At 35.1% G+C, this 71,858-nt stretch overlaps 7 protein-coding genes, 1 long non-coding RNA gene and 2 pseudogenes across 8 annotated transcripts; 6 read left to right on the forward strand and 4 right to left on the reverse strand.

The window, feature by feature from the left end:
* Positions 1 to 2,248: 2,248 nt before the first annotated feature.
* LOC110730577 (transcription factor bHLH30-like) lies at positions 2,249 to 6,262 on the reverse strand. The gene is made up of 2 exons (XM_021910401.1): positions 4,481 to 6,262; positions 2,249 to 2,967 (listed from the first exon to the last, which is right to left on the reverse strand). Exons 1-2 carry the CDS (start codon positions 4,769 to 4,771, stop codon positions 2,485 to 2,487), a joined length of 774 nt encoding a protein of 257 aa, XP_021766093.1. The 5' UTR covers positions 4,772 to 6,262; the 3' UTR covers positions 2,249 to 2,484.
* Positions 6,263 to 11,917: 5,655 nt separating this feature from the next.
* Positions 11,918 to 31,944, reverse strand: LOC110730578. The gene is made up of 3 exons (XR_002513093.1): positions 31,671 to 31,944; positions 30,527 to 30,649; positions 11,918 to 12,233 (listed from the first exon to the last, which is right to left on the reverse strand). It is a non-coding gene; the product is annotated as an uncharacterized LOC110730578 (long non-coding RNA).
* On the forward strand, positions 12,330 to 14,783 carry LOC110730575 (cytochrome P450 CYP82D47-like). Its single transcript, XM_021910400.1, has 2 exons — positions 12,330 to 13,473; positions 14,010 to 14,783. The coding sequence occupies exons 1-2, from the start codon at positions 12,541 to 12,543 to the stop codon at positions 14,652 to 14,654; spliced, it is 1,578 nt and encodes a 525-aa protein (XP_021766092.1). The 5' UTR covers positions 12,330 to 12,540; the 3' UTR covers positions 14,655 to 14,783.
* Positions 27,781 to 30,293, forward strand: LOC110730576 (annotated as a pseudogene).
* Positions 31,945 to 34,960: 3,016 nt separating the features above from the next.
* Positions 34,961 to 37,405, forward strand: LOC110730579 (cytochrome P450 CYP82D47-like). Its single transcript, XM_021910402.1, has 2 exons — positions 34,961 to 36,134; positions 36,633 to 37,405. The coding sequence occupies exons 1-2, from the start codon at positions 35,196 to 35,198 to the stop codon at positions 37,254 to 37,256; spliced, it is 1,563 nt and encodes a 520-aa protein (XP_021766094.1). The 5' UTR covers positions 34,961 to 35,195; the 3' UTR covers positions 37,257 to 37,405.
* Positions 37,406 to 40,541: 3,136 nt separating this feature from the next.
* On the forward strand, positions 40,542 to 42,925 carry LOC110730580 (cytochrome P450 CYP82D47-like). The gene is made up of 2 exons (XM_021910403.1): positions 40,542 to 41,711; positions 42,039 to 42,925. Exons 1-2 carry the CDS (start codon positions 40,740 to 40,742, stop codon positions 42,663 to 42,665), a joined length of 1,599 nt encoding a protein of 532 aa, XP_021766095.1. The 5' UTR covers positions 40,542 to 40,739; the 3' UTR covers positions 42,666 to 42,925.
* A 408-nt stretch (positions 42,926 to 43,333) lies between these two features.
* Positions 43,334 to 45,550, forward strand: LOC110730471 (annotated as a pseudogene).
* A 5,604-nt stretch (positions 45,551 to 51,154) lies between these two features.
* LOC110730581 (cytochrome P450 CYP82D47-like) lies at positions 51,155 to 53,685 on the forward strand. The gene is made up of 2 exons (XM_021910404.1): positions 51,155 to 52,652; positions 52,884 to 53,685. The coding sequence occupies exons 1-2, from the start codon at positions 51,681 to 51,683 to the stop codon at positions 53,505 to 53,507; spliced, it is 1,596 nt and encodes a 531-aa protein (XP_021766096.1). The 5' UTR covers positions 51,155 to 51,680; the 3' UTR covers positions 53,508 to 53,685.
* Positions 53,686 to 54,740: 1,055 nt separating this feature from the next.
* On the reverse strand, positions 54,741 to 56,891 carry LOC110730638 (ervatamin-C-like). The gene is made up of 3 exons (XM_021910457.1): positions 56,867 to 56,891; positions 56,106 to 56,396; positions 54,741 to 55,515 (listed from the first exon to the last, which is right to left on the reverse strand). Exons 1-3 carry the CDS (start codon positions 56,889 to 56,891, stop codon positions 54,956 to 54,958), a joined length of 876 nt encoding a protein of 291 aa, XP_021766149.1. The 3' UTR covers positions 54,741 to 54,955.
* LOC110730582 (zingipain-2-like) lies at positions 56,685 to 58,105 on the reverse strand. Its single transcript, XM_021910405.1, has 2 exons — positions 57,594 to 58,105; positions 56,685 to 57,491 (listed from the first exon to the last, which is right to left on the reverse strand). The coding sequence occupies exons 1-2, from the start codon at positions 58,063 to 58,065 to the stop codon at positions 56,920 to 56,922; spliced, it is 1,044 nt and encodes a 347-aa protein (XP_021766097.1). The 5' UTR covers positions 58,066 to 58,105; the 3' UTR covers positions 56,685 to 56,919.
* Positions 58,106 to 71,858: the final 13,753 nt, after the last annotated feature.

Genomic DNA, 71,858 nt, shown 5'->3' on the forward strand with positions numbered 1-71,858 from the left:
TTTTATTTGAACTGTATATATCTCAAAAAAGAAAAAAAAAAATAAATAAAAAAAAATAAATAAATAAAATTAGTTTTAATTTGAATATCAATGACCCTTATCCGAACTTTGTTTTCATAAACTTATAAGGCCTTAAATAATTGAAGATAAGGTGAACAAAACAGATTCTTAATGTACATATGTTATGTCAATTGAATTTAATTATGGTGATAAGTTTGTGCCAATAATTGCAATTGAACCATAGTTTTTATTTTATTTTTATTTTTTTATTTTTTTTATTTTTTTTTATGCACATACTCCCTTTGTTTATAAATAACTAGATGGAAGCACGTGCGATGCACGGTTTTTTCATCTAAGATTTTTAATTATTTGATTTATTGTTTAATAATTTCGGACAAAATTACAAAAGTTTAATATTTTTTTTTACTATAATTTATAATGAATTTATTAAATATAAATAAATTGTAAATATGATATTTTTTTTCCGTTATTTAAAATCAATAATGTGATAAATTTTTAATAATTTAAATCCTAAATTATTATTCATTGTTTTACCATAACTTTTATTTCGATAGAATCACCAACCTCGTCCATAACAAACCTACTACATCAATGGATAAAGTATTGAACCGTGAAATGTTAGCTAAATTGAAATTGATATAAATTAAATCTTTACATTTATATAAAATAAATCAATATATTTACCAATAAATGAAAAATTGTTGCGATATAAAATCAAATCTATGCATTGGAATTTTTTCATCATCTCCAAAAATAACCAAAAGCCATCCATATATTAAGAATACAACATCTAATCGTATGCCATTACATAAACAAATAATCGTTAAGTATTTTAAATAAATACAATGTAACTAATAATTACAAATATAAATTTAAACATAAGATTTTAAAAATTACCCGGACATTGATGACCTAAAACTAACACAAAATTACTAACACAAAATTTGCTTGATGGGGTTTTGTATTGATACGAAATTTTATTTGTGTCATATGATGTGTTAGATCTGCATGTAAAAAAACATTTAGTAAATAAAACATAAACATATAATCGTCGAGTATCTCAAATTAATACAATGTAAGTAATAATTAGAAATACTGATTTAAACATAAGATTTTAAAAATTAAGCTAAAAATTACCCGGCTATTGATGACCAAAAATTAACACAAAATTACTAACACAAAATTCGCTTGATGAGATTTTTTATTGATACAAAATTTTGTATGTGTCGTATGATGTGTCAATTTATAATAGTAGGTATCATAAATTTTAATTTAATTATAATTAACGAACAATTTGTATTTTTTATCATAAATACTATCAAAATTTATCTTATAATGATATGTATCAAACTTTAATATAAGCGTTTATCATTTAAATATTTCTTAGTATATTTTTTTATGGATTTCTTATACTCGTAGTATTGAATTAATAAATTTATCTTTTCCTATATTTTTACTTTATTATTTTCATTAAAATAATTTAATTCGTGGATTATAATCTACGTGGCATTAAAATTTTAGATATATCAAATCTAATTCGTTACTATTATCTAGGTGGCGGCGGCATAATTTTTTAATTCAAAAATAAAATACAAATCTTTTTTCTTATTGGTCGAAATAAGTATATTTCTTACGTGGCGCTCCGAATGCTCTCCAAAAATGCCTACTTTATTTATAATTTTAATAATAATAATAATAATAATAATAATAATAATATATTAGATTAGATTTTGAGGAATATTATACTTTAATACATATTATCAAACAATATTGGTAATTTAAATATTAAAGGTAAAAATTAAGATAAGATAATATCCCCTAAAGGTTGATGTTGGATTATTTTTAAAGAAACAAGCAAAGGTTAGATTATTTTAGACGTTTTTTTTTTAAAAAAAAAAGGATTATTCTGGACCATTTTTCCAAAATAGGATGAAAAAGTAATAAACTTAGAAAATGTGCCTCCCGCATAGCCTTTTCTTTTTTATAGTCTTGCTATGTTGATTTGCTATGGTGATTTGAATTACAACGATATACCAATGTTTGGTATGTTCAACCACAATAGTTTTATTTACAGCATCCTTGTATATAAAGATTTTACCAACAATTTTTCCCTTTAAGAAGATTGCCATTTATATTAAGTGAACTAGCAATGAACTACTTCGTATTATATACAATTTACAAAGGAAAACATTTATTATTTGCTAGTACTTACGATACAGAACCATAATTGCCTAGACATCTTTGATCATTAGAAGAATCAATGTCCAAGTATATGTTCTTGTTACAGAATCAAACTGCCAAGTACATATGTAATTTGTTTTTCTTACATGGCACGGGATCAAAGCGTCGATGCTCTACATCAGAAACTTTTCAAAAATCCTACTTCTTTTCTCAAATCAAATTATACGATGGTATTAGGCCTAGGAGACTTGGAAGTACATCTCAATTCTCAAGGGTGTTAACTCACAAAGATGGGCTCGATATTGAGGATTCAAAGCAGGAGACTTTTCGTCTCTTGTTTGGTAATGTTGAAGTTGGCGAGTACTCTTCTGACGCAGAAAGCTTCTGGAGAACAGAACACAGGGCTTCGTGTATACACTTAGCGAATTTGTCTGTTTTGTCATCACCAGTGTCCTCTTTGTATCCAGTGACAATAAGAACATTCTTTACCCTGCCCTCTAAGGTAGAAATCTCTGCCTTGGCTATAGTGAGTTCAAGGTCATTGATGGCTTGCCTCATATCTGGGATGAGTTCTGGCTTGTAACAGCAGCATACTGAAACCTTGAAAGCAAAAGATCCATGAGCTATGTCTTCATCATTGTATGGCTCAACTACAACTTCATCAGCATCTGTTGGTACGAGCAGCCCCTTGGAAGCCTCGTATGCTTGCTTCTTTAGCATTCTGACTTGGGCAATTACTTCAGCTAGCAGTGTTGCTTTGTCAATCTGAAGGGTCATATGTTTATGCAAAATTAATAGGCATTTCAAAATCACAGAACATTGTAATGTACATACTTAAAGGCAAGATAGTCTCCAAGAAGACGTTCAATAAGTCTTGTATGCAATGAGTAAACAGTTATACAACAGGCGCAGTCATCCTACATTAATGCCAGTATGCTACAGGTCGGTCCAGTATCTCTTGTCTGAGCCATACAATGTTCTCAAAGCAGTAAAAAACTAAAATTTTGCAAAACATCGTAGCATGAGAATACAATGCGAACAAGGCAGCAAATAGATGTATTTAAAATTTTCACCCAGGGGTTAACAATCTTAACTTGTTGATCTAATCTAATCAAATCAGCCAAATTGAATCTCAATCCATCTATGCGAACTTGAAACAAAGCCTGTCACAACCTGTTCAACAACTCCCTATTCTAAGAGATGGAAGTGAAAGCCATCCAAATCTAGCGGCTTCAAGTTTTCACCTATACATCGTCACCAAATATCATATTCCCAACATAATGATGAAGATTCCTCGATGGAAAAAGTCCAAATGAATAGTACTAGCATATTGATGCACTGAAAAGCACATATTTGATTAAACAAACAGGATGACACATACAGTTCTGTTTCAGTTGCCAAGTCTCTTTAATCTAGATACTTACATCAGGAAAAAAACAATTTAAACATTAGAAAATATGATTTAATAGTCGGCAGGCGAATATTTTAATCCCCAAAAGGTTCAATAAGCTAAAGAATTCTCAGAATATTCATTAGTCCATAGTTAAACCTTGAGACGGGACCACAAAAATGTCTAGACACGAAGCAGCCCATTAACGACGTCGATTACAGGTACAGCACAGCCACTGTTTTGCTTTTTTAAATTCAATGGTTTACATCATTAATTATTGTAAAAGCAACTTCATGTCTATGGAAGGAATAGTCAAGCATCTCCAAAAATAACATAATATAATCTTTGCAGAAAATGGAGGCAGGTTTTTTCAGAAGGAATCAGAAGCTAATTGGCGATTATCAATTGATAGTCACCAAACTAGAATAAGGTAAAGAAGTAAGCTAAACACAGAGACGAATCAATGGAGAACATTGACCTTAGAGATCTTGATGGTAAAGAAGTGAATTGATCAAAGAGCTAGACTTCCTTAGCAAAAAACTATGATCTGAATGTAAATTCAGAGAATGGGAAATAGATTGAAAGTAAATTCGACTGGCAGATAATTCATAACAGAACAGATGAAACAGTTGAGAAGCTTAAAATGCAAAGTTCTTGCATAATGACTAAATGGGAAATATAGATATGATAAAAACAGTGCCAAGAAAATAGCTTTAAGCTGAAGGGTGTTATAGAAAATATGATCAAGAAAAAATGGATTTATTGGCAGGAAACAGACTAACAAATAAGTTTATATATATACCCATTTTCATTATTTCAACTATCTATTACCCGGTTAACAAAGCCTTCCGATTTTACAAGTAGGGGGAAGGAGAGATCATCTCATACCTTAACAGCTGAAGGAAGGAAATTCCGGAGGGTAGCAAAATGACCATTGATTCTCTCTCTTCTTCGCCTCTCAGCCTCACAATGGTTCCTCAGAGCAATTGAATTCTTCCTCTCTGAGATAACTTTTTTGCCAAAGCTATCTGGTTTCTTTACAACCTCATCCATTTTACTGTCAGAAAGTGGTGACTCTCCTACCCATCCTAATGATTTACAATGTAGCTCCAGATTCTTGGTTATAAACAAGCCAAAATCAGGAAGCTCTTGACTTTGGACTAGAAAACTCGATTCCATTACACCAAAAAAAAAAAAAATCAAAGAGATCGTAAAGAATTAAGAAACAGAATATACAACTAAATTATTTACGAAAGAATTAAGGATCGAAGATCTTTCTAAGACACAGATTTCTGAGGCTTAATGTTTTGGCAGTTGGGATGATCAGAGACAGATCAACAACAGAACAATGATTATTTCTCCTTGGTGGTGTTATTTTCTTGTACTTGAAGCCGTTGTATACGACTAAGCTCAGAATTCAAGGAATATTCAATTAGCTAGAGATTCTGAATAGCAATGTTTTGAATGAAGAGACAACCGATTCTAGAACTTGCAGAAATCCTGAATACCAGTATTATTGTATATTGTATATAACTTAATTATATGGTTAAACTTTCAAAGAAAAGTTTATTATAACCCTTAATCAAACTATATAATACTTAGAATAGGGCCAAGTTGAACAATATAATAAACCTATTTACTCATCAGTCAAGAATAAGACAGATTAGTGAGGTTGAGTAACAGGATTATAGAAACAAACAACACATCAACTCTAAATATCAGAAGTTATTTTAATCATGGTGATACCATACATAACCCATCACTCTATCTTCTATATATGAACTAGAAATAAGTATATAAAACAAAGGAAAATGACAAAGAAAAGGTTGCTCTTTTAGACAATTAAAAATCCCAGGTCAGCTAATTAGTGTCAATAAAGTGAAGTGTTGATCAATGCCACAATAGTGACTAGTTAGTATCTAGGGACTAAGAGTGGTCACCAACAAAGCCGATTTTGAATAAATCAAAATTAGATTGGCTAAAATTTCTGCTCGACTTAGTTCATTTTATGAACAAGCCAGGTTGAAATTCAATTGTAGTTCAAGTACTCAATAAGCCGAGCCCAAAAACAATTATATTTTATAAATAATTCACCTTTTAAAATGTAATGAGATTCTCAGCACAGCTTGCCTGCTTGTCTGAGTTGAACAGCACCAGAGCAGCAGCACTTATAAACTTAAGATATGTTCATTGTTTTGAACATTGATTTTGAGAGGAGTTCAAGCTCATGAGCCAAGGCTAAGCTAATACACCTATGTAGCTTAAGATGAGAAGTTAAGTTAAATTAAGCCGAGTCATGTTGAAATATGGCTCTGCTAGGCTCGTGGTTTTGTGGCTAGCCTAAAATGGGCAAATTGTCAAACTTTTATTTGGCAAGAAATAGATGTTAACACAATTCATTGAAGTTATTGGACACTATACATCTAATCAAAAGGAAATAACTTCTCATAGCATAGTTTTAATTAACAAAAACAAACTTTATGATGAGGACATAGCTATTAGCTAACAGTATATGCACTCCTAGTATTCCCTCTATTTTCTTTAATTTACTCATTCACTTTGCACTATTCACATACTCTATTTTGACACATATTAGTGATTTACACATAATAAAAACAGAGTCAAGATCAATCTTGATACAATCGTCTCAATGTTTAATCTCTATAAAATTAAACTGTGTTGTGCGACAGCGGAAGCAAAGGTCGAAAACAAACAAGAAAACAATAAAGAAATTCAATGCAAACAATAAGAACAACACCAAGAATTTACGTGGTTCACTATCGATGTGATAGCTACGTCCACGGGCACCGAGATCGAATGATTTCACTATAAACTGCAAAGATTACAAAGATGATTCTTGTATTTCTCAAGAACGGCTCTCACTCTCCCTCTCTTCCCCCTAATACTGATATTAGGGAGGTTTTATATTAATCCCTAATTAAAAGATACTTGGGCAAAAAGATAATAAAATAAGATAACCTAAAACCGCAAAATCCGCGTTCCGTATTTTTCCTTCTCCGCCCGGTCAGACCGGGCAAGGTCTGCCCGATCGGGCGCGAGAAGAAAACTCCATACGAATGCTTCAACGTATCCAACCCCCACCGCCCGGTCAGACCGGGCAAGGTCTGCCCGATCGGGCGAAGGCTCGCCCGGTCGGGCGAAGGCTCGCCCGGTCGGGCGCGAGAGCAGCTTCTTCAACGAATTTGCCAGGCACCTCTTCTTCTTCCGCCCGGTCAGACCGGGCAATGTCCGCCCGATCGGGCGGACAAAGCTACGAAGTACGAGTCACCTAATATACTTATCAACAATCTCCACCTTGACGAGAACTCGTAGTCAGCAAACGACCCCATCAAGACATAGTGAAAAAACATCTCAAGCCAAACCCGATGCAGGACTCATGCATAAGCCATACATCCCGATAAGTCTTCAACCAAGACCCATCACATACTCGTCTCCAAGTATAACAACTCATAATGCTCCACCTGCATCACAAGCCCCGGGCAAGCTCCACCTTAAGGCCAACACACCTACACCAGGAGCTCCCCAACTTCGCCCCTCAGGGCCTACTACATCACGTAGTAATCAATATTTAGCAAGTCTAAGCAATGTTTAAACTTGCTAAACGGAACAGGCTTAGTGAAGAAATCAGCCGGGTTGTCAGCAGTCCCAATCTTCTTCACCTTAATCCTCTTGTCAGTACGTAAGAAATGATACCTGACATCAATGTGCTTCGTCCGATCATGGTGTACTTGATCTTTAGCTAAGCAAATCGCACTTAGACTATCACAATACACTGTAGCAAAATCCTGTGCAATACCCAGTTCACCTACTAGGCCTTTGAGCCAAATAGACTCCTTAGCTGCAGAAGTTAGAGCCATATACTCAGCTTCAGTAGTTGACAACGTAACTGATGACTGCAATGTAGACTTCCAACTAACCACAGAACCACCCAAAGTGAACACATAACCAGTCACAGACCTCCTGGTATCCACATCAGCTGCATAATCAGAATCACTGTACCCAGTGACCAAGCATTCCTTACCATTCCCGTACACAAGACCAATATCAGCTGTCCCTCTCAGGTAGCGAAAAATCCTTTTCACCCCTTGCCAGTGTTCCCTCCCAGGTCGAGCCATAAACCTGCTTACAACACTAACAGCATGCGCAATATCCGGCCTAGTACAGACCATAGCATACATCAAACAACCAACCGCATTTGCATATGGAACTCTAGACATATAAGACAACTCCTCCTCTGATTGAGGTGACATAGACAAAGACAACTTACAACTAACAGTAGTTGGCGTACTTATAGGCTTCGATTTTTCCATCCCAAAACGAGACAGAATCTTTTCAATGTAGCTTTTCTGAGTCAAGAAAAGCTTACCTCTAGCCCGATCCCTGTAGATCTCCATACCCAAAATCTTCCTAGCTGCACCCAAGTCTTTCATGTCAAACTCCGAGTTAAGCATCTCCTTTAATCTAGCAATATCAGATTTATTCTTTGTGGCAACCAACATGTCATCAACATATAACAAAAGATAAATCATGGAACCATTATCCAGCTTACTATGATACACACAGCAATCATATGAATTCCTGTCAAAACCTTGTGAAACCATAAAAGAATCAAACCTTTTGTACCACTGTCGGGGGGATTGCTTAAGTCCATACAATGACTTTAGCAATCTGCAGGCATAGTGTTCCTTTCCAGGAACTTCGAATCCTTCGGGCTGCTTCATCAGAATCTCCTCCTCCAAATCGCCATGAAGGAAAGCCGTTTTAACATCCAACTGCTCCAGCTCAAGATCAAAATGTGCTACAATTGACAATAACACACGGATAGAAGTATGTCGAACCACAGGTGAGAATATCTCAACAAAATCAACCCCTTCTACCTGACTGAACCCCTTAGCAACTAGCCTAGCCTTAAAACGTATTTGCTCAGTTTCCGACAACCCTTCTTTCTTCTTGTAAATCCATTTACAACCCACAAGCTTCCTCCCTTCCGGTACCTTTACCAGTTCCCACACTCTGTTCTTGTAAAGGGACTGCATCTCTTCACCCATTGCGGCAAGCCATTGCGCAGACTCACTACAACTAATTGCTTGTTTATATGTGGCAGGTTCAAATGACTCTACATCATCAGCTACACTCAATGCATAACCTGTCATCGCATCAACACAGCAATTTCTTCCCTCCATCTCTTCAATCAATCTAACAGGCTTCTTGATAACTCGTTTAGGCATCTCAAGAATGGTGTCAGGTTGACTAGATGACCCCTGATTAGATTGCTCCACCTCATCCCCAGAGTTAGAATGAGTAGGAGTAATCTCAGGTTCAGGAGTACCCGGCACTGGAACATCAGCATCATCATCAATATATTGTACCCGAGGTAAATCAGCAATGGTAGACTGATGTACCTCAAGTACCCCATCTGTCTGTAATAAATTGTCTCCTTCCCTTCTCAAATCTGAAATCTCTGCATTTTTAATTGAATACATGGTGTTTTCATCGAAAGTAACATCCCTACTAAGAATGACCCGACCCTCCGAAGGTGAAAAAATTCTAAACCCCTTCACACCATCCCCGTACCCAACAAAACACCCCTTCTTGGCTCGTGGATCCAGCTTACCCTCAATAACATGATAATAAGCAACACAACCAAAAATCTTCAAATTCGAAAAATTAGGCAACTTACCACTCCAGATCTCAAACGGAATTTTGGAATCAATTCCAGAATGAGGACCCCTATTAATGACATAACAAGCTGTTAACACAGCTTCACTCCAGTACCTCCTCCCAAGCCCTGCATTAGAGAGCATGCATCGGACTCTCTCTAGCAGTGTCTGATTAACCCGTTCTGCTACACCGTTCTGCTGTGGTGTCTTCCTGACAGTATGATGCCGACCTATACCCTCATCTGCACAGAACTGATTAAACTCGTCTTTGCAAAACTCTAGCCCATTGTCCGTTCGTAGCTTCTTGATCTTCCTTCCTTGTCGATTTTCCACCAAAGCTTTCCATTGCTTGAAAACTTTGAAGGCCTCATCCTTTGACTTAAGCAACCTAAGCCATGTGTATCGGGACTTGTCATCAACAAATGACACAAAATAGTGGTAACCTCCCATACCTTCAACTCTAGATGGACCCCAGCAATCTGAATGGATGTAATCGAGCACTGCATCAGTAATGTGAGCACCCTTGCTGAACTTTGACCTGTGTTTCTTACCAAACACACAATGCTCACAAAATTCAAGGTTGGCAACCTTGACCCCGGATAGAAGACCCCTCTTGGACAATAGCTGCATCCCCTTCTCCCCCATATGACCAAGCCTCATGTGCCAAATCTTAGTCATCTCCTGGTGAGATACAGATGCGCAAACCGCAGAACTAGGCAGTGTAACACCCTCAAAAACATAGAGGGTGTTCCTTTTGATACCCTTAAGTACCAACTCAGAACCTCTGAAAATACACAACTCCCCATCTGAAAACACACCATTGTACCCCAATTCATCCAGGGTACCCAATGAAATCAGATTCTTTCCTAAAGCAGGAACATGCCGTACATTAGTCAAAGTTAACCTCCGCCCATCAACAGTCCTCAACCTCATGGAACCAATACCTGTGACCTTACATGGAGCATTGTTACCGACTATAACCATACCCCCATTGCGAGGTTCATATGTATCAAACCAATCTCGACGTGGACACATATGGAACGAACACCCCGAATCTAGAACCCAGTTATCAGATAAATCATCAGACCTAGCAGAACTGACTAATGCTAAATCTTCCTCTGAATTATAGCTCTCATTCGGTTTCTCTTCAACTACAGCAGCCTGGGACTTGTTTTTCCTCACCGGACAATTATTCCTAAAGTGACCCGGTTCTTTACAGTAATAACATGTTTTAGTAGTAGTTTTACTAGATCCATCCTTGCCGTTTCCAGCACCCGACCCAGCATTGTTCCCCTTGTTAAACCCCTTATTCTTTTTAGACTTTCCGGACTTAACAAACAACCCACTACCATTATCCCCATTATCACTCGTAGCTTTCATTCTGAGTTCCCTAGTATGAAGTGCTGCCTTCACTTCTTCTAAGGTTATAGAATCCTTACCAACAACAAAAGACTCTACAAAATTCTCAAAGCTAGACGGTAGAGATACAAGTAAAATCAACGCAGCATCCTCATCATCAATTTTAACATCTAAATTACGTAAATCAAGCAAAATAGAGTTAAGTTTTTCTAGATGTTCCCGTAAGGAAGTACCTGACTGCATCCGGAGGCTAAACAACCGCTGTTTCAGTAATAATTTGTTGGTCAACGACTTAGTCATATACAATGACTCCAGCTTCAGCCACAATCCAGCCGCCGTTTCCTGATCAGCCACCTCCGTGATGATTTGATCATCAAGACTAAGTAATATGGTAGAGTGTGCCTTCTCTTCCATAACTTCTAACTGCGAGTCAGTCGGTCCGTCTCCTGACTCCGAAGTAGTACTCTTTGGAGCCAACGGACGCCATATCTGCTGTTGTTTTAACAGAGCCTTCATCTTAATTTGCCATAGCCCGAAACTATTTTTCCCGGTAAACTTCTCAATTCTTATTGTTGAATCTCCTGCCATTGTTATCTTCAAGAAACTCTCCAAGGATTGAACCTGAGCTCTTGATACCAATTGTTGTGCGACAGCGGAAGCAAAGGTCGAAAACAAACAAGAAAACAATAAAGAAATTCAATGCAAACAATAAGAACAACACCAAGAATTTACGTGGTTCACTATCGATGTGATAGCTACGTCCACGGGCACCGAGATCGAATGATTTCACTATAAACTGCAAAGATTACAAAGATGATTCTTGTATTTCTCAAGAACGGCTCTCACTCTCCCTCTCTTCCCCCTAATACTGATATTAGGGAGGTTTTATATTAATCCCTAATTAAAAGATACTTGGGCAAAAAGATAATAAAATAAGATAACCTAAAACCGCAAAATCCGCGTTCCGTATTTTTCCTTCTCCGCCCGGTCAGACCGGGCAAGGTCTGCCCGATCGGGCGCGAGAAGAAAACTCCATACGAATGCTTCAACGTATCCAACCCCCACCGCCCGGTCAGACCGGGCAAGGTCTGCCCGATCGGGCGAAGGCTCGCCCGGTCGGGCGAAGGCTCGCCCGGTCGGGCGCGAGAGCAGCTTCTTCAACGAATTTGCCAGGCACCTCTTCTTCTTCCGCCCGGTCAGACCGGGCAATGTCCGCCCGATCGGGCGGACAAAGCTACGAAGTACGAGTCACCTAATATACTTATCAACAAACTGTTATAATTTTTTACTTAGTGATAATTAAAATATATTTGTGTTCAAAATTTTGCATTAGCAAGAGATGGATGTAATGAAATAATACCTTTGTTAACACAATTCATTAAAGTCAAGTGTGAAAAGCCGGAAGAAAGAAAAAGAATGGAGGATGCACAAGATATATAATCTCATGGGTTAATTTCACAAGCCTAATAGATAAATTCAATGCATGTTCACCTCTGCAAAGCACCAAGCCGCAAGGTCAGACGATTTCTGAGGCTTTTCCTGGCTTATTCACATAGCATTTTGCTCAAAATTGTCATCCCATACGTCATATTCCTACAAAACTAAGGCTGAGATTCAGAAAGAGGCAAATACATTACAGTTTAGGATACTTTTTTAGTCAAAAAAAAAACAAAAAACAAGTGGAAACAAAAGTCCAGCAACAATAATTTAGTTTTCTAAAGAAAACAAACTTAATAGAGTTAGCACTCACATGTTTAAATATCTTCAGTATCTAAACATAGACTATTCTAGTAATTTTAATCATATCATACGAGTAATGCCATCGCAGAAAAATCTTGCTGAAGTCTGTAAGAAAAACTTCAAAAACACAAGTCTCAGTTCACCACCACAAAAAAGCTGTAAAACAAAATGGAATTTAAATTTCAACTACCATTTCAGCTGTCTGCTGAAGCTACAAGCTTTCTTGCCTTATTTCTATTTCTCTACTGCCTCTACTGTCTGTTTCAACAAAAAAAGAGAACTGATACCAAGGCGAAACCTCCCCAGCCTTCTGGTTCTTGGCCTGTTATTGGCCATCTACATCTTCTAGGAGAGCTTCCTCACATAACCTTGGGAAAATTAGCAGATAAATATGGTCAAATCTTTATGATCAAGCTTGGTATCCACCAAGCTTTGGTGGTGAGTACAGCAGAGATGGCGAAAGAGTGCTTAGGCGGCACCAATGACAAAGTATTCTTAAATCGTCCTCAAAAAATCTTTATAGAACATATGGCTTACAATGGTGCCATGTTGGGCTTCAGCCAATATGGCCAATACTGGCGTGAGATGCGTAAGATTACCACTATCGAGCTACTGTCTGCCCATCGGGTAGAGATCCTTAAACATGTCAGGATATCTGAGGTAAGATCGGCGATGAAGAGTATAACAGTTGCTAGGTCTGAATCAACTGACATGAAACAATGGTTTACTGATATAAGCATGAACACTATTGTAAAATTAATTTCAGGCAAGTCATTGAAGAAATTCTACCAAGGGGAGGAATATAATAGGTGTGTAAAGGCATTCAGGGATTTCTTTGAATTGGCAGGTGTATTCGTCCCTGCTGATGCACTGCCCTTCCTGAGGTGGTTTGATATCGGAGGGTACGAGAAAAAAATGAAGAAAGCAGCAAAAGAGATTGATCATATAGCTCAAAGGTGGTTAGATGAACATAAAAACAGAAGCTCTAATGAGGCACAGAGAAAGCTGGACTTCATGGATGTGATGCTTGGTATTTTCGAGTCTGGACAGGAAAAGCCTTCCAAATACGAAACAGATGCAATTATCAAAGCCACTTGCACAGTAAGAACTTTTACGCACGCACTATCAGTGTTTGATTAATTCTTGAACAATCTAATCTTATGACAAGAACAAAAAAATTATTATACTGCAACCATGTTTACATGATAGCTTTGTTCGAATCTGATCTCATTTTAGTTATGAACTAAGCTTGGATAGCCCTTAATCTGAACTTATTTTGAAATTTTTACAATGGGGAAAAGAACAAGTCTTATACAGTTGTTAGAGGTGGTTACAGGTCAGTGAGTTCTGCTGAGTGATAAAAATGAACTAATATGCAGACCTAAGTTTTACCATTATCTTACTCCACTCTCAAAACAAAGTGAAATTAGAGCTAATCCATACATTAATAACCAAGAAAGGACATAATATTGCTTATTGTCAAGCATAATAATTTCTAGTGAGATATTTATGGCTCAATCCGAACCCTCTTTTATATCACTGGCTAGCCCTCTCTAATTAATTCCATCAAATTTTATAGTTGTTCAATTCTTAGATGAGATATTTTCAAACATTAATTATTTTCTTGTACTTGGAAGGCAATGATTTTAGCAGCAGCAGATACCACAGCAGTAACCTTAACATGGGCACTGTCATTGCTACTCAACAATAAAGAAGTTCTGAAGAAGAGTCAAGCTGAACTCGACATCGTGGTGGGCAAAGAAAGGCAGGTGGAAGAATCAGACCTCAAGAATTTAGTCTACTTGCAAGCAGTTCTCAAGGAGACTATGAGACTATACCCTGCTGCACCCCTTTCAGTCCCTCGAGAAGCTATTTCAGATTGTATTGTGAGTGGTTACAATATTCCAGCTGGGACACAACTCTTTGTCAATCTTTACAAGATACACAGAGATCCACTAGTTTGGGAAAACCCTTTAGATTTTCACCCTGAAAGGTTTCTCACAACTAATAAAGACTATGATGTGCGAGGCCAGAGTTTTGAGTTTATGCCTTTTGGAAGTGGAAGGAGGATATGTCCTGGTATATCTTTTGCCCTTTCGGTCATGCAGTTTACACTAGCTAATTTACTCCATGGATTTGACATCTCAATTCCATTGGATGAAACTGTTGACATGACTGAGGGTTTCGGAATAACCAACCTCAAAACTACACCACTTGAGGTCATCCTCACCCATCGCCTTCCTTCCAACCTTTATAATGACTTTACAATGGTTGTTGATTGATTATCATCTGTGTACCACCTTTTCTTTTCTGCACTAATATGTTGTGCAGCAATCAGTAATAATCACTACAATTTTATAATTTACATTAAGCTACATATTTTGGTCATTCGAAGATGGCCTCCCTTCTTATAAATCTGTTTTCAACCCTTAGCAAATCATCCAACATCAGTGAATGAAGGACATGATGAACTTGATCCATTACTGACATTCTTGAGTACTTATATACCATATCACCATATGGTTTTTGTCTGCGAAAAAATATTTCTATAGCGGAAAGAAATCTACAATACAATAATAAAGTATCAACAGATAGCATCCAAATGATAAATTAATAAAAATATAGTCTACTTACAATATTCACTTTGAGTCCAGATTTTTCCCAAGATTGCTCAGGAGGTAGCATTCTACATTTAGCCAGTTTGTTAAAAGCAAGAAGCTTCTCATGGAGAGTCATTCACAACTGTGGATTGTAACAAATTTAGTTAAATGCTTACACGTGTAACTCACATATTAAGAAAGGAGGACTAACTAGTATAGAGTTATAGATTTGGAAGGTGCTTGGTATAAACATTAGAAACGAAATGGAAAGAAAACAAATAAGAGCAGGGTAATGATTATTGATACCAAAGGTTATAGAGCAGTCTCAATTAGGTAGAAAGCATTACCCCCAAGTAAGGTAATTGTTACCTAGACCCTTTAACGGAACACTTAAAGACGGTAAGTCGGTAATGGTTTATTAAATCCATTTTTAGAGCAAAAAGGTACCCTTACCAAACATGTTCTTATAACATCATTAAACATTTTCAGTTGCCTCATGAAACCAAATTATAAATTTCTAACGACTTGTAAGAATGGTGGCAATGGGAATTAATTTGTACTTCGAATTCGGATATAGATTTGTAAAACAATTCAATGACCATTCCCATAATAATGCTAATTCACCGGAATTATTATATTTTATAAATTTCCATTACAATTCATTACCATTTGGGGTGATACAACCATAAGACTGTAAGATGTTGGGTGATAATAAACGAAGAAAACACCAAATTGGGGATGAGATTGCACTCATTGCAGTATACTATACATTAGTATGTTACTTTAGTTGTCAAATTAAAGTAAGGCAGTGTTTGGGAATCAATATTTCATTTCAAATTTTTTCATTTCAATCTGGGAATTGAAATACTAGTATTCAATTCCAAATATACTGTTTGGAACACCATAGAATTTTAAATTCATGAATTTTTTTTTCTATGTTGTTCGGTAAAATTATGGAAGTTTTATTCTACAACTTGAATCATTTAACAAAATTTCTTAAAAAAGAGTAAAAATAGAACACACGAGTGCGTGAGTTGGGAGGGCATTGTTCACATATAAAGGAGTTGGGATAAAGAACGATCAAGTACATCTTTTACTCGCCACATAAATGAGAGTTGAGTGTGTCAGCACTAGTCTTGAATTCGATATGCTCTTGTGGTTTGCTCTAATTGACAATTGTTAGGGAGGATTAGTAATTGGATGGATTTGAGTGATTGATTATGATGCATGTTTGTTGGATTTGCCTCGAGTTGTATCGTGGTTTTGAAATGGATTTGGGGTGAAGTTTTGATTTGTTTGATTCATTGCTTTGCTTAGGGACAAACAAAGATTTGGCTTGGGGGAGTTTGATATATATGGTTTTATATACTTTTTATCCCCCGTCCCACGGTCATTTTTATGCATATTTGAGCTCTTCGAGGCTATTTTTAGTACTAATGTGTGGTTTCGAGTGTTTTGTAGAGTTGGCATTTGTTTTGTAGGAATTCCCCCGATTTGTTGGTGTTTAATGGATTTCTGGCCACTACGGGATATCGAAGCTATGATCACATTCATGACCGTCGTTTGTAGCCCAATACCGATTATCTCGGTGACTAAAGGCTTGGTTTGTGGAATTGGTACAAGTACAAGACCAAGGAAGAAGTAAATTTGGGCCACAAGTGTTTGGAGCCCAAAGGAAAAGAAGAAAGAAGACTCGGCATTGAAATCAAAGCACAAAAATAGCGAAGCAATTAAAATCAAAGCGATAAAAGAGACGAGAAATAATACCAAATGAAGGAAATTTGAAATTGCACTAAAAGGGGAAAACTTGAGTTCAACAATAATCTCTCACTAAAATCTCTCTAAAAGCTTAAGAATGAAGATTGTAATCTAAAAACTTAGCTAATAAAGCTTACAAAAGAGTTTAAATACTAAACCCAAAATTAACTCAAAACACGATTCCTAAACGCCTCTAGAAAAACACGCGCCCGATCGGGTGAAAGGCCGCCCGACTGGGCCCGCCTTTTTCTTCACACCGCCTTTCTGGGCAACCGCCCGATCGGCCCTGATCTTTTTTTACCTTTAATATATGCCTTGATTAGTCTAGATTTAATTATGTGCGAGTAGTTAATTTCTAGGGTTCTAAGGGGATCCATAATTAATATGAAGGGATAAATTGTTTTGGTTAATTATTGATGTTGCATAATACTTTCTTATTGAATTGTTTTAATTCTTTACAATTAGATTATGAATCGAGCAGATGTGATTTGATTGTAAAAGTATAGTAATATTGAATTGATGAATATAGCAGATGTTAATTTGATATTAAAGGCTATTTTCAATAGGAACTTAGGTCTAGTAAATTGAGAGAGCCTATTAGATCTATGTTGTTTAATAAATTGCGAGAGCCTGTTAATCATGTTATGTTTACAATATTAATTGTTGATTGTTATGTTTTATCACAGAATATTAATTATTTATTGGTGAACCTGTGACCCTAAGCCTTTTATTATTGATTTCTCCCTTAGTTTAATTCATTCAACCCTATTTGTCTCTTGATAATTTAGATTATTTTAATTGATTAGGAATAGAAAAACGTTGTTTCCCTGTGGATTCGACCCTACTTCCCTTTCTATTAGTTAGTGGTCTTAGGAATTACTTTTGATTTTCAAGAAGACCATTTTTCCTAGATTTGGTGTCCCACGAGCTATCATTAGTGATGGTGGTTCTCACTTCCATGAAGGACAGTTGGACAACCTTCTAAAGAAGTATGGAGTCTACCACAGGACCGGGCTTAGTTACCATCCTCAAACAAGTGGTCAAGTTGAGATCTCTAATCGAGAAATCAAGTTGATTTTAGAAAAAGTGGTAGCTAAGTCAAGAAAGGATTGGAGTATGAAGCTTGATGACACACTTTGGGCGTACAGGACCGCATTCAAAACACCAATTGACACCTCTCCTTATAGACTAGTACGGTAAAGCAAGTCATATTCCCGTGGAATTGGAGTACAAAGCTTTTTGGGCAATCAAGGAGCTTAATATGGATTCTAAGGTTGCGGGTGAGAAAAGACTTCTCCAACTCAATGAGTTGGATGAGTTTAGATTGTCCGCTTATGACAGTGCGCAAATATACAAGGAGAAGACCAAGAAGTGGCACGACAAGAAGATCCTACTAAGAGATTCGCACCGGGAGACAAGGTTCTACTCTTTAACTCTAGAACTTAGCTTCCCTTAAGCTCTTCCTAGGGAAGCTAAAGTCTAGGTGGTCGGGTCCCTTTACTATCACTAAGGTGAATAAATTTGGTTCGGTTGAGCAATTAAATGACAAACGTGAAGAATTCAAGGTCAATGGTCAACGATTAAAGGTGTATCATGAAGGAGCTACCGTTAGAGTGATGGATGAAATCCACCCAACTCCACTCTCATCTTAGAACTAAGGTACAAAAGGTCGTGCGGGACCTTCATAAACCAGCGCTTTGAGAGAGTCAACCCGTATATTATGCTTTCTAGTCTAGCTTTTATTTTATTTATTTTTATAGAGAGGTGAGGAGAGTGCAAATTTTACATGTGTGAAGTAAGTTGTACAGGTTTTGAGTCATGAAGTAGGGAGATTTAAAGAGAAATAGTCAAAGAAAAATCACAAGCTCGGACTGGCTAGTGGCCGGATCGGGCAGGGCTCGCCAGCGCAACTGAAGTCGAGAAAAATCAAATTTCTTGCCCGATTGGGTATAGCCGCCCGACTGGGCGTGTATGTTGGTGAAAATCGAGCTGCAATTTCGCCCGATCGGGCGTAGTCGCCTGACCGGGCGCGCAAGCGAAGGAAAGAAACTTAAGAAATCTCGCCCAATCGGGCGAGAGTGCCCGATCGGGCACATTTTTGGCGAAATCAAGTTAAATCCAAAAGAAATCCCGGGCGAAGATTGCCTGATCGGGCGAGCCATCGAGATGAAGATCAAGGCTAAGTTCGGGCGCGCAAATGAGGATCCAAAAATCCAGAAGGTCGCCCGATCAGGCAAATAGACGCCCGATCGGGTGCGTGTTTTTACCCGGATTTCACAAACTCTTTTTCCCCTTCTTTCTTTCACTTTCTTCTTTCTTTCATCTCTTCTATCTTCACTTTCTCTCTCTACACTCCATTTATAAACCTTCAACTTCATATTCCAATCAAGATCTCTTCCAATTTTCTCATCAAACCTCAAAAATTTTACCATATTTTGAATCCTCTCACCTTCCTTTACATTTCCCACCTAATTTCTCTTTATTTTCTCAATCTTTTAGAAAACTCTAGAGAGAGAAATCTCAAGTTTTTCTAAAATTAACTTCTAATGGCTTCAAAAAGATCAAGAGGACAAAGAGGAGAGCAACCAATGGCACCCATGGTTGACCCGGAGCTCCAAATCAATGGATGGGAGGAGGTGGTGGTTACTAGCCAAGAACAAAAGCAAAGGATGCTCAATCTCATCCCTAGGTAGGTAATCACTACCCGTTTTGTTCATCATCCTACTTTGATTACTATGGGAATAGATAAACAAGTAGAGAAATTGTTTAAGGGTATTGGCATGACTAGTTTCTTTGATATGCATTGTGACACTTATCATTATCTAACGGTAGAGTTTATTTCTACTTTTATTTTGATAAAATCGAAATCAAAATCAAATGATTTTCATGTTCAATTTCGTTTGTTAAACAATGATGTGAGATGTTCTTTGAAAGATTTTAGTAAATTGTTTGAATTGAAGGTCGATAGACCACCCACTCCACCTAGGGACTTTAATGGTGAGGTTTACAAGGCCCTTACGGGGGAGGTTTTAGAAAGCTTCCAACATGCCAAAGGCACCATCATCCAACACCCCGTGCCAATGTTTTGGCAACGATTTGTAGGTCCCACAATCTTTAGGAGGCAGGAGCCGGCTAATGTTAGGGCGGATGAACTAGAACTCCTAGCCTCCTTTGTACCCCGAGTGTGGGAAGCTTAACATCACGTTAAAGATGGCCCAACATTTTCAACGTAGTGCTAAGGCTTCCGAAACATCGAGGGCAAGAACCCCTATTTACTTTGGTGGGTTAGTGACCCACATTGCGGTTAAATTGTTGGGGTTTGAGCCTAATGACCATAGGAGGGTGGATGGGAGTACTTTGATGGACCTAAGATACCTAGGAGGGCTTAATTGGGTTCAACCTACCTATAGCGTGAGTCGGCCTAATGAGTTATGGTGGATAGTCCATAGAGAACCGAGTAGGAGAGACCGAGCTTTTAAATTGCCCAACCCCGCTATGACTAAGTTTGATACGGGTAATACATATTACACCTATGTTATTGGCAATGAAGGAGAAACTCAAGAATCTCCCCAACCTCCACCGCAACTCCAACCTCAACCTCCACCTCATTTTGAACCCCAACTCCAACCTTACATGCAAGACATCCCCTCCTCCTCTCATGACTATAACATTGATCCTAATGCACCATATGACTTTTCGGCTTTTAGGGGCCAACTTGATAGGATTGAGAGAGGGCAAAGGAAGGGTAGAGGGAATGGTTCAATCCCTTGATAGAAGGGTGGGGTCACTTGATAGGAGGATTGGGTATGTTGAGAGAAACCTAGGGAGGGGTTTATATCCCATGTATGATGATTATGCACATCTAGGTGTCATCCCCTTGAAGCTATGCTTCCCGATTGGTTTCAACCTCCCCAAGGAGAGTACACCGCCCCTAGTGATTATAGTTCTTATGTGGACTACACTTCTGTCCATGGTTATGGGGCCGATGTTCCTTTTGGAGGGTTAGGTGGGAATATGGATCCTAACTATTTTGCAGGTAGCTAGGGTCATGGAGGTGTTGGTTCTTGCCATGGAGGTGGTGGTGGCTATGCTAGGATGGATGCGAATGATGATGATGATGATGATGAGTAGATACATGTAGCTACACTCTCAAGTCAATGAGGGCATTGCTTGATTTGGCTTGGGGGGAGATGGTTTTGTATATATGGTATTCTTTCTCTCTTCTCTATTTTATTGCTTTCTTAGGATTAGATTTTATTGCTTTCGAAAAAAAAAATGCAAAAATACGTTCCAATGAAAAGATAAATCATGCTTCCATGTGCCCCTTGATGAAAATTGTTTGGAAAATTTGTTTTGACTCTTGGTTAATGATGATGAACATTGTGGATTAGTTGGTCATGATTTGATGTTTGATTGCCTTGAAACTTAACATGCGTCAATTTTGCCCAACTACTTGTGATATAGTGCTTGACTAGTTGATTTGGTAAGGAATGTGTGTTAGTTCTTGGTATATCAATGAAGTTGAGTATTGGTTTTTAACTATGAGTAATGTTTATATGATTCACTATTATGCACAATGAGGAGGACGAAGGCGTTTTTTCTTTTAGGTGGCCTTCGGATGATATTAGATACATTTGTTCCCTTTTTGCTACCCATGTTGTTTCCTTGACTTTTCATTGTTTATTTAGCCACATTACAAGCCTATTTTTCCCCATTGGTTACTAGTCCCAAGCTTGGATTGGGGGAGCTATTAGTGAGTGAGGTGAGGGAGTTTGTAGTGTGCTTATATAGTGCACAATGTGGGTGGGTTTTGAGAAGTTGATTTGTTCTTGATTGTGGTTTATTTTTGGTGATTTGAAAGATGAATTTTCTTGAAAAATAAAGCATGATGAATGAGAAAAGAGAAAGAAAAGTGAACTTCAAAAGAAAAGAAAAGAAAAAAAAATCAAGTTCAAAAGAAAAGAAAAAGAGTTCAAAGTTTGTTTGATCACTCAAGTTGTATATATAATGTTATTTTTGTGTGAGTGAAATTGTAAGTGTTAGAAAAATTTGTGAAGAAATTGGTTTGTTTGTTTGGTGAACTTTTGTAGTGTTGAGTTACGTTGGAGATGATTGGTCATAATCTATTTTTGACCTTGGTATTACTAGGATTTGGCTCCCTTAAGCATGACTTTGCTCTCACATTTTTCCAAATATTTCCTACCCTTTACCTAAGCCTTACACTACAAGCTTTGAAGACCTTCCGACCTTTGTGCATAGAGTCGTGTGAATGTGAAAGTAGTTGTTTACCAATGCGGACAATGATTTGATATATTCTGAGTCGACTACTAGGTTGAGTGTATGTCTTTAAAACACACGAGTGCGTGAGTTGGGAGGGCATTGTTCACATATAAAGGGGTTGGGATGGAGAGCGATCAAGTACATCTTTTACTCGCCACATAAATGAGTTGAGTGTGTCAGCACTAGTCTTGAATTCGATATGCTCTTGTGGTTTGCTCTACTTGACGATTGTTAGGGAGGATTTAATTGGATGGATTTGAGTGATTGATTATGATTCATGTTTGTTGGATTTATCTTGAGTTGTATCGTGGTTTTGAAATGAATTTGGGGTGAAGTTTTGATTTGTTTGATTCATTGCTTTGCTTAGGGATAAGCAAAGGTTTGGCTTGGGGGAGTTTGTTATATGTGTTTGATATACTATTTTATCCTCCATCCCACGGTCATTTTTATGCATATTTGAGCTCTTTGGGGCTATATTTAGTATTATTGTGTGGTTTCGAGTGTTTTGTAGAGTTGACATTTGTTTTGTAAGAATTCCCCCGATTTGTTGGCGATTTCTTTAGTTTTCCGGCCACTACGGGATATCGAAGCTATGATCACATTCATGACCATCGTTTGTAGCCCAAGACCAATTATCTCGGTGACTAACGGCTTGGTTCGTGGAATTGGTACAAGTACAAAACCAAGGAAGAAGTAAATTTGGGCCACAAGTGTTTGGAGCCCAAAGGAAAAGAAGAAAGAAAATTCGTCCTATGAAAAAAAGACCGGGCCCGATCGGGCGGTTGCCTAGAAAGGCGGTGTGAAGAAAAAGGCGGGCCCAATCTGGCGGCCCTTCACCCGATCGGGCGCGTGTTTTTCTAGAGGCGTTTAGGAATCATGTTTTGAGTTAATTTTCGGTTTAGTATTTAAACTCTTTTGTAAGCTTTATTAGCTACGTTTTTAGATTACAATTTTCATTTTTAAGCTTTTAGAGAGATTTTAGTGAGAGATTATTGTTGAACTCAAGTTTTCCCCTTTTAGTGCAACTTCATTTTTCCTTCATTCGGTATTATTTCTCATCTCTTTTATCGCTTTGATTTTAATTGCTTCGTTATTTTTGTGCTTTGATTTCAATCATGTCTTTTATATATGCCTTGATTAATCTAGATTTAATTATGTGTGAGCAGTTAATTTCTAGGGTTCTATGGGGATCCATAATTAATATGAAGGGATAAATTATTTTGGTTGATTATTGATATTGGATAATAATTTCTTATCGAATTGTTTTAATTCTTTACAATTAGATTATGAATCGTGCAGATGTGATTTGATTATAAGAGTATAGCAATATTGAATTGATGAATCGAGCAAATGTTAATTTGATATTAAAGGATATTTTCAATAAGAACTTAGGTCTAGTAAATTATGAAAGCCTGTTAGATCTATGTTGTTTAATAAATTACGAGAGCCTGTTAATCATGTTATGTTTGCAATATTAATTATTGATTGTTATGTTTTATCCCGGAATATTGATTATTGGTGAACCTGTCACAGTAGGCCTTTTATTATTGATTTCTACCTTAGTTTAATTCATTCAAACCTATTTGTCTCTTGATAATTTAGATTATTTTAATTGATTAGGAATAGAAAAACGTTGTTTCCCTGTGGATTCGACTCTACTTCACTTTCTATTATTAGTTAGTGGTCTTAGAAATTACTTTTGATTAGGTGATACGACTTTAGCCTGTCACCGTTCACTTCACCTTATTTTTTCTGAACTTAAATTAATTTTACTAAATTGAAATTATTTTTGCTTAACCTTAATTATTATTACTGAATTGAAATTAATTATGCTGAACTGAAATTATTTTTACTGATTCTTTATTATATTTCTTCTTTAAAGTTACTGATTTTTGCTGAACTGAAATTATTTGTACTAAAGTGAAATTAATTTTACTGAACTAAACTTATTTTTTATTAACTAAAATTATTTTTACTGAATATAATTTGTTTAAGGTGAAGTGAACAAGGCATAAGGTAGATTTTTTTTTTTTTGAAAATGTTGGTAAAATTTAAAATGACTTAAATTAAAGATGGTAAAGGTTTCTATTTTTTTTTTGAACTGTAAAATGCAATACTTACTATAATTGACCGCTTCTTTAGATGCATAATCTCCTTATAATCCCTACCTAGCTTATTAAAAATTTAACCAAATGCTTAAGAATAGTGTTACGCAAACTATATCCTTTAAAATGTCTATTTACATAATTATCCCCATCTATGTATGTGAATCACATATTTGACATTTTTATTTCTATTTTCTTCCTTTTGTTTTTACCTGCATAGCTCTTGGCCTTTTTTTTTCCTTCCCTTTTCTTCCATACTTTTTAAAAAGCTTGAAATAACTCTTATAAATAATGTTTGAACAATTATACTCTTTAAATTAAAACTAAAGTTGTGATATTTAAACCAAACTGAAAGAGATTCTCAGACAAGGGTAGCTATGTGCACGCTTCAGCCACCCTAGTTGAATCAAAAGTTATATCATTTTTATAAATCTCTCTCATCACATGGTCCCCCACTTCTACCCTACTCACACTTTTTACATACCCCTGTCTATTCATTTCAAATGTCCCATAATTTTATACCAATTTTTTTAAAATGTTGTACTTCATCTTTTATAATTATTCTCAACTAGCCTTAAATATATGCAAAGTGAGAAACGAGCACAACATTTTGGGACAACAAGAGTATATATCTTCAATTATATTTTGTAACACCCCAAATTATCTTTTGTTTGAAATCTTAGCCTATATAATGGCCTAGCTTCCAAAACTTACTACGGAGTACAAAAATTAAAATCTTAATGCGCCACTAGGCCCACCATACATGCCATACCGGCATACCCAACAAAAAACTTAAAGTGATCCGTTTTGAAATTTAATGTGCGTGAAGTAGTGTAACATGACTCAAATCCTAAATGACCAATCCAACCCAATTAGACCAATTTCGAATCCGAATAATGACCCAATAACTAGCATAGCTGCTTTTGCTTGAATTTGTTATTCCATGTCACATTTTTTCCTGATCTAACCTGATATTTCAAGAAGAGGCATTGTGCTACAGTATTTGTTACACTAATGTTCGAAATGAATGAATATAACAAGTTGTAATTTTTTACTAATCGTTTATCACGCTGAAACAAAAGTCAATACAAATGCCAATAATCTTAATTTGCTATTTAAAAGAAACAAAGTACACACTTCATCATGTTTAAAGATGTTCCTTCGGCAACTAAACATCATTGGCTAATAAATTATTTAATAATTTAACTAAACATCATATCATATAAATAAGGAATCTGGAATCCTATAAAAATCCCACATACTTTCAAACATAGATCAATCTTATTGAAAAGTCGTCAGAAAGAAAAAAAAAAATATAGTCTTGAGACACATATTCTCAGTGTAACACCCAAAAAAAAAAAGACATTAAATGCAAATGGAATCTAAGTTTGAACTGCCCATTCAGTTCTCTGCTGAAGCTGCAAGCTTGCTAGCCTTAATACTATTTCTATACTGCCTGTTTCGACGAAAACAGAAGGCGGATACTAACGGAAAACTCCCTCAACCATCTAGTTCATGGCCTTTAAAAGGCCATCTGCATCTTCTGGAAGGACTTCCTCACATAGCCTTGGGGAAATTAGCAGATAAATATGGTCCAATTTTTATGATTAAGCTCGGTGTACAATGAGCCTTGGTTGTAACTTGTAAGCACGGCAAAGATAGCAAAAGAGTGCTTAGGCGGCACCAGTGACAAAGTATTCTGAAATCATCCCCAAACAATATTTGTAGAGCATATGACTTACAATGGTGCTATATTATGTTAGGCTTCAGCCAATATGGTCAATTCTAAGTTTACCACTATCGAGCTACTGTCCAACCATCGAGTAGAGATGTTAAAAAATGTCAGGGTCTCTGAGGTAAGATTGGCCATGAAGAATACATCTACTGCTAGGTCTGAATCAACTGACATGAAACAATGGTTTACTGATGTAAGTATGAACACTATAGTAAGATTAATTTCAGGCTAGTCAATGAAGGAATGTTATCAAGGGGAGGAATATAATAGGTGTGTAAAGGTATTCAGGGATTTCTTCGAGTTGGCAGCTATATTTGTCCCTGCTAATGCTCTGCCCTTCCTGAGGTGGTTAGATATTGAAGGGTACGAGAAAAAAATGAAGAAAGTGGCAAAAGAGATTGATCATATAGTCGAAAGGTAGTTGGATGAATGTGGCAAAAGAGATGTGATGCTTGGTATTTTCCAGACAGGACAAGAAACGGCTTCCAAATTCGAAACTGATACAATCATTAAAGGCACTTGCACGGTAAGAACTTTTACTCATTTTTCAAATTTAGTTTCAACATTAATAAGTATGATAGATTCTTAGATACTCTAATGTTCTGACAAGCTCAAAAAATTACATCACAAGCATGTTTTCACTAAGGTTTAGCTCATAAGCGGGGTTTAAGTTGTGATTAAACTTATGTGGTTTGCGATTTGAAGTAATTTTGAGACACAACGAGGTAAAGAACAAGTTCTTCAGAGTTGTCTAAAATTCAGAGATGACAACTCTGTTGATTGGTATAATTGGGAAAATTTAACTAGCAAGCACAACTCAAGTTTATTGGCATTCATAACAGAACAGATGAAACAGTACCAATAAAATAGCTTTAAGCTGAAGGGTGTTAAGAGAAAATATGATCAAGAACATAATGGATTCATTGGCAGAAAACACACTAGCAAATAAGTTTTAACAATATTTCATTCAACTATCTAGTACCCGATTACGAAGCCTTCCGATTTTACAAGTAGGGGGAAGGAGAGGTCATCACATACCTTATCAGTTGAAGGAAGGAAAAATTCCGGAGGGTAGCAAAATGACCATTGATTCTCTCTCGTCTTTGCCTCTCAGCCTCACAATAGTTCCTCAGAGCAATCGAATTCTTCCTAACCTCATCCATTTTACTGTCAGAAAGTGGTGACTCTCATACCCTTCCTAATGATTTACAACGTAATTCCAGATTCTTTGGCATAAACAAGCCAACATCAGGAATCTCTCGACTTTGGACTAGAAAACTCAAATCCATTGCACCAAAAAAATGAAAGAGATCGTTAAGGATTAAGAAACGAAATACACGACTAAGTAATCTATGAAAGAATTAAGGATGCAATTTTAATTTCCACCATTGGATGAATCGTTTTCCACCTCTTAACAAACTAAATAAAAAAAAAAAAATGAAAAATTATTTCCATGAAAACATTTTACACCAAACCAAATGGGGTCATCAAACTGTCAAACTTCCAATTGGCAAGAAATAGATGTTAACACAGTTCATTAAAGTTATTGAAATGGCATATTTTAAATGTATTAACAATATATGAAATTATGAACTACTAGTACTCTCTCAGCTTTATTTAATTTACCCATTCACTTTGCACCATTCACATACTCTACTAGTCTACTTTGATAAATATTGGTAAATTATACGTAATAAAAAAAATAGTCATGATCAATTCGTCTTAATATATAATCTTTTTAAAATTATACATAATAAAAAACAATAGTCATGATCATTTTTGTCATATTCCTACAAAACTAAGTCTGAGGTTCAGAAAGAGCCAAATGACCCAAATACATTACAGTTTATGACACATAATTTTTGTAAAAACAGGATAACACAAAAGTCCAGTGGGAATAAAAGTCCAACGCCAATAATTTAGTTTTTTCAAAGAAAGCAAAAATTTAGTAGGGTTGGCACTGACATTTTAAAATTGACCATATAATATGAAGAATCCCATAACAGAAATATCTTGCTGAAGTCTTAAAAAAAAAAAACTTGAGAAACACAAATCTCAGTCATTACCACAAAAAAGCTGTAAAACAGAATGGAATTTAAGTTTGGACTACCAATTCAGGTCTCTGCTGAAGCTACAAGCCTGCTTGCCTTATTACTAATTCTCTACTGCCTGTTTCAACCAAAAAAGAGAACTGACACCAATGTGAAACCTCCCCAGCCAACTACATCTTCTAGGAGAGCTTCCTCACATAACCTTGGGGAAACTAGCAGATAAATATGGTCAAGTCTTTATGATTAAACCGAGCTTTGGTTGTAAGCACAGCAGAGATGGCGGAAGAGTGCTTAGGCAGCTCCAATGACAAGGTATTCTTAAACCGTCCACAAAAAATCATTGTAGAACATATGGGTTACAATGGTGTCATGTTTGGCTTCAGCGAATATGGCCAATACTGGCGTGAGATGTGTAAGATTACCACTGTCGAGCTACTGTCCACCCATCGGGTAGAGATGTTAAAAATTATCAGGATATCAGCTGTAAGATCAGCGATGAAGAGTACATCAGTTGCCAGGTCTGAATTAACAGACATGAAAAAATGGTTTAGTGATATAAGCATGAACACTATTGTAAGGTTAGTTTCAGGCAAGTCACTGAAGGAATTAAACCAAGGGGAGGAATATAATAGGTGTATAAAGGCATTCAGAATTTTCTTCGAGTTGGCAGGTGTATTCGTCCCTGCTGATGCACTGCCTTTCCTGAGGTGGTTTGATATCGGAGGGTACGAGAAAAAAATGAAGAAAGCAGGAAAAGAGATTGATCATATTGTTCAAAGGTGGTTGGATGAACATAAAAATAGAAGCTCTAAAGAGGCACAAGGAAAGCTGGACTTCATGGATGTGATGCTTGGTATTTTCAAGTCTGGACAGGAAAAGCCTTCCAAATATGAAACAGATACAATAATCAAAGCCACTTGCACGGTAAGAACTTTTATATATGCAAAATTGATTTCTATATTATGGAATATCAGTGTTAGAAAAATTTTTGAACAGCTTAATGTTATGACAAGAACTTGAAAAAATTATATAGCAACCATGTTTTCATGATAGCTTTGTTCTAATCTGAGCTTATTTCAGTTACGTTGTGAACTAAGCTATAACAGCCCTTATGGTGTGTTTGGATAAAGAAATGGGAAAGAAAAGAAGGGGAGGGAGGTGAAGGGGAGCGAAGAGAAAGGAGGGGGAGGGAAGAAAGATAAGTTTTCCCTCCAAATCTCTCCATTGTTGTAGAGATCAATTTCTTAAAATTTAATCCCTCCATTTTATCCTTTCTAATTCCCTTCTTTTCTCATTTGATATCCAAATGAAAGAAATTACATCCCTCATTTTCCCTTCCTTTCCTTTCTTCCATTTCATTCAATCTAAAGAAAGTATTAATTCTGAACGTATTTTGAGATGTTTACAATGTGAAGAAGAGCAAGTCTTATACAGTTGTTTGAGGTGGTTACAGGTCAGCGAGTTTTCTAGAATTCTAGTGATAAAAATGAACTATTATGCAAACCTAAGTTTTACCATTATCTTACTCTCTCCAATCTTGAAACATAGTGATATTAGAGCTAATCCATAGATTACTAACCAAGAAATACATAATACTGCTTAATGTCAGGCATAATAATCACTAGTGAGATACATTTTTTTCAAACATTTAACTTTGTACTTGGAACTTGGAAGGAAATGATCTTAGGAGCAACAGACACCACAGCAGTAACCATGACATGGGCATTATCATTGCTACTCAACAATAAAGATACCCTGAAGAAAACTCAAGTTGAAGTAGACACGATAGTGGGAAAAGAAAGGCAGGTGGAAGAATCAGACCTCAAGAATTTAGTCTACTTGCAAGTAGTTCTCAAGGAGACTATGAGACTATACCCTGCTTCACCCCTTTCAGTCCCTCGAGAAGCTATTTCAGATTGTACTGTGAGTGGTTACAAAATTCCAGCTGGGACACAACTCTTTGTCAATCTTTACAAGATACCCAGAGATCCACAAGTGTGGGAAGACCCATTGGAATTTCGTCCTGAAAGGTTTCTCACAACACACAAAGACTGATGTTCGAGGCCAAAGTTTTGGATTTATGCCTTTTGGAAGTGGAAGGAGGATATGTCCTGCTATATCTTTTGCCCTTCCGGTCCTGCAGTTTACACTAGCTAATTTACTCCATGGATTTGACATCTCAACTCCATTGGGTGAAATTGTCGACATGACTGAAGGTTTTGGACTAACCAACCTCAAAACTACACCACTTGAGGTCATCCTCACCCATCGCCTTCCTTCCAACCTTTACTAAGGTTGTTAATTAATCTTCATTATCATACCACTTGTATGTCCTGCACTATTATGTAATAATATGGACAGGATTTTACTACAACTTTATGTTTTACATAAACTGCATTTTGGTCTGTTGAAGATGGCATACCTTCTTATAAAATCTGTTTTCAGACGCCCTTAATGAATCAACCAACATCCCCTAACAGCAGTGAATGAAGGATATGATGAAACTGATCTAATACTGACATATTTCAGTGCTTATTTATTATATGGTTTCTGTCAGCAAAATTATTTCTAAGTATCAACAGATAGCATCCAAATGATAAATTAATAATAATATAGTCCACTTACAATATTCTAGTCACTTTGAGTTCAGATTTTTCCCATGACTCAGGAGGTTGCATTCCCCATCTAGCCAATTTGTTGAAAGCAAGAAACTTCTCATGGAAAGCCATTCACAACATGTACATGATCCTGTGCATTGTAACAAATTTAGTTAAATGCTTGCACAAGTAACTCATATATTAAGAAAGGAGGACTAATTAGTATAGAGTTATAGATTAGGGAGGTGCTTTGTATAAACATTAGAAACGAAATAAAAAGAAAACAAACAAGAGGGAGAAATTATCAAATCCTTACCTCTTCAGTTGTTTGGTTTAACGAATCAATTTAAACTTGTGTGTTTGAGAAGGGTAATGATTATTGATAAATTGATACCAAAGGTTATAGAGCAGTCTCAATTAGGAGGAAGAAGATAATTAATACCAAGACCATTCTAACCAAACAATTAAAAACAATAATGGTTTATTGACTCCGTTAAAGTACCCTTACTATTCCCCAAAAAAAAAAAAAAAAAAAAAAAAAAAAGAAGGTATCCTTACCAAACATGCTCTTAAACTAGCATAGTTGTCTTATTGGTGCCAATTTCACTCAGTGTCAAGGAAAGTGGTACAAGTAATAGGAGACGAAACATAATCAAACTCTACAAAGAATCAAAACCTTTCCTATTGTACGACCCTTGATTTCAATGAAGAAAAAAAAGTGTTAAAACATGTTAGACCTCAGCAAATCAGCAATAAGATTTAAGCTAAGGAAAAGTAAAAACCCATGAAATCAAATAAAACCTCAACGACTTTTAGGAATAAAGGCAATGTAAAATAATTTGTACTTCGTTTATAGATTTGTACCAAAAAAGAAAAACAATATCCAATCCGGCAATCCCATAATAATGCTAGTTCACCAAAATCATTATATTTCATAAATTTTCATTACCATTTGAGATGATACGACCAGACGTTGGATGATAATGATCGGAAAAAAAAAAATAAACACAAAATTGGGATGAGATTGCAGTATACTTCGCAGTAAACATTGATATCTTACTTTAGTAGTTTAGTTGTCAAATTATATTGAATTCATTCCTAATATCACTATTTATAAACGAATTCAATAAACAAGTGAATTGAATTAGTTTTGAGCAATGAGCATTCACTACCTTCTCCAGACGATCCGGCAATGGAGATCCTATCAGATCAAATTTTCCTCCATGATTTTATGTTTTGCCGATTCTTGTAGGAGCTTTGATCTTAGCAGTGGCAGGAAGCTTTGTTTGTTTGTAATTGTTTAGAACAAAGGAAAAAATACAGTACAAGTTTATTAGCCTTTGTTTATCAGGGGACAAAACCGACCATCATCTAAAGATTAGTGAGTATATATGGTCTCTTTGGATCTTAGCCTGCAAGGATATAGTTTGGTGAAAGTAGATTGCTTACGGTACGAGTTGAGTTTGAGTTTGGGGTAGCTTGACTAGACTCGTTATTATATGCTTAGTGAAGTAGATTTTTATTAAGCTTTAACCGAGTTGATGTTTGACCAAATTTTAAACTTGACCAAGTTGGTGTTTGACCAAATTTCAAATTTGATCGAGTTAAGTCAAGCTTTGACCGAGTTGATTTTGAATAGCTTGCAACTTGACATGTCTTTGTAAAACTCCCTATTTATTGTAACATCTCGTCCTTCTCATTTTGTCTTTTGTGAAATATACATTTCATATGAGTACATATATGAAAATTTCATCATAAACCCAGGTGTACCATGCGCATAGTACACCCGGTCAAAATACAAGGGTTATAAAAAATGCGGAAAGAACCTTGTGTACAAAATATAAAAAACACGAGCAAAAAAATTCCAAAACGATTCCCTCCTTGGCTTAAGGGATTGATTTGTTATTTATACTCTTTGATTTATGGAATTGATTTATTATTTGCATTCCATATTACATTTGGTAAATGAATTTTTTATTTTTATTTTTTTTTTGTTAAATAAAAGAGAGAAATTAAGTTGATATAGAGAGGGAAACCATGGTAAATTTTGAATTTCGAAATGATTCAATGTTATTAAGGGGTTGATTTTACCGTTCCGACGAATCTTTTAATCAAAACATGTAACTGACTAATTCGTTGTTGGGAGAAAAGGTATTTTTCAATTTTTTAATTTTTTTTTCTTTATTTTTTCCTATTATTTTCTAAGGTTGAAGATGATGTTCTTCATATTATGATGAATGTTCATTTATCATTTCTTGGATCAATATTTATTTTTGAATTGGAATGGAATATGTTCTTTGACTCTGATTAATATGTTCTTTGAGTCTGAACAATATGTTCTTTATATTAGGAACATTTATCTTCAAGGTATTTACAATAGATTAAACATGTTGTTTACATATGAATAATACAAATTATGTTCTTTATGTTACAAACAATGTTTCTTTATCATTAAGATGAATATTATAACTAAATATAAAAATAAAAAATATGGTGAAAAAATATGATCAATTTTTTTGAGAATTTTTTAAAAGAAAATGATTGAAATAAAATAATTTGGAAACTAATAATTTGAAAATGAAATTTAAAATTTTGAATTTTTTGAAATTTGAAAAGGAAACCTTGAATTATTTCTAGTTAAAAATAATTTTTAATAACGAAATTCTAAAATCTAAATATTTTGGAATGATCTATCTATTACATATTACTAAAGGCGAAACCTAGAGGGACACTTGGAAGTGTTACATTAGAAATTTTCCCTCCAAAAGTATTATCCAAAAAAAAAAAAAAAAAAAAAATTCTTACTCTAACAAAGAATTGTATCTAGATTATTATATTCGCTTTGCATAAAATATAAACTAAACTTTCTAAAAATATTAAATAATTTATTATAACTATTAATTGTTTTTATTTTTTATTTTTTTTTTCTCCAAATATGTTTCATACTCTTAAACAATTGGTGTGTGGTGTAATTATTTTTTACACTGTTTTTATAATTTTGTTGTCATTAAAAGTATTTAACAACCATGCATCTATTGCACGGGGTTTAACCTATTTTGACACTAAATGCGTGGTAAAAATCAATTATTAATTATCTTTTATCTTTTTTACAAACTGTTTCTTAGAAATAAAATGTGTCTTGTAAATTTTAATGTTGTGTTCTTTTATAAATTCGTAATGTTCTTTATAATTATAAGCCATGTTCTTTCTTCATAATGCGGGTGTACCACGTGCATGGTACACCCGGGTGCACAAACCACCTTTCATCATACACCCAGGTGTACCATGCGCATGGTACACCCGGTTAAAATCCCATTGATACAAATAATGTACATTAATTAATTACTCCCCCTTCATAATAATCGCAACACGAATGGCACACATGCCAATGCACAGTTTTGACCATAAATATTTTTAATTATATATTATCAAGAAGTGTAAAAGGTTAATATAATGAAAATATACCAAAAATCTATGGTCAAAGCAAGTTTATGAATAGTGCAAAATTTAAACTATTGCGATTATTACGAACAGAGGGGTAGTATTGTATACAAAAGTTTATAAATAAAAATATTTTAATTTCTATAAAATAAAATAATAAAGTAATTCAATTTCGTGACGAGCTTTCAAGTCAAGTAATGAGCTACTCTACTCCTCTCGACTCATCAACATTTCAAGACAATCTTGAGCTTAAGTTGAGCTCACATAGGTCGAGTTTTTGACCGGGTCGAGCTCGAGTAGCTCGCGAGTTGTCTTGTTTCGTAAGCACCCCTAGGTACAAGACAAAAATCCGACCCAAAATATGTCTACAGGTTGAGGTATCAAATCCCATATAGGAAAACTTAGTTCTCCTCAACCCCCATATGAGGCGCCAGCAGATAGCGGCCACATATAAAAGTTAGTGTTTGACATATTGTTTAGCATGGAGAATTGTAATGTATTAATTTCCATTATCTTTTGTTTGAAATCTTTGCAATCTTTTTTAAAGTATACTCATATTTTGTTAATCTTAGCCTTTTTGATGGCTTCCAAAACTTATTACAAAAATAAAAATCATTATGCGCCACTAGGCTCACCATACCCTACAATTCTTATGCCATGCATACCTGGCCCAACCAAAAACTTGTTATCCGGTTTGAAATTTACTTTGAATGAGTGAAATAGTCTAATATGGCTCTAATCCTTAATGACCAAATCCGACCAATTAGACCAATCTAAACCCGAACAGTGACCCAATAAGTAACATAGCTATTTTTGCTTGAAAGTGTCATTCCATGTCTCACATTTCTTCCTGATCTAATCTGATATTTCAGGAAGAGGCAATGCATTACAGACTAATTATAGTATTTATTAAATTAATGTTCCAAATGATGTATAACAAGTTGTAATCTACAACTAATCGTTTATCACGTTGAAACAAAAGTCAATACAAATGCCAATAATCTTAATTTGCTATTTAAAAGAGACAAAAGTACACGCATCAATGCATTATCATGTTTAAAGATATTTTTTTAGCAACTAAACATCAATGGCTAATAACATATATAATAACTAAATATCATATCATACAAACAATCCCATCATACATTCAAATATAGAACAATCTTATTGATCAGTTGTCTGAAAGAAAAAAAAAAAAAAAAACGAGTATATATTCTTGAGACACAATTCTCCGTTTAACACCAAAAAAACTCAAAATGCAAATGGAATTTAAGTTTGGACTACCCATTCATCAGTTCTCTGCTGAAGCTGCAAGCTTGCTTGGTTTAATACTATTTATCTACTGCCTATTTCGATTAAAACAGAAGGCGGATACTAATGGAAAAGTAGTCCCTCAACCATCTAGTTCATGGCCTTTAATAGGCCATCTGCATCTTCTGGAAGGACTTCCTCACATAGCCTTGGGGAAATTAGCAGATAAATATGGTCCAATTTTTATGATTAGGCTTGGTGTACAACGAGCATTGGTTGTAAGCACTGCAGAGATGGCGAAAGAGTGCTTAGGCGGCACCAATGACAAAGTTTTCTTAAATCGTCCCCAAACAATCTTTGTAGAGCATATGGCTTACAATGGTGCTATGTTAGGCTTCAGCCAATATGGTCAATACTGGCGTGAGATTCGTAAGTTTACCACTATCGAGCTAATGTCAAACCATCGAGTAGAGATGTTAAAAAATGTCAGGGTCTCTGAGATAAGATCGGCCATGAAGAGTATATCTACTGCTAGGTCTGAAACAACTGACATGAAACAATGGTTTACTGATGTAAGTATGAACACTATAGTAAGAATAATTTCAGGCAAGTCAATGAAGGAATGTTACCAAGGGGAGGAATATAGTTGGTGTGTAAAAGCATTCAGGGATTTCTTCGAATTGGCAGGTGTATTCGTCCCTGCTGATGCACTACCCTTCCTGAGGTGGTTTGATATCAGAGGATACGAGAAGAAAATGAAGAAAGTGGCAAAAGAGATTGATCTTATAGTTGAAAGGTGGTTGGATGAGCGTAAAAACAGAAGAAGCTCCAAAGAGGCACAAGGAAAGCTAGATTTCATGGATGTGATGCTTGGTATTTTCGAGACAGGACAGGAAACGGATTCCAAATTCGAAACTGATACAATCATTAAAGCCACTTGCACGGTAAGAGCTTTTAACTCATTTTTCAAATTTGGTTTCAACATTAAGTATATATGATAGAATCTTAGTTAAGTTTAGTCTAACTTAATGTTCTGACAATGACAAAAAAGATTACATCACAAACATGTTTTCATTATGGCTTAGTTCATATTTGAGGTTTAAGTTGTGAATTGAACTTATGTGACCTGCAATTTGTAGTAATTTTTAGACTTTCATAACGAGGTAAGGAACAAGTTCTTCAGAGTGTCTACAGTTTAGAGATTACAACTCTGCTGATTGGTATAATCGGGAAAATTTAACTAATAAACACAACTCAAGTTTTACAACAGTATTATCTAATTGTTAATAAGTTTGCAACCTTGAAACAATTTAACATTTGTGTTAATTGACTGATTCATACTTTGCATTTTATCAACAAGCTAGGAAAGAGCTTATTGCTTCCTAATGTCAGATATATTAATCAATAGTAAAATAATTATGATATATTCTTGTACTTGGAAGGCAATGATTTTAGCAGCAGCAGATACCACAGCAGTAACCTTAACATGGGCACTGTCATTGCTACTCAACAATAAAGAAGTTCTGAAGAAGAGTCAAGCTGAACTCGACATCGTGGTGGGCAAAGAAAGGCAGGTGGAAGAATCAGACCTCAAGAATTTAGTCTACTTGCAAGCAGTTCTCAAGGAGACTATGAGACTATACCCTGCTGCACCCCTTTCAGTCCCTCGAGAAGCTATTTCAGATTGTATTGTGAGTGGTTACAATATTCCAGCTGGGACACAACTCTTTGTCAATCTTTACAAGATACACAGAGATCCACTAGTTTGGGAAAACCATTTAGATTTTCACCCTGAAAGGTTTCTCACAACTAATAAAGACTATGATGTGCGAGGCCAGAGTTTTGAGTTTATGCCTTTTGGAAGTGGAAGGAGGATATGTCCTGGTATATCTTTTGCCCTTTCGGTCATGCAGTTTACACTAGCTAATTTACTCCATGGATTTGACATCTCAATTCCATCGGATGAACCTGTTGATATGACTGAGGGTTTCGGAATAACCAACCTCAAAGTTACACCACTTGATGTCATCTTTAGGCATCGCCAATATGAACACCTTTATAATTAATCTTTATTTGTGTAAAGTTGTAAACTATGTATGTCCTATCTTTAGTGTGTACTAAATTGCTTATATTCGTATACTCACAATATTTTTTTATGTTTGATCTTTTAAGATTGTTATCCTTGAATAAACTAGTTTGAAATCTTTTTTTTTTTTTTTTTTTTTTTTTTTTTTTCTCTATTGTTTAAGAATAGAACATAAAATTTTTGATAGCATTCAAAATTATCGTCCCTATACATCAATCCTATGTAAAATAGAAAAAGGTTACATTTGGTCCATATATTTTAATGGGTATAGTTACTAAATAGATGGCATGGAAGACAAAGGCTTTGTTTGGTAAAGAGCTTTTAGCTTATTTTGCCCAATTAGAGATTTGACTAATTTAAAAAGCTAATTTGGGTGTTTGGTAAATAGCTTATTAAAAGAGCTTTTTGGGCTCAAGCTCTTTTAGAAAAACCTCATCATAAGAGCTTTTTAAAATTAGCTTATTGAACAATTAGCTTTTTTGCTCTTAAATACACTAATACAACTAACAGTTAACAGCTATTTACCAAACACTTTTACACAACCAGCTAGTCAAACCAGCTAGTCAAAACAGCTAATACAATCAGCTACCGGCTAATTACCAAACAAGGCCAAAATGTCGGCCAGTGAACCATTTAATGACTTCCTCTGTTCACTTTTACTTGCAAAAGTTTGACTAAAACTGTGAAAGCTTTTTGGTCAAAGTATTGCAATCAACTAAAACCGAACGGAGGAAATATAAAGTTTACCTAATACAAAGTGGCTTATGAAAGATGCTAAGTGAGTAGAAATTCATTGAAACAAAACAAGATACAAGACAAAACGAAAAGTGATTAGAGTTTTCAAAGATCTAAGTATCAAACCTAAATATACGCAAATATAACCTTTAATGAAGTAAATTTCAAACTAAGGCATGCTCACTTGGGAACATTAACCATGACAGCAGTACAAGCAAAAGTTAATCTCAAAATCTTATCAAATTATGTCATGTTTTCCAGAAAAAACTACAGTAAATCACCAACATTTAACCCCACTAAAAATCAAATCAACTAAAGAAAACAAATCATAGATATGCTATGAATAATCTTCAAAATACATCAGCGACCATGTATGATTTTTCTTACTCTGGTTGGAATTGCACATTTTTGTTTAAGACTGAAAACAGTAAAAACTATTTACTCTGGTTGCTTGCCATTTTATCTTCATCTGTGTACCACCAATAATCCTGAAAAAAAGTGATTTATAATTAAGATAAATCATACATGTGGAATTATATTAATTATGTCATGTTAAAGTATACTCTGATATGCTCTATATAACTTAATATTTTTATTAATTTTTACAATTGAACTACTCATGTATTAACAAACATGAAAAATATATAAGTATTGAAACTATTAAGAAGCATAAGTAGTATTAATCATTTTAGGTTAGTTCGGTATGTTTTATAACATTCACTCCATCCCATATACAGTAGTATTATATAGTGCTCAATACCAATTTTTATGATAAAATTCTAAAAAGTATCAGAAAATTTTTATGGGAAATTCTATCCCTCAAGTTTCAAAAATTATATGTGATGGCATGACAAAATTTTAATACTACAAAGTGACACCCTACTTTTTAATAATACACATGGTGACCTTACAAGCAAATTTCATGGCTAATCTATCATTAAACACCTAATTACTAACCTTAATATGTGATTTTACTAACCAACCCCTCTAATTAATATAGAATTTCCCAATTTTTATTAATTGGTAGTATATATACACAAAAGAACATAATCATGTTGGGTTATTCTCCTCAAATCACAGTTAAGTTAATTAATATTATTATTATTGCAGTAATAATATTAACTTTGTAAGAAAAAGAAGAATGAATGCATGCATTTGGACCGGTTGGGTAGATATTTGTGGACTAAAATCCAATGTGGTTGAAGCCATTAAATGTTGAGGATGACTTTGTCTAGTTTGGGGGAACAAGCAATTCCAAGTGTTGACTTGGTTGCTTGTGTACGTGACAAGTTTGGTGAGGTGTGTTGAAGAAGCATGCATTAATTAAGGTTGGTTGAGCTCTATAAAATGATAAAGCTCAACCTGAAAGAATGTGTGTGTGGAAAAGCCACACCACCGTGGCACCGTAGATGAGTGGGTGCTAGCAAAATGTAGACACATAAGTAATTCTTGTTTGGATTTATGTATTTGGATTCTTAGCCCTTTTTCGATCAATTCTTGTTTGATTTTGTTAGATCTGTTTTCATTATCGTTGATTGTCAATTGTAGATGATGTATGACTTTAAGTAATAATATATAGTGTCCTTTAGGACTTCTTTCTTTCTTTCAAAAAAAAAAAAAAAAAAAAAAAGAAATTAGAGGTTAATTAAGTGACTTAGTGGTGCTAGGTTTCTTTGAACAAAAATTTTTTAACTTCCTTTTTCTTTTTTTTTTCTTTTTTTTTTTTGACAAATTTTCCTAATTTTTTTTTTGGATTTTAGCACTTTTATTCTCTACTAGATTAGATTTGTGCATTGCATGATTTGAATAATTTTATTATTATGCATTAAATAAAAAATTAGTCATTTGTGAAAAAAAAAAGTGGCAATTGTTTTTTGCGTGAAAAATGTATAGTGTAGATAAAAAAAAAACAAATTAATAATTGATGACACCACACATAGAATTGGAGGGAAAATTTTTAATGTGAAGTTACACATAGGATAGATTAGAGGTTTATGATGTCAGCAATGTTTTGTTTTAGTAATAGTTAATAGATTTACATTTGTTAGCATGTAATTATGCAGATATATTTTTGAGGTACATACCTATTTTTGAGAATGGCAAATGATATATCTAGCATTAGTGGCATAGTGTTGGAGGTGGTTGTGTTGGAATTAATCATATATCTACATTAGCAACGAAGATATAATTTCATGCATTACTTAATGTTATTTTGGCTCTTCATCAAATTTGAAAACTTCCGTGGGAAATGCAAGCCAAAAGTTTCATATTTAGTCATGAAGTTTTAGTTTCCTAGCAGTTCTTATTATCTTTATCTATCTATTATAATGACACAAAATGAGAAACTTCTTTAAACCTATATACATGCAATTTTCTATCCCCACACGTCTTCTTATTAGTGATCTTGGTAACATTCTCATAAACAATCATATTGCAACAATTTGATTTCTTAATCTGTCATTAATTAAAGTAATGTGTAGTTGCGTTCACGAAAGTAATACATAATTTGATAGTTTATACTTTATAGTAATATTCTCAATATAATGTGTTTGTCTCATACCTCAAAAATGTGATGGTGACCATCATAGGACACCGGGATACCAATGACCAACTATCGCTTCAGTCTTTTTATAAGAAATGTTATCACTGCAATTTGTAAGATCATTTGATTTCAGTAGCTCTGAAATCTGAAATCTAACATCAGTGCACAAAAGAAAGTCAGCTCAAAATGGAATTAAACAGCCCCATCAGTTTATCAGCTGTTTCGATAGGTACAAGCGTGCTTCCGTTTATACTAGTTCTTTGTTGTCTAGTAACACAGAAAAGGAAGACTGATAATGCCAAGCGAAAACCACCACAACCATCAGGTTCATGGCCTATTATTGGCCATCTACCTCTTCTAAGAAGAGGGCTTCCTCACATAATTATGGGGAATTTAGCAGACAAGTATGGTCCGATTTTCATGATGAAGCTTGGTGTCCACCAAGCCTTAGTTGTAAACTCATCAGAGACGGCTAAAGAGTGTCTACACACCAATGACAGAGTATTTGCTAGTCGGCCCTGCTCAACAGCTGCAGAGCATTTGGGTTACAATTCTCTCCTGCTGGGATATAGCCCTTATGGCCCCTACTGGCGTGAGATGCGTAAGATAGTCATGTCTAAGCTCCTGTCCAATAACCGGCTAGAGATGTTAGAACGTGAACGAACATCTGAGGTAAGATCGGTCATAAAAGCCATTTATGAAAGTTATTTAATCAAACGAAAATTAAGTCCTGGTAATGATAGTAGTTTCATAGTGGATATGAAGCAATGTTTTAATGACATAAGCAGTAATACTTCAGTAAAATTAATTGCTGGAAAGTCACTGAATGAGTTTTATCCTGGTGAGGAAGAACATTATAAGTGCACAAAGGCGTTGAGAGATTTTTTCGACTTGGGAGGTGTCTTTGTTCCCTCTGATGCTCTTCCCTTTTTGGGGTGGTTGGATAATGGAGGGTATCAAAAGGCTATGAAGAAAGTCGCAAAGGAAATCAATCATGTAGCTCAAGGTTGGTTGGATGAGCATAAAGCAAGACGACTCTCAGAAAATCAGGGGAAAGAAAAACAGGACTTCATCGATGTAATGCTTGGTATCATGGAAACTAGAAAGAATGATCCTGCATTACTTGAAGCAGATAAAATCATCAAGGCCATTAGCATGGTAAGTAATTCTAATACACATTAAAAACTTTTTTTTTTTTTTATAGTACATGATACTTCTTTTTTTTTATTTATTTTTTTGGGAATTTAATCAGATACAGCATAGTCCTAACCATCATTATAGGTAAATAATTGCAATGGAGTTAAAGATAAGTTTGCGACGTAACAATGACTAGTGTTAAACAATATAACTATATAAGTGATAACAGAATGTACAGAATGCATCCCTTATGTGCTTTATAACACTAATTTCATCAAATTATTACTTCTTAAGACACTTGATGCGAAAATTTCAAATAACTTGGTTGCATTGATCAACTCTAAATAGGCAATGATACTAGGAGCAACAGACACAACATCAGCAACCTTAACATGGGCATTGTCATTACTATTGAATAACAGAGAATCACTGAAAAAGGCTCAAACTGAGATAGACAACCAAGTGGGAAAAGGCAGGCTAGTCGAAGAATCGGACCTCAAGAAACTAATCTACTTGCAAGCTGTCATAAAAGAGACTATGAGGCTATATCCAGCCGTGCCACTAACACAACGCGAAGCCATTACAGACTGTACTGTGAGTGGTTACCAGATCCTTGCAGGCACTCAACTCTTTATCAATATTTCGAAGATTCAAAGAGACCCGAAACTGTGGACTGATCCATTAGAGTTTCGGCCTGAAAGGTTTCTTACTACACACACAGAATGTGATGTCAGAGGACAAAACTTTGAACTTATTCCTTTTGGAAGCGGCAGAAGAAGTTGTCCTGGAATAACTTATGCTCTTCTGTCCATGCAATTTACATTAGCTAATTTACTCCATTCTTTCGATGTCTCGACTCTAGCTGATGAAGCTGTCGACATGACTGAGGGTTTTGGAATTACCAACTTGAAAGTCACACCACTTGAAGTCCTTCTCAACCCGCGTCTCCCAGACCATGCTTTTAAACTATATTAATCCTAGAATGGTTGTTGATTATTCATCGCCACCAATAGAATTTATATGTACTTGTCAAACTAGTAATTATAAGATTCTGTCATCATGTATTGCACGGGTCTTAAATTGAAATTATGATTAGTATGGGGATGACTTAAGTGATATCGATTAGGTGGGATGAATTTGTACTCTATACACTTATTTTCAACAATGCAGGTCAAGTAAAATGGTTATCGGATTTTTGCCTTTGGAGTAATGAGCCAAGAAAAGACTTTGAAAGATTTGACAAGGCGAGAAAAATGTTTTTATTTGTGATAATGATTATTGACATGTACAGATTCAGATATCTTTAGTATTACTCAAAAATTATACCACATAGTACGTAAACCGTCGTAATTTGGCCAGTTTTTAGTAGTATACAATGTTCAAAATGTACACCAATTTTCAAAAGTAACATGCATAATTTACAAAATTTTAAATGAATCAATTCTTATTCTCCACTTCAGTCAAGTGATATGATAAAAGTCGTGAAAATAATCATTTTTAGCTCTAAATTCGCAACCCCTTGGCAAATCGATCATGTCGTGTTCCATCAGATACTGAATAATATAACAAGGAATGGTATTTAGTCATCAGATACTGAATAATATTCGCAACCAAAATCTCATTTAAGACCACCAAACAATTTTATGGAGTTTCACAACCACATAAAGCTCCCGGCTGAAGCCGTGAGCTTGCTAGCCATCATACTATTCCTTTACTGCCTATTAAGATGGAAAAGTAACACTAATAAGGCCAGAAAAATGCCACCCGAACCATCTAGTTCCTGTCCTTCTATTGGCTATTAGGAAATAAACTAAACTTACAAAACCCCAACGATTTTGGGAAAAGATATGATGTATCTTTTATTTATTTCTATCTTTTATGCTTTCCTAGTTCGATGAGGTTTGTCATTAGGAAACTCAATAAATTATAGGAATATAATCAATCTAGGATTATTTAGGCTTGGGGGAGCAAGTAAAATATCCTAATTGATGTGGGATTCTAGGTTAGCCTATGTAAAGGGAATAGGCTTACTAGAAAATTTAGATGGTTCATCAATGATGATTTATCTAAGAAGAAAATCATCAAGAGGAAGAGGGTTATTATCTTATTTTATAGGAACTTAATAAAACAATATTTTTGTTGAGGGGAGGAAATTTAAATTTCCTCATAAACATCGTCTCTTTTATTTCTATATTGTGTTTGAGGGTGAGTTTCCAAGTCGTTCCATTGCACACTTCCGTTATAACGTTGGCCATCTACATCTTCTAGGAAGGCTTCCTCACATAAGCTTAGGTGAATTAGCAGATAGATATGGTCCAATTTTCATGATCAATCTTGGTGTAAACCGCACCTTGGTTGTTAGCTCAGGAGAGATGGCGAAAGAGTGCTTAGGCGATATCAATGGCAACGTATTTGCAAATCGGGCTATAAAATCCTTGGTCAAACTTGTGACTTACAATGCAGCCATGTTTGGCTTCAGTCAATATGGCCAATACTGGCGTGAGATGCGTAAGATTGCAATCGTTGAGATCTTGTCCAATCATCATATAGAGATGTTCAAAGATGTAAGGATCTCAGAAGTACGATCAGCCATAAAAGTCCTCCATGATACATGTAGGAAGACAGAGCTATCACATTCTGTTTCTGCATCAGTTGACATGTCAGAGTGGTTAAAAGACTTAAGCTTGAACATTATAGTAAAGCTGATTTCCGGAAACACTTTGAAGGAATTCTGCCAAGGTGAGGAGTATAACCGGTGTACAAAGGCAATCGAGGATTTCTTCCACTTGGCAGGTGCATTTGTTCTTGCTGATGCAGTTCCCTTCTTGAGGTGGTTTGATATTGGAGGATATGAAAAAGAGATGAAGAGGGTTGCAAAAGAGATGGATCGCGTACCTTAAAAATGGTTGGAAGAGCATAAATCAGCAAGAAGCTCTATTAAGGCACAAGAAAATCAGGATTTTATAGATGTGCTGCTGAGTATATTTGAAACAGAACAGATAAAGTCTTCTGAATTTGATACAGAAACCATCATTAAAGCCACATGTATGGTAAGTATATTTATATATGATTTCATATTTATCAGTAAACAAATCTTAATTAATTCTAGAAGAAAGAGATCAATGCTTATAAACATGTTATGATTTATTAGTTATTACAGATTAAAATAAATCAAAATAAGATTAATGTGAGAAATGATTTAATAAAATTTCTTCTCCTAGATGATGATATTAGCAGGAGCAGAAACCACATCAGTGACCTGAATATGGACACTGTCATTGCTACTCAACAATAAAGACGTCATGAACAAGAATCGAGCTGAAGTAGACACTGTGGTGGGCAAATAAAGACAGGTAAATGAATCACACCTCACAAAGTTAGTCTATTTGCAAGCAGTTCTTAAGGAGAGTATGCGACTTTACCCTGTTGGGCCACTTTCCGTCCCTCGAGAATCCATTACAGACTGCACCGTGAATGGTTAACACATCCCAGCAGGCACTCAGCTGTTTGTAAATCTATACAAAATACAGAGGGATCCGAAAGTGTGGGAGAAACCATTGGACTTCCAACCTGAAAGGTTTCTGACGACTCATAAAGAGTACGATGGCCAAAATTATGATTTTTTTGCCTTTTGGAGGTGGTAGAAGGATGTGTCCTGCTATATCCTTTGCTCTTCGAGTCATGCAGTTTATCATTGCTAATTTACTACAAGGATTCGAGATCTCTACACCATCAGATGAACCTGTCGACATGACTGAAGGTTTTGGACTAAGCAACCTCAAAGTTAAACCAGTTGAGGCCATCCTCACACACCGCCTTCCTCACAACCTTTATTAAAAATGTTTGAAACTTATTATGACTATCCGTTAATCTTAATTTGAGTACCACTATGTATGTTCAGCATATTCATATCAACTTTCACTTTGCTTCTTTATATTTATATCAAATTTTACTGCGCTTCTATGTATTTCTATATAAAAAAGAATACAAGTATGATGGTTAGAAAACATTGTGAGTTTTTAGTAGTTTAAGTACTAATGTACTATACTAGATATACTTCTTCCATTCAGAATACTTCATCCACATATTTTACAAATTTTAGTAGCCTAATTGTTCTATCAAAGAAATCTTTCAGTCCTGGCCTTTCGAATTTGTTGAAATGCACACTATTGACGTGAACTATTGCACATTGTATCACATTAGTTTGTATCCAGATAATGTTTAATAGAGTACAAATTATTATTCAATTTTGGACCACTTTGTGTAAAAAAATCTGTTGGGTATAACTTTTGTGGCCCAAATCTTTGAAAGGCCCAACTATTAACTCTCAAGATCTGGAAAAATCTACTAAATCAAGAAATGGATGGAGAATTGTGGAAGGCTCTAGAAATATTAAATGACCATGAAAAATCTAGACTTCCACAAAAAAAATCTACATATGTGGAAGGTTCCACACAAATCTTCCACCTCCATATTCCATCTATAAATATAAGTGTTGTCATCCAATAGAAGCATGCAATCAAAAAAAAATCCACACATACAAAAAGTCCCTAATCCTCCATCACACTAAAATTATTTCATCTCATAAGTATACTTAAAACTTCCTCCTTGTACTTTTATCCACTATTCTTTTAATACTCTTTTGTGAGTACTTATTATTGTGAGAGTTATTTTGTAATCTTACACCCTAACTTTTAGGGTCTTTTCTCTTTTGTACTCTCATATATTTTAATATAGTGGAATTATTTTAAAGTGCTCGTTGGGTGTTATTTTCTTGCCGTTTATACTTTATCAATTTCTCGATCAATCACGCTTTCGCAAGCATCCTTAACCTTACAAGTGGTATCTGAGCTAAAGGTTTATAATGTCGAGCGTCACAAAGTTCGACATCGAGAAATTCGATGGCAAGATAAGCTTTAGTATCTGGAAAATCCAGATGCAAGCCGTTCTTATTCAGAATGGATTAAAAAAAGGCTCTCGATAGAAAGCCTTCAACAATGTCTGACGAGCAATGGCAAGAGTTGGATGAAAAAGATATGTCGGCAATCCAACTATGCTTAACAAAAGAGGTGTTACGTGAGGTGGTACACAAGAAGACTACCGCTGCCCTATGGACGAAGCTCGAGTCTCTCTATATGACTAAAAGTCTTGCCAACAAACTTTGTCTCAAGGAAAGGCTTCATACAATTCGTATGGCCGAAGGTACGTCCATCCAATCTCACCTTAATGAATTTAATTCCATTATCATGGATCTGGAGAATTTGGATGTCAAAATTGATGATGAGGATAAAGCTGTATTATTAATTGTCTCCTTACCTCCCTCTTACAAATACTTCAAGGAAATTATGTTATATGGTTCCGGTGAAACTATTTCTTTTGAGGATGTAAAATCACACTTACTCTCAAAAGAAAAATTTGACCTTGAAGTTAACAATGAAGATAAAGCTGAAGGACTAAATGTAAGAGGGAAATCTTATGAAAGACACAATACACATAAAAAGAAATTTCGATCTAAATCCAGGGGACGTAAATCCAATGTTACCTGTCGCTATTGTAAGAAATCGGGGCACGACATTTCTGAATGCTTCAAATTGAAAAATAAAAAGGAGAAAGAAGCAAAATCTAATCAGCCTCAAAAATCCGCTGAAGCTAGTCTCATTGAAACTGACTCAGAAGGTGACTCGGTGTTACTTGCAACTTTTGAAAAAAGGGGCTTTGATGAATGGATTCTTGATTCTGGCTGCACCTATCATATGTGTCCGCATAGGGACTGGTTCACCACATATGAATCTGTTGATTGTGGTACTGTCTTAATGGGAAACAATCTTTCCTGTAAGGCTGTTGGAATAGGTTCAATCAAAATCAAGAGTCATGATGGCGTTGTCAGGACATTAACCAAGGTTCGTCATATTCCTGACTTAAAACGCAATCTGATCTCACTGGGTACTCTTGAGTCTCTCGGATATAGATTCTAAGCTGAAGGTGGAGTTTTGAAGGTCACTAAAGGTGCCCTTGTTGTCATGAAGGCCACGAGAAGTGGTAGTTTGTATATCTTACAAGGACATACAGTGACAGGTTCAACAGCTGTCTCATCATCATTTCCTGATTCTGATCTAACTCAGTTATGGCATAAACGCCTTGGTCATATGAGTGAAAAAGGAATGGACATCTTGAGCAAACGTGGACTTCTCGGCTCACCCGGCACGGATAATCTAGAATTATGTGAGCACTGTGTCTACGGGAAGCAAAAGAAAGTTGGTTTCTCTACTGCTACTCACAGAACTAAAGGTATTCTTGATTATGTCCACTCTGATTTATGGGGACCTTCTAGGGTTGCCTCTTGTTATGGAAAACGCTACTTTATGTCCATCATTGATGACTTCACTCGAAAAGTCTGGATTTACTTCTTAAGACATAAAAATGAAGCCTTTCCCACCTTCAAGAAGTGGAAAGCTCTTGCTGAAAACCAGACTGGGAGAAAAATCAAGAAGCTCAGGACTGATCGTGGCTTGGAGTATTATGATGGAGAATTTGAAGAATTCTGCGCTCAAGCCGGCATTGCTAGACATAAGACATTACCAGGCAAGCCTCAACAAAATGGCGTAGCTGAGCGTATAAACCGAACTCTTCTAGAAAGAGCTCGGTGCATGATCTCTAATGCTGGACTATGGAGTCGTCGTTACCTTTGGACGGAAGCCATATCTACGGCCGCATTTATAGTCAACCGTTCTCCACACTCTTCTATTGACTTAAAAATTCCACAGGAAATTTGGTCAGGTACAACCGTTGACTACTCTTTCCTAAAGGTTTTTGGTTGTATCGCTTATGCTCATGTTAATGATGGCAAATTAGCTCCTAGAGCTATCAAATGCATTTTCATTGGCTATTCTTCAGAATCTAAAGGCTATAGATTATGGTGTCTTGAGTCTAAGAAAGTAATTCTTACTCGAGATGTTACCTTAAATGAAAATGCTACTATCAAATCCTCTGGTACGGAGTCTTCTGACACAGATAATCAGGATGATAGTAAAAAGGTGGAGTTTGAAACGACTAACCAGTCTCCTACGGTTGAAATTGATGCTTCATCAGGCTCTCCTTCCAGCAATGATGATCAAAATCATGATGAAAATCCTCTAATTACTACTGAGTCAAGCCAACCACAAAGCCCTCATCAACAGTCAGATTATAATCTGATAAGGGATCGTTCAAAAAGGCCTATTATAAGGTCATCGAAATATTCTGGAGATGAATATCTGCTCTCTTACGCATTATCAGTTGGCGAAGAAACTCCAGTTGAAAAAGAGCCATCCTCTTATTCAGAAGCCATCTCTAGTCCCAATTCCTCTAATTGGCTTATGGCTATGAACGAGGAGATGGAGAGTCTTCACAAGAATGGCACATGGGACTTGGTTGAGCTGCCAAAAGGCCGAAAAGCAATCACTTGCAAATGGATCTACAAACAAAAGGAAGGCATTCCAGGAGTTGAACCTGCAAGATGGAAGGCACGCCTTGTTGTCAAAGGATGTCATCAAAAAGAAGGTATTGACTTTAATGAAATTTTCTCTCCTGTTGTTCCTCATACCTCTATTCGAGTCCTTCTTGCAATGGTTTCTATGTTTGACATGGAGTTAGAACAACTTGATGTCAAAACTACTTTTTTACATGGAGATCTTGATGAAGAAATATATATGAAGCAACCCGAAGGATTTATTGTTCCTGGAAAAGAAAACCATGTTTGTAGATTGAAGAAATCCTTATATAGTCTCAAGCAGGCTCCACGACAGTGGTATAAGCGCTTTGACTCATTCATGAGAAAACAAGGCTACACACGTAGTCAGTACGACCATTGTGTCTATTTTCGACATTATGGAGGAGTCTATATCTATTTGCTGCTATATGTGGATGATATGCTTATAGCATCTCGAGACAAGTCATTGATTGACAACCTGAAATCTCAGCTTAACAAGGAGTTCGAGATTAAAGATTTAGGTGCATCTAAGAAAATCCTTGGCATGGAGATTTACCGAGATCGACAGGCTGGTAAGTTATTCCTATCTCAGAAAAATTACATTAAGAAAATTCTGGATAGGTTTAATATGAGTAATTGTAAGCCTGTCTCTACCCCACTTGCTGCACATTTTAAGTTGTCATCTGCATCTTGTCCACAAACGGAGGAAGAAAAGGAGAAAATGGCTAGCATTCCTTATGCTAGTGCAATTGGTAGTCTTATGTATGCCATGGTCTGCACAAGACCTCATCTAGCATATGCTGTGAGCATGGTAAGCAGGTATATGCACAACCCTGGAAAGGAGCATTGGAATGCTGCAAAATGGATATTTCGATACCTAAAAGGTACTATAGATATGGGGTTGGTTTTTTATAAGAACCTAACCAATTCTACTGATGTTGTTGGGTTCGTTGACTCTGACTATGGTGGTGATCTTGATCGCCGAAGATCTCTCTCCGGTTATATCTTCACTCTTTGTTCAGGAGCAATAAGCTAGAAGGCTCAATTACAACCAATAGCTGCTCTTTCCACTACTGAGGCAGAATATGTCGCAGCAACCGAAGGTATAAAGGAGGCTACATGGTTGCGAGGTCTTGTTATGGATCTTGGTATATCACAAGGTGTCACCGTGGTATACTCCGATAGCCAAAGTGCTATCTTTCTCACCAAGAATGATGCTTATCACTTCAAGACCAAGCACATCGACGTAAAATACCACTATGTCAGAGATACCATTGAACAAGGTGAAATTGTGGTTAATAAGGTTCATACTTCAGAAAATCCTGCGGATATGCTCACAAAGCCACTTCCCATTGCTAAGTTTGATCATTGCTTGGACTTAGTCGGAGTCAATCTTTGCTAGATCTTTTGGCTTCTACTACATGTAATCTACAGATTTGGTCCAAGGTGGAGATTGTTGGGTATAACTTTTGTGGCCCAAATCATTGAAAGGCCCAACTAATTAACTCTCAAGATCTAGAAAAATCTACTAAATCAAGAAATGGATGGAGAATTGTGGAAGGCTCTAGAAATATTAAATGACCATGAAAAATCTAGACTTCCACCAAAAATATCTACATATGTGGAAGGTTCCACACAAATCTTCCACCTCCATATTCCATCTATAAATATAAGTGTTGTCATCCAATAGAAGCATGCAATCAAGAAAAAATCCACACATACAAAAAGTCCCTAATCCTCCATCACACTAAAATTATTCATCTCATAAGTTTACTTAAAACTTCCTCCTTGTAGTTTTATCCACTATTCTTTTAATACTCTTTTGTGAGTACTTATTATTGTGAGAGTTATTTTGTAATCTTACACCCTAACTTTTAGGGTATTTTCTCTTTTGTACTCTCATATATTTTAATATAGTGGAATTATTTTAAAGTGCTTGTTGGGTGTTATTTTCTTGCCGTTTATACTTTATCAATTTCTCGATCAATCACGCTTTCGCAAGCATCCTTAACCTTACAAAATCCAAGAGAAATTTAATCTTTTGCTAAAATGTTATAACTCCCTAGCCGTTCATGCATGTCATCTTCACCTATCTACATCAAATGACTCTGAAGACATTATTGTACATTTGTAAGTAGCCCCACACATACATCTTATGAGTGTACTAGAACATTTACAATATTCACTAGGCATATTGCAGTAATGTCAATTGATTAATACTTTTTCCAATACTGCTGCAATGTTACTAATTATAGTATACAAAGTTACGTTCACGAAAACACTACAATATCTAATGACTTTTGCTCACTAAATGTGTTAGTGCGCCTGAAATATGATAGTGAGTTAGTGACTGTACGTCATGGGTCATCAGGGTACCTACCAGGCTACCAGAAATGATACCGCGACAACCAATTCATAAGATATTTTTACCAGTAAAATCTGTGGCAAAATTTCAGCACCACAAATTTTCACAAACAAAATCTCATCAGATCTGGCCAGAAAAGTTAATCAGCTAGCTTTGAATGGAGTTACGCAGCCCCATCAAGCTCCTAGTGTCAACTGAAGCCGCAACAATGCTTGGCTTCTTTCTATTCCTTTACTGCCTAATAAGATGGAAAACTTACCGTGATACAGCCAAAATTTACCCACCCGAACCATCTGGTTCATGGCCTTTCATTGGCCATCTACCTCTTCTTGGAAGAAGCCTTCCTCACATTTCATTGGGAAAGTTAGCAGATAAATATGGTCCAATTTTCATGATCAGGCTCGGTGTCCATCGAACCCTGGTTGTGAGCACAGCAGAGATGGCTAAAGAGTGCCTAGGCACCAATGACAAAGTATTCTTAAACCGGCCTTACACAACTTTTATTGAGCATCTGGGTTACAATTCTCTTATGATGGGTTTCAGCCCTTATGGCCCTTACTGGCGTGAGATGCGTAAGATAGTCGTGACTGAGCTACTGTCCAGTCATCGGCTAGAGATGTCAAAACATGTTCGATTATCTGAGGTAAGATCGGTCATAAAAGGTACACATGATAGCTTCTTAGTCAAGAAAAATTCAAGTCCTGACTTTGATAATAATGTATTAGTGGACATGAAACAGTGGTTCAGTGACATAAACTTAAATACATCAGTAAGATTAATAGCTGGGAAGTCGTTAAAGGAATTCTATAAAGGCGAGGAAGAATATAACATGTGCATAAAAGCTTTGAGGGACTTTTTTGACCTGGGAGGTGCCTTTGTTCCTGCTGATGCTCTTCCATACTTGAGGTGGCTTGATATTGGAGGGTATGAAAAATCTATGAAGAAAGTAGCAAAGGAAATCGATCATGTAGCTCAAGGTTGGTTGGATGAGCATAGAACCAGACGACTTTTTGAAGATCAGGGGAAAGAAAAACAGGACTTTATTGATGTAATGCTTGGTATATTCGATACTGGATTGAATACCCCTTCGCGAATTGAAGCAGATAGAATCATCAAGGCCAATAGCATGGTAAGCACTTAGCCTAAACACTAACAGACTGTTAGATAGACATGATATATTCTTGCTTTGCAACAAATTCCAACCATGAACCATCATTATAAGTGAAAACAGATAGGCTAGTTGCATCCTGTCAAATGAATTTTTGTCATATTCTTATTACTGATTTCATCAATTTGTTACTTCTTACACCACTTTAGTGTCAATAATCATAAAATAACATGTTTGATCAATTTTTCATAGGCTTTGCTACTAGCAGGAGCAGACACAACCGCGGTAACCTTAACTTGGACACTATCATTGTTAATGAATAACAGAGAATCTCTGAAAAAAGCTCAAGCTGAGATAGACTATCATGTGGGCAAAGAAAGGAAAGTCGATGAGTCGGACCTCAAGAAATTTGTCTACTTACAAGCTGTTCTCAAGGAATCTATGAGGATATATCCAGCTGCACCACTATTAACTCGAGAGTCCATTGCGGACTGTACAGTGGGTGGTTATCAAATCCTTACTGGCACCCAACTCTATGTCAATATGTACAAGATACACAGGGACCCTGAATTGTGGCCTGACCCCTTGGATTTTCGCCCCGAAAGATTTCTCACAACTCACATAGATTATGATGTCAGAGGGCAAAATTTTGACCTTATTCCTTTTGGAAGTGGCAGAAGAATATGTCCTGGTATATCTTTTGCCTTGCAGATGACTCAGTTTACATTAGCTAATTTACTCCATGGTTTCGATATCTCATCTATATCTGATGAAGCTGTCGACATGACTGAGAGTTTAGGAATAACTAACCTCAAAGCCACACCGCTTGAAGTCTGCCTCAAACCCCGTCTTCCAGACCATGTTTATAAATTGTAATAATCCTAAGCTAGTTGGATTGTAACCTATAATATCACTAAGTCTTACTACTTAATAATGTTGTTTATCGCGTTAATTCCCTTAATTTTATCTTTAGCCAGGCCAAGTTCCCTGAGTTGTTGGTTCCATATGTGTCCAAGGTGTTCTTGAAATACAGTTCAGCATTTACTTTGAGCAATAGAGTCCATACCCCTAGTTATTTTAACAATATTTATGTCATTGTATTAGCCTTATTTCCTTTGGAAACTTCCTAGAATAATATATAGGTAATAGGCTAAATGCCATATCTCACAGAAGTCAACAGATTGAACTATAATGCAAACTGCAAGATTATGTGAAAATGTGAAAACTACCCCAGTAGAAAATCCCCTGTAATTGATTATTGCAAATATCATGCTTATACAGCTATATATACATATTCTGTATCATACAAAATCCATAGTGTATAAGCTTATTTGCAAGTTATTAATAAAAGAAATATCTTAAAATGCTTAAACTGAATAAATCCACTGAAAAAAGCCTATTTGCACAAGCAGCTCAACTAAGAGCAGTCTGCAGCTCACCAATTTCTAAAACAGGAGCTTCGACAGCTTTTTCTAACGCCATTGATCAATCTTTTAAGTGATCTTGAAACATTGCTACACACGGAGCGTGACAGAAGCCTAGTAACACCTTTGTCACTCAAAAAGCAATTGCTTGGAACTTAGGAACTAGAATAGTGCATGAGAGCATGTATCAATCTAAACTCCTTGGGTTGGACACTTAGCTTCCTTCATTCGGCCTCATATTGGGACTCCATAATAAATATGTTTATAATATAATGTTCAGATGTTCTTAAGACTAGATTTGCCTAGAAAAATCAAATATATGGATTTAATGGAAAAAAATAATCTCATTTCTTATTTCCCATTATTTATTGTTTTTAATGTGTGATTAATTTAGTTAAATGGTGTTTGCAAATAAAATCATTAATGTAATTATGTAAAAAAAACTTGATTTGTTAATATAAGATAAGAAGTTGTAGCACTATTATCTTCCAAATTTATCTTATCTATTTCCCAAATTTTTATTTAAGATCCAATTTGGCCGATTACACAAGGAAAAATAATTAAAATGGAGACTTAACATATTTGAATGCACACATTGGAGTAACTAATTCGAATTCATGACAAGATTTAAGGGTTTATCAATCAACATAAAGCCAATTAACATTATATAGTATAAAGGCTTCAATCACTTCATGACTAGAGCAACTGAGCAAGTACAATGCCAGCAGAATTACAAGTACATATAGTAGACTAAAACTTTGTAACAGGTATGAATTACCCATCTAACAAAGCACTAAAATACAAGGTAGTTATAACTTATAACATAAATTTCATTCAAGTAGAGAGAGCCTGTGCTCTTAGTTCGTTACTCGAACGTGTGTATACGATAAATAATCATGCCTATGTTGGAATCGAAGCATGCATAGTAATTCCACATAAATTGTTTCCTCTCTTTAACCTCATAAACCCATTCTCTCCCCAGGTTGTTCCCCAGGAATTCTTCAACAACCAATAGTCAGTCCCATCAGAATCGGTTCCGTACCCAACGACAGCAACAGCATGATTCAGCTGTGTGCCACATGGTCCTTGGAAGACTCCACCACCATATTGCTTGAACTCTAACGAGTCAGCAACAATTCCCACCGAGACAGGCTGTCGCGAAACAGCTTGCATCAAGACGTTCTCATCTTGTGTGAGTAGTGAATAGTCATTGATGGTTACTGCACTAGTACTGGCCTCGCATTGACCTTGAGTAGACAGGTATGGGTATTGAGACTCCATGGTTATGCCTTGGTTTTGTTTTATGAACTCAAAGGCGCTTACCGGGTCTCCACCACTACATCCATGGCTGTATTGATCGCAGTCTACGAGTTGCTGCTCTGAGAGCGAAATTAACTGCCCTGTTTTGATTTGATATATCCTTTCTACTGCCGCTACTGCAGAGAATGCCCAACAGCACCCTGCCGAAATTTTTTAACACAAAATGGCAAATTAAAGAAGTGCAAAACGCTTTTAGTTCCATTTTAGTTGACACGTTTTAGCATGTTTGTTAATGTATTCAAGCTTTAAAATGTTCATATTTCAATAGGCAAAAATCTTATAACAAGTTGAATATGTATATTTATTTTTTTTAAGTATAGATTACTAACCAAAATTAAAGTAACTAATGTCAACACTATCAAAGTCAAAACATGTGTTAACTGATATGAATTGAAGAAAGTATATTTGAATGAACAATATAGTGCTCACAAATTCATCTTGGTAATTGGTAAAGTGTAATTAAAATTTTTAAAGATCAAAAAATTTAAAAGTTCAATAGTAGTTGCACCATTATACCTTTGACTTTTAATACTTTTATGTTTGTCAACGCACAAATGATAAAAGTAATATATATGAATATACCTTAGGAAGGATATGCAATGCAAGTATAATAGCTTTTAAGTCTATCCCAACACTAAGCTAATTAAACAGCGAGGTAATTTAAAAATATATTGAAAACTAGTGTATGCATGAACAATACTAGAGATTATATATGTCTTTTGGTCCTTACCACATTGCCCTTGGTCCTTTATACTAGTGACAGCTCCTACGTATCTCCAATCTACCGAAGGCTGTACATCAGTAAGATTGTTGAACTGGAACGTGGATTTCATAGAGCTACTGGATGGATGAAATGCCCTCTTGTAACCGGTACGAGTAGCTACAAACTCCTCGGTAGTTAAATCGACAAAAGCATTAACACGTAACTTAAACAACTTGTTAGAATTGTTTCCATTAAAACTCTCAATACGCTCAACGTTTTCTTTAAAAATGTTGAAACGCTTCTCCTTCTCAATTTCATCTTACATAATAAATTGTGGCGCAATGACATGTATATATATATATATATATATATATATATATATATATATATATATATATATATATATATATATATAAACATAGAAAATAATAGGTTTGGCATCTCTAGGTATACCATATACTATTAGAGGGCATTCATTTTACATAATAAATTGGCTCTCTTAGCTTATTTGAGACTTATTATTATGCTTGTTAAAACTTGATTCTTTATATTATAGACCCGGGAGTTATATTTTAATTTGAACAATGTAAAATGCATAGGTTCATAGAATTAAGTTTCACTAATAAAGATATTTCTCAGGAAAAGAGCACTATTTGTATAAAGCTATCACGTCATGACATAAGGTGAAACAAAAAAAAATCCATTCACACTGGCAAAAATAAAACAACCTAATAAAACACCAACAGAAAAAATAACCTCAGAACATTGGCAAACTGACCAAAACTCACATACAGCAACAGATGATCTGGTCATTCTTTGTGCAAACTAAGGTTTGGTAAAATCATATAGGATAAGAAGCGTAGGAAGTGATACCACATTTGTTTTGACCTCTAATGATCCTCATATAACCATTTTCTCCCCAACTTTCACCCCACGAATTCTTCAACACCCAATAATCAGTCCCATATGTATCAGTCCCATACCCGACTACAGTAACAGCATGATTAATGTTATCGCGGCCACACTCCCCATTAAAGATACTATTGCTGTAGTGTCTGAAGTCAAGTCCATGAATATCAATACAAACCGCGACAGGCTGTTGCGAAACTGCTTTCATAAGGGCGGACTCATCGTTAGGAACTCTTTGAAACCCGTCTATTGTCACTGCATTATTGCTTCCAAGAGTACTAGCTTGACACTGCGACTGAGTGTCCTGATATGGGTACTCGTCCTCTGTTGATATGCCTTTGTTTTGTTGTATAAATGTAAATGATTTTGTCATCTCTCCGCCACCACAGCCGTAATCTTGAACACAATCCAGAAGTTCTTGCTCTGATAGTGAGATTAGTTGTCCTGTTTTTATTTTGTTTAGCCCTTCTACTGCCGCGACTGCTGAAAATGCCCAACAACTTCCTGTAAAATTTAAACGATATGAATCAGAAAAAAAAAAACAAAAAATAAGGCAATGTAACAGAAAAATAGTAAGTAATCAATTATTTGTTTGTATGCTCATACCGCATAACCCTTGGTCCTTAACCCCCATAACGGCTCCGAGTTCTCTCCAATCCATTGAAGGTAGGATATCATCATCGGTAAGGTTTTCATACCTAAACCGGGTTGTCCTTGTGGACATTGATTCCGAAATAAATTGTTTTTTAATACCGGTGCGAGTAGCTATTAGCTCCTCTGTGGTTAAATCCGTGAAGGCGTTTGTACCTAATGTGTACAATTTATTTGATGCATTAGCATTGAAATTATCTATGTATTCAACATTTGTCTTGAATATGTTGAAACACTTCTCCTTTTCGATCTCATCTTTGTAGACATGTCCATATTGAGCCATCCAAAGCTCGTGCCTCTTCCTTAGTGACAAACTTGCCTTGTGATCGTCGAGAGGACGTGCCAAGGGTTGGGTCGCCCAAAGCCCTAAGACAAGGACTAAGGAAAAACATAAGAGGAGTTGGAAATGTTGGTTTGTGAAAGCCATTATGATTAAGATAACAAGTGTATAGTATATATGTTGGGTATAAATGCACTTACGATAGTATAAGTGATCTATTTTTATACGCAATCTCAAGTATAGTATTCTATATAATTAGCTAAAATCCATGTTATATTATTGTTCACTAGAATTTACGTGGTTGATGTAGAATCATAATTTCTCTTCCCTCCATTACTTGTGGGTCTAAGTATGTTGTCAATCTACTTTCTCTTTCTTTTTAAAATTGTTTGCATACGCAAAATATCATTGGATATAAATCGTCTACTTTAATATAACAATAAGGTCTTGGCTTAGTGGTTGGTACAGGTCGAGAGTCTAAATCTCTGGATCAAAATCATCCTCCCCCATTTGTTATTAAATTGGAATGCATTATGTTCTTGTAGTTCATCCGGACCAAAAATAAGCTCAAAATTTATCATTTGGAGCTATGCCAAAAAATGGAGATAGAAGATAATAATGAACAAATAATTAAGACAATAATGAACCATTAAAAGAACACCTTTTGTTACTTAATTATTGCACCTTAACACTTTTCACACTATTAATTTAAGTTTTATAATTAAAGAAAATAATAGTCATATTAAGTCTTGTTAAATTTGTGTTGAAATCTATTTTTGTACGTCAAAGGTGTTCTTTTAATGGTATCAATACCTGTGGGATTATATATTAACTGTTTTTTATAGTTATACTAGGTTAGGTCCCGTGCCATGCACGGTTATTCTTAATAACTATTTTTAAAATTAATAATGAATTTTTCTAAAATATTATACGGAGTAATGAATTTATTATAAAAGAGCCTATAATGCATTTAATTATTATAAAAGAGTTTATTAGATAGATAGCTATTTTTAAAATGCATTTGACAATATGTGTTGTTCATATATTTTTCATCAATAAATTAATACAGTTTTCTTGTTGTTAACCAAATGAATTTCTTAAAACGTTGTACATTGCACTCTGTAGTCCATATGAATGTCACTAATTATGTAAAGAACTTGATTTTTTTTCCTTAAATTTATAGTTGTTAATTTTTATTTGTAGAAGGGTACATCAAATCTTTTATATTAACTACTTTTTTAATATTTGAAATTCAAATTACTTTATAAGTGGGTTTTAACATATAATTAAATAAAAAAAATATTGTTGTAATAGGTAGTACATAACATTCTGGCACACATTCTAGCACAATTATGTTAAAAATCCGATGTAATATTTATTTCTTTTTACTTAATTTTATATTTTTCTCAAAAAAAATATATAGTTGTCAATGTATATGTTATGGAAAGTCCTATCAAATCTTTTATTTATGTATTATTTTGCTATCTTTTTCATTTATGTATAAGATTTGTCAAATATTTTATTTATGTATTTTTTGCTATCTTTTTATTTATGTATAAGATTTGTTTTCTAAACATTATTTAAAAAAAAAAAAATTAAAATAAGGGACACACCAGAAAATGACACGTGTCATTGCTGGTGTGTCTTTTAGTATATAGTTATTGATATGTTACATAATTGATGATATATGAGGTTGAAAATGTGTATCGGGAATATGGGATGTGGAAATCCCCCACTCCCTCCCTTCCCCCCCCCCCCCCTCTGCAACCTCCGAATGCATTATGTAGGGAGTGAATATAAATTTAATATAAACTACACCCGAGTGTGTAATGAAAATTACTTAATAATAAGACCCCTCCAATCCTCCATCAAGAAAATAGTTATGTTTATATTGTATTATACTGATGGAGTCCCTAGAGATTTGATGATCACCCATAGTTGAATAACGCAAATGTACACCATGTACAAAATACCATATACAATATATTCTGTAGTTGTATAAGGTTGAGTGCTGTCCGTTCACATTTTAAGAAGATAAAATTGTGTTGAACCTAATAAGAATGGACATAATAAGTCTAAGAAAGGGTGGTGATGACTAGTACTATTCACAGTATTTAGCATTTGATATGATAACAAGATGTTAAGTTGCAACGCTCCACCGCCGAGCCCATTAGCATGACATAATTTGTCTGGATTACAGAACTTAGTTCCTTTATTTTTGGATGTTTTCGGCAATTATTTCTGGCTATTGTTTTATTGAAGTAATGGAAAGGAAATAAGGAATTAAATGGAAGAAGAAATGACAAATGTAAATGGATTATTAGCCTATAACCATCCTAACATGTAGGGTCTATTCTCATGAGTCATGACCATCCCAAAATAAAAAAAAAATAAAAAAAAATATATGATTAAATAAAAATAATAAGAATAACACAAGCTTATATATGTGGCTGGTCACACCATGTGGCAAGTTATCATAGAGATTACTTTGTCATTGTTATAGGGGTTACTTGATCAGTGATACATGGGTTAATTCGTCAATGTTACAGAGGTAATTCGATTAGTGTTAGGTGTTATTCGATCAGTTAGTAATACATGTGTTACTTGATAAGTGTTATAATAGGGGATACTTTATTGGGCCACATGGTGTGACTAGCCGCACACAAATGTTGTAGTAATAATAATAGTAATAATGATAATGATAATGATAATGATAATGATTATAATAATAATGATAATAATAATAATAATAATAACCTCTCGTTAGGGCGATTAGGGCTGGGCGTAGGGTGGGTCTCCGGCGGCTTTAAGTCCTCTAGGGTCAGGCGACGGTGCTTGGTGTCGGCGCCTTTAGGTCAGGCTATTTTCTGGCGGTTTCCACGATTCAATTGGTGTAGTATTTGGGCGAAATTCAGGCTGTTTCGGGCTTCATTGGTGAGATTTTTAAAGTGCAATTTTCAGGTGGCTTCCACGTCATTATTCCAACAGCTTCTCCGGCACAGGGCCAGGCTCAGCAAAGGTTCCGATTACCCGTCGTATTTCCGTTGAAGAAATTGGCAGATATATATTTCACGAAGGTCACTACATCTGTAGAATCCACTTTCTCCTTATCTCCACGTCAAGTTGCCTTATGGAAGTCCCAGCAAGGGGATCACACTTCTGCCTGGTTGCGAGCGGTCCCGATATCTGGTTTGGGTCAAACTATGGATGGTAAGACTTACCGTTGTGTTTTTTGCTACCAGTTGGGTGTTCCCTTGTTCTCCGTTTCGACACCGTGTTATGCTTGCTCAAGGTTTTTTGATTCGGATATTTATGGGGATCATGTAGTGTCTTGTGCTGGGATGGTGGGTATTAAACATCGGCACAACGTTGTTCATGATACCCTTGTTGATATTTGTTTCCGCTCTGGGATTTCTGCAAGAAAGGAGGTTAACGTTGGGTTGACTGGAGGGAACAACGGGGCTCTTCGACTTGCAGATGTGTTGCTTTACTCCTAGGATAGAGGCCTTGATATATGTGTTGACTTGACGGGGTCTTCTCCTTTGACACAATCAGGGTTGTCTGACTTCGTTCCTGGTCGTGTTGTGTCGACTGCGGATCAGCGGAAGCGAGACAAATATGGGGCGCGTTGCAGGGCTATTGGCTATGGTTTTCTTCCTTTCTCCTTTTCTTCATTAGGGGAATTAGAGAAGGATGTTGTTGCGTTGCTGATGCGGGTTCAGGCACTCGCTGGGACGTAGGATATTGGTGCTCGTGCAGCTGCTCACATCTTCAACAGGATCGAGTTCGCTATAGCTAGAGGGGTGGGGGCCCAGATTGTATCTCGGCTCCCCACTAATTTCTTGTAAATCGTTTGACTTTGTAGGTTTTTGTTATTTTTAATAATAATAATAATAATAATAATAATAATAATAATAAATAATAATAATAATAATAATGATAATAATAATAATAATAATAATGATAATAATAATAATAATAATAATACTAATAATAATAATAATAATAATAATAATAATAATAATAATAATAATAATAATAATAATAATAACAATAAATTATGTTTTCACATTGAAGAATTTATCCTAATATCTAACAAACGGGATGACATATTTACCGTTTATTCTTTTTTAATAAATTTAATTGTCAAGCTACATACTATCAACAACAAATAAGGTTGCATTATAAAATATATCAAAAAAATTTATACTATTCTAATATGCAATAGCAATTTAATTAAATTATTACAAAGCTTTTTCGTTATAAGAAAATAGCTTTTTTCTGATGGCTTTTATCCATCGGAAACCTACCCAAATCCATCGCAAAATTCCTTTCCGACGGTTTTCCATCAGAAAACTTCTGTTGGAAATACCTTTGTCGGAAAATCCAACTATTTTGATGGAAAAATCGTCGGAAATGAACTTTTCGATGGATTTTCCGATGGATTTTAAGCCAAAGGAGTTTAGTAATTTCTGATGGCTTAAAAACCATAAAAAATGTAGGATTTTCCGACGGTTTAAACCATGGGAAATTTCCTATGGCTAATGACCGTAGGAAATTTCTTATGGCTTAAACCATTGGAAAATAAATATTTCCGATGGCTTTGAGCCATAGGAAATTTCCTATAGTCATGAAAACCATCTGAAATGTCTAATATTTCCTATGGCTTAAAGCCATCGGAAATTTCCTTTGGTCAACAGCCATAGGAAAATCCCTTTAATTCCGATAGATTGACACTTGGATTTCAATGTATATTTCCTTTTGTTTCCTATTAACCTGCACATAGTGACCTGTTTTTGGCAAACCTGGTTATATGAAATAGTAATTTAATATAGAAATACGTAAATATATATATATATATATATATATATATATATATATATATATAAAAGGTTCATAGATTAGATTAGAGTAGATTAGTTATATAAAAAGTGCAAATATTAATGTTGCTAGATTAGTTATATATACAAACTGCAAATTACGCACAACTAGAAGTTAGACACAAGCTTTGGTAGCATGACCTCCACCACTGCCCGAGTCGTCTCAAGGGTCTTGATGCTAAGGCTACAACGTAGAACAAGTGTCGTTGTTGAATCCAGATATGCGGTTCATCATCTCGTCTATATTCTCCTTGTTTTGCCTCTCCATTGCAGCAATCTGGGCGGAAACTTAGGCCTGGACGTGGGTCGCAACCTGCTCTTGCACTTAAGACTCGACACGGGACTGGATCTCAACCTCAATTTCAGTCCGCATTTTGCACCCTTTGTTCAAACTGTTGTTCTTGCATCTGAGTGACAATGGACGACCTGTACTGTTGGGAAGAATTGATTCCTCGACCTTGAGGGGTGGCGCAGTAGAACTCTCCACTTTGGCCAAGACCCTTAATAAGGCCCTTCTTACGCCCACCAACGGTCTCCCAATACAGCTAATTCGGGCTTTTTTCAACCCTTTGACTAGTTGCTTCCTCAAGTTTCTTTTGGTAGGTCTCCTGTAATTTGGAGTCAAATAAGTAAATTTAGTGAACACCTTCATCCTGTAATGTGCATAATAATCTACTTATTTAGTTTCTATATGTTCAAACAAGTAAATTTAGTGAACAACTTGAGTTTTGAGTTCCATAGGGTATTTGGAGTCAAATTAGAGGTAAACACCTTCATCCTTTCCCAATTTTGTATATTTTAACCAAACAAGTTAACTCAAGCCTTTAACATTACACTTACATACATTTATGACTTAAATGATCTCAACTAAGCCAAGCATTTCTGTTTAAACCATTTCTATACCCCCAACGGGCTTTAAAGTTACCAATTAAACTTCTACCTTGCCCATAATCTACAAATGTCATGAAATGATTCAATTAAGACCTTAATGTGCATAATAATCTACATATTTAGTTTCCATACGTTCAAACAAGTAAATTTTATTCAGTTACTTAAGTTTTAAATTCCATAGGCTCATATTGTGTCAAAATAAGCAAAATAAAATTCGAGTATGTATAAGGTATTATTGCAATCTGCTTGGACTTGGCATTAGCAGGCACCTTTACTTTCCCAGGTATGTCCTTGAAGTGAGTCTTCGAGAAAAGTTCAAGGGTAGTTGGCAACTTGCCTCCATCTTTCAAAGCCTTTGAATAACCAAACACAAAATGTCACTACATCATACAAATTATCAAGTCACACTAATTAACAAAGTTTCCTAATTTGTTTGACACTCACCATCCTCTTTGCATGCTGTGCCGCCGAGATAGAACCTAGAAAGTGGGATGGCTCAACCACATTTGACATGGAACCACTTTAGGCTAGTAATTCTAGAGGTCATCTCTAACACAGACATAGAACTCCCTTCTTATAAAGGTTGATCAACTGCCTTCAACATGTCAAAAAATTACTTTGCTTGTGCGTTTGGCTCCTCCTCTTGATCATTCGGCGCTCCCGTACCTAGTTAGTCTTGATCATAACCAAGAGCATTCACAACCATTTCACGATATCTATTAGGATGGCCTTGAGGGGGTTTAGGAAACCCTTCCCCGTGACACATCCACTCATGGTAATCGTCTACTAAACCCTTGCCATACAAATGAACTTTAACCGTGTTCGGATCATGTTGACGTAAGTTCTTGCATATGACAAAAGGGCATCTAACTTCATTGGGGTTACTGCTCTCAGGATGATCTTTGCAGTACTGAATAAATTCATCAACCCCTTACAAGAACTCAGGTTTAAGCTTATGTCCATCCAACCTGTCATATATCCTGCTACGCTCCCTTCGTTTCATGATTACAAATTCTACACAGCTTATGCATGTAATTACATTAGTCACAAAACAACAATAGTGTAAAAAATGATTACAAGATCCACAATGAAATCAAATGATTTCCAAAGGGTCCTTATCACTCCAACTAACCTAACCCATCCTTGAACGTCTAATCCCACTAGTAAATGGTGCCAATTTTTCAATTCTATGGATAATCCGACAATATTTCCGTACAAATTTCCAAGCACACGATGTAGGAGATTATGTACACCTACACATGTACCTAGAAAACATTGTAGAGAAATGATAAGGCGGGATATAAGGCATACATTTACCACCTAAGTGAGATTAAACGTTCAAAGACAGTCCTTAATGGGGGACTATTCAAGACATACACCTAATGTGTATGACTTGAACGAGTATCTAGGCATATGATTATGCAAACATTTCATTTCAACATTTATAACTTAAAAAACAAATTATGTGTATCAAAAGGTGTAGGACAATTACCATATTAGAAGAGGGAAATGAAATACATCAACGAGATAATTATTTCAACTTAAGCTTTATTATAATAAAGATTAGTTTCAACACATATAAATTAGTTACTTACATACATATATGTGTATGAAATAAACTAAATAGATATATATAATGAAATTAGTAACATATAAAAATTAAACTAGCATACATAGCAACATATATAAACTATACTAGGATACATAACAACACATATAAACTAAACTAACTACTAACATATAATGAAACTAAACTAACATTTATAAACTAAACTAACATATAATAAAACTAACATAAACTAAATTTTTTTTGAACGAGATTTGATGTTATAATGAACTTCTATAGAATACTATAAGAAAACACACCAAAAATAAGATCATTTTGTACCATTTTTGCTACGAATAACTAACACATATATAAAACTATAAAAGGATTGGAAAAAATAACCACAAACCTTTGAATTTGAACTCATTTTTGAGGAGAAAACAAACTAAATCTACAATTCCTACAAATGATTGAATAAAAAAAATTAAAAGTAAAAAAAACTTAGGGTTTATCGTTAATTAATTGAAACTAAATTAAAAAAAAAAAATAGGTGGATGGTCTAAGTCGTTGGGTGGTCTGAGGCAGTGGATCGAAGCGGGTGAGAAATTGAGGGTTAGGGTTAGCAATGTAGGATCAAAAACGAAAAAAAAAAAAAAGCAAAAACCATTACCTGGTGGTCGGTGGCCGACGCACGAAGGACGGCTGAGGGGAATGGAGGGTGGCCGGCACAGGGTGAGCGGCGACGGGTAGGACCTTCTCTCTCCTTCTCCTACTTATTTTGTTGGACAAAAAATAGAAATCAAACCTGCGGTTTTTTTTTTTTTTTTTAACAGGTTTCCGATGGCTTTTCCTATGGAATAAAGCCATCGGAAATATAATTTCCTATGGATTTTCCATCTGATTAAAGCCATCGGAAATTCCAACGGCTAAATAACTATCGGAATTTTTTAAATTTTAAATTAAGTATAATTTCCAAAGGAAAAATACCATCAGAACCTATTATTTCCGATGCTTTTATAAATCATCGGAAATCGCCAATGGCTTATGCTATCGGAAATTTTTTGAGCCATCGGAAAACTACGAGGGTTTTATAAACCTTCGATTTTTTTTAAATTTTCCGACGGTTTTTGTAGACCATCGGAAATTTGTCATCGGAAATAAGCTATTTTCTTGTAGTGTTTCTAGAAACTATTAAATAATAAAATGAATCAAATAATTAAAAATAACTTGGAGTCTAATTAAGATAAATATATTTTCTTGAGATTTATGTATTAAAAAAACATGCATCGCACGTACGGGCTTTCTTCTAGTATTATACAAGTATGTATATATAGGAGAGTTTTGTCAAGAGATTTTAGAGCGCCACATGGAAAATTAAGAGATTTTAGCCAATGGAAAGAGTGATTTGCAATTTCTTTTAGAATTAAAAATTTAACTCAAGTAAGCAAAATAAATGAGTTGGATTTAACACTTTAAATTTAAGTGCCACATATGTATAACAACTTGAGCATAATACCAAAATACTTCTTCCTTAATACCAACAAAAGAAAAATGTTATGTTCGTATCATTAGATCTCTTTAATTTGTTGGTATTAAAGCCAATGATGACTCCAATTATTAGAGACTGAGAAGTGCCCCGATACGGCACATCAAGAGAAAATTACTTATAGAAATTAAAGAGTGTTACCCTGAAAATGTTACTATCATTTCTTATACTTTTTTAACATTTCAACTACCTCACTTACGTCATTTTACATTCAAGTCAATTAGTTTACCTAAAATTATGGCCGGTCAAAGTGTAACATTTCAAAAAAAAAAAAAAAAATAAATAAAAAAAAATAAAAAATAAAAGGAGGAGGGAGTATATATTATCAATTTGGGAAATTAGGGATTATATACCAGGATTTATATTTAGAAGGATTCCTTTCAATATATATAGGGATATCCAATGAGAAGGATCTTATAATGAGAAGAATGAGAAGGAATCTTGAATGTTCAATCAAATTAATCCAACAATCCAAATTTCACCTTTGCGAAATGCATATTTAGTACAAATATTATGCACATATAATTGAAATATTTTGCACATTTAATTAAAAAAAAAAGCACATCATTTATTTTTCACTATTTGAAAATCAAACTCCTGTTAATTCATTATGCAACAACAACACCTGTTAATTCATTAGCAACCTCCTGTTAATTCATTATGCAACAACACCACCAATCTCCTATTACAACTACATCATCGTTGGTTGTGGAACGCAACTGTGGTACTCCTACAGCGATGGGGCTCACCATATGAAAACTTGAACATAACATTTAATTTAAATATTGATGTTGGAAAATTTATCTCAACAACCTTTAACTTGATGCAATAAAATTATTGTTCCAGCGATCGTAGAGATAAGGATTGTGAAGAAGAGGAGAGAGAATTGGGGAGTGAGATTGGCAGATGTAGCGGCAGCGAGCGATGGTTGCGGCGGTGAAAATGGTGGAGAGATAAAGTGAGAGTTTCAATAGATTGACCACCATTGTTGGAGCTTGGAGGAAGGAGAAAATGGAAAAGATTTTTTTTTTTTAAACATTGGTTTTGTTTTGTTTATTTGTTTATTTATTTATTTATTTTATTTTTTTTGAGTTTTTTGCACATTAAATTCGAAATATATGCGCATTTAATACAAAACTTATGCACAAATAATCCTTCTCATTTTAAGGAACTTCTCATTTGACCCCTAATATATATATATATATATATATATATATATATATATATATATATATATATATATATATATATATATATATATATATATATATATATATATATATATATATATATATATATATATATAGAAATAGGATCATGTGAGAACATATTCCTTATGTGAGAACACTTTATGTGTGAGAACATTTTATAACCGTTGGATCAAATTTCAAATTTCACTACTACATTTTTGACCTATTGCAACCCCCAAATCCGTTGTATTAGGCGTCAAATTCCGTGGCATTAGGCCTAATGCAACGGCCATGTACCGTGGCATTTGCTGGCGTTGCAGTAGGTCTATTGCAACGGTATACAACACCTAATACCATGGCAGCTATAATCCGTTGCGATAGCTCTACACCTATTGCCACATATAAATTATCTGTTGCAATAGATTACTTACTACTAATTGTGATGAAATTGACACCTATTGCAACGGCTGAAGCTAATTAATACAAATGATATATGGAGTACGTATCTACTGCAACAGATTGATCATTTGATCTTTTTTTTTTTTTTGAATTGTACGGTAATATAATATATGTATAAATAGTCAGTACAAATCTAAATATACTAAGAAACAAAATATCATTAAATTTATATAAAATAATTATAATGCTAAATACGTACATTATAAAATATTAGTTGCTTGTTTTTTGTATGACACCCTACTAATAATAAATAAAAGTTATATAATTAATTTAATCCTCCAAAATACAAATTTTCAACATATATACAAGCCGGAATTTCCAAATCTTCACAAAGTTGAGCTTGAATAAGAGTCGCCAACCTATATGCACCATTTGTTAAATGACTAGCTAGTTACTATACTTCAGCTCCATTTAGCTCCCCATGCACCTACACGTTAAATAGAATAAAGTAATAGAAATATAATAGAACTAAATTATAAATTATACTAGATCAAGGCCACAATCAACATGAGAAAAGTTTAAAACGCACGGAGAATTCAGCTATACAATAATACTCATGTTAGACCGCAGGCCACAACAGCAGCACCCTGAAGCCAATACAGGCAGCAGCCAACCCCAAACCAAACAAAAACACAACAGGCAAAAAATAGGCTGCAAGCAAGTAGAACCCTGAACCAGAGCTGTTGATCTACCACTATCAGATCCAACACTAAAACCAAACCAGAAGCGGCAACCAGCAGCAACTATAAGCCAAATAAGGAGGGCACACACCAAACACATCTAAAAAACAATAAACCATGGCACCCAGCTATCCATACAACGAATAAAAACAGCCCCCCTCCCTTTCACATCAATTTCCCCTATTTTACAGACTTTCAAGAATGCAATATCTTCAGAAGAACAGCAACTAAGTCTACTCTCCCTGTAACCATTTTTTACCAACAAAATTGGGTGTTTGGATCAAAATAAAGACAAATTTAGAGCACTAGATGTCCTATAGTTATCAAAAGCAACATAAAAACCAACATAAACATCCCAACATTGTAGTAGCACAAAAGCTTAAAGAAGTCACATTTTGACATTGATATGAGATTGTTTTTTTTTTTTGTTTATATATCTTGTCACTGTTTTCCAAGCTTCATTATGTACATTTGTCAATTTAAGCTTGCCAAAATCAATTAAAATTAAAGTTAGCCATGTATACAAAATCAAAGATCCTAATGCTCTTTTTATATATAGATAATAAAACAAGAGAATAAACCAAAAAAAAAAAAAAACCTTAATCAGAATTGAGTAGGATAACTACTATACATGCAATAAAATTATACAAAACCAAGCAAAGTATTTCAAAGTGATAAATTGTCTTTGTCAAGCTTTATCTTCTTATTATCATACCCTGTGAACTCATATCCAATACGAACATTAACAATACTCCAATATCTCTAAACAAACTCATAAAGAAAATTAGTAGCAAGAATTAAGAATGGCCTGATCAACTATAATTATTTAAATAGAATGGAAAACTGATTTTACAAACCATGTGTCTTCCACTACATTTTTTTCAGAGTAACCCAAAAGGCCAACAGATTCAATATTCACAACTTTCTCATGATACACAATGCTGACAGCAGGAAAAATCTTCAAACAAGAACCCGGTAGAGGAAACAATTTCTAATATAAATTTCATTGGACCACTAAGCAATGTTCTGCTACCCAAGTATTAGCTTTATTTTTTAACTTTTATCACTTCATACTATAAGTCTATAAGATGCAGTTATTCACAATAATGTTGGCGAAAAAGCATTACCTCAAATAAGTGGTCTAGAAAGAAATGTGACAAAGAACTAGCCGAAATCAGAAGCAAGCATCGTAGCCTACAAAGGGGCACCTTAAAATTAAAAATTTACAAAGTCAATTACAATTCGTAGTAAAATAAAAGGCATTCAATTGAAAGGCCATATATTTTTAAGCATCCTAGATTTGACCTGAAAGTAAATCATCTATAGAACAAGAAATAGGCCATTAGAAAGACAGATGCATAAGTATGTCATAAGTTTTTACTAAAGAATTTCAGTGGTTCTCCGGCTATTAAAATTTATAATTTACAATTTACATAACAGTAGACAGCAGAGACAACAACACCCACAACAATATCAATATTAAAGGCTAGATATCAGTAATAACAACTACAACAATAACAATGGAGACTACAACAAAAATTTATAATCACATTATAGATTTACACCATAAACTTTTAAACCCAATTTCCCAAAACCAATCTACCAATTCAAATTAGCTCAAATCATAGTCAATTATAATACCACCTATCACTCTAATTAATTCACAAAATCATGCATAAATGAATAAAAATCGACATTAGACCATGCGAATCAAATCAAAGCTATAAAATACTCCAAAAAGAGATTAAAAAAATGAATAGAAAGATTATGCTTTTGCTTGCGAGTGACGGGAGATCTACAACCAAAGCAACGACTTTGCTGAAGAGGGAATGGTGAAAGCCGCACCTCACACACAAAGTGTGTCTCCTCCTCCATTCACTTCCTTTACAAAACCATATTCAACAAATAATTATCTATTTCCCAGAAACCTTTGATCTACCATTGATAAGGTAGAAGAGAAAAAGTAAAGACCTTCAATAAAAATTCTCGACAGTGATTACATATATTTTGGTCGTTATCGGCCCTTTCCTATCTTAATTCCTCATTTTTCTTCTACAATTTAAATAGATCTAGAAAGGGGAGCTCCATTTTCAAAATAATTAATTTTTAGAAAATAAATTATAGAGCAAAATATTTTAGAATTGCAAATAATCAACTAAGACCACAGTATAACGAGTTATATACATAACTATTAACCAAACAAAAAACAAAAAAATATTCAACAAAATTATGAACTGATAAAAGTATAAAATTGGTAAATAACCACAAAATCGAAATCCACTCCGTATATAACACCAAATTAAGACAACAAGATAAAAACCAAAAATTAATTTAACTTATGAACAAGGTAAATGACGTAATTAAAGTCTTATTAAAAAAAATATGGCGGAATTAACGAGGCTCAAATCAGTGAACTCACTAATTTTACTAGTTGAAATTGGGGCTAATAGCCCATAAAATGAGAAGAAATAACGATATTTTCCTTGAGATTTGGGCAATAGAAGAAATCAGAAGAATTTGAGTGGAAGAGAAGGAAACAAAGAAAAGAGAAAACTTATAAAAAGAACTCAACCCAAATTTCTTATGAATAATAAACTAATGAGCCAATTTTAGAAGGGTTGTAAGCGTAGACGAAGAAATGAGTAGCAGCGGCTGCCATTGTAGGAGCATGAGATTGAGAAAAAATGAGGAATTGGGGAAAGGAGGAGAGAGAGAGAGAGAGAGAGAGAGGATAAGAGAGTTTCTTTT

The sequence above is a fragment of the Chenopodium quinoa genome, unplaced genomic scaffold (genome assembly GCF_001683475.1).
Source record: "Chenopodium quinoa cultivar QQ74 unplaced genomic scaffold, ASM168347v1, whole genome shotgun sequence".
Taxonomy (NCBI): Eukaryota; Viridiplantae; Streptophyta; class Magnoliopsida; order Caryophyllales; family Amaranthaceae; genus Chenopodium; species Chenopodium quinoa.

Excerpts from the sequence above, each read along its gene's own strand:
- LOC110730582 (XM_021910405.1), bottom strand. The coding sequence starts at position 58,065 with ATGGCTTTCACAAACCAACATTTCCAACTCCTCTTATGTTTTTCCTTA. Across the intron at positions 57,492-57,593 it reads TAAGGACCAAGGGTTATGCG|GAAGTTGTTGGGCATTTTCA; the intron begins GTATGAGCATAC and ends TAAATTTTACAG.
- LOC110730580 (XM_021910403.1), top strand. The coding sequence starts at position 40,740 with ATGGAATTAAACAGCCCCATCAGTTTATCAGCTGTTTCGATAGGTACA. Across the intron at positions 41,712-42,038 it reads TCATCAAGGCCATTAGCATG|GCAATGATACTAGGAGCAAC; the intron begins GTAAGTAATTCT and ends AACTCTAAATAG.
- LOC110730575 (XM_021910400.1), top strand. The coding sequence starts at position 12,541 with ATGGAATTTAAATTTCAACTACCATTTCAGCTGTCTGCTGAAGCTACA. Across the intron at positions 13,474-14,009 it reads TTATCAAAGCCACTTGCACA|GCAATGATTTTAGCAGCAGC; the intron begins GTAAGAACTTTT and ends TGTACTTGGAAG.
- LOC110730581 (XM_021910404.1), top strand. The coding sequence starts at position 51,681 with ATGGAGTTACGCAGCCCCATCAAGCTCCTAGTGTCAACTGAAGCCGCA. Across the intron at positions 52,653-52,883 it reads TCATCAAGGCCAATAGCATG|GCTTTGCTACTAGCAGGAGC; the intron begins GTAAGCACTTAG and ends AATTTTTCATAG.
- LOC110730638 (XM_021910457.1), bottom strand. The coding sequence starts at position 56,891 with ATGACCAGATCATCTGTTGCTGTAT. Across the intron at positions 56,397-56,866 it reads CAGATCATCTGTTGCTGTAT|ATGAAATTGAGAAGGAGAAG; the intron begins GTGAGTTTTGGT and ends TTATTATGTAAG. Across the intron at positions 55,516-56,105 it reads AAAGGACCAAGGGCAATGTG|GGTGCTGTTGGGCATTCTCT; the intron begins GTAAGGACCAAA and ends AAATTTCGGCAG.
- LOC110730577 (XM_021910401.1), bottom strand. The coding sequence starts at position 4,771 with ATGGAATCGAGTTTTCTAGTCCAAAGTCAAGAGCTTCCTGATTTTGGC. Across the intron at positions 2,968-4,480 it reads TCCTTCCTTCAGCTGTTAAG|ATTGACAAAGCAACACTGCT; the intron begins GTATGAGATGAT and ends ATGACCCTTCAG.
- LOC110730579 (XM_021910402.1), top strand. The coding sequence starts at position 35,196 with ATGCAAATGGAATTTAAGTTTGGACTACCCATTCATCAGTTCTCTGCT. Across the intron at positions 36,135-36,632 it reads TCATTAAAGCCACTTGCACG|GCAATGATTTTAGCAGCAGC; the intron begins GTAAGAGCTTTT and ends TGTACTTGGAAG.